At 36.2% G+C, this 72,089-nt stretch overlaps 4 protein-coding genes across 6 annotated transcripts; all 4 read right to left on the bottom strand.

Annotated features, from left to right (window-relative positions):
• Nucleotides 1-28,874: 28,874 nt before the first annotated feature.
• LOC145054587 (sucrose synthase-like) lies at nt 28,875-33,101 on the bottom strand. 2 transcript variants are annotated; one of them, XM_079002816.1, is made up of 11 exons: nt 32,952-33,101; nt 32,294-32,438; nt 32,030-32,153; nt 31,771-31,922; nt 31,499-31,691; nt 30,974-31,405; nt 30,426-30,883; nt 30,125-30,349; nt 29,475-30,038; nt 29,243-29,381; nt 28,875-29,164 (listed from the first exon to the last, which is right to left on the bottom strand). In XM_079002816.1, exons 2-11 carry the CDS (start codon nt 32,389-32,391, stop codon nt 29,132-29,134), a joined length of 2,418 nt encoding a protein of 805 aa, XP_078858942.1. In that variant the 5' UTR covers nt 32,392-32,438; nt 32,952-33,101; the 3' UTR covers nt 28,875-29,131. The 2 variants fall into 2 exon arrangements, with proteins under 2 accessions (XP_078858942.1, XP_078858943.1); XM_079002817.1 differs by having other exon boundaries at nt 32,945-33,083.
• Nucleotides 33,102-53,260: 20,159 nt separating this feature from the next.
• LOC145051696 (uncharacterized) lies at nt 53,261-54,351 on the bottom strand. Its single transcript, XM_078999545.1, has 2 exons — nt 53,799-54,351; nt 53,261-53,730 (listed from the first exon to the last, which is right to left on the bottom strand). Exons 1-2 carry the CDS (start codon nt 54,340-54,342, stop codon nt 53,264-53,266), a joined length of 1,011 nt encoding a protein of 336 aa, XP_078855671.1. The 5' UTR covers nt 54,343-54,351; the 3' UTR covers nt 53,261-53,263.
• A 320-nt stretch (nt 54,352-54,671) lies between these two features.
• On the bottom strand, nt 54,672-55,763 carry LOC145051695 (uncharacterized). Its single transcript, XM_078999544.1, has 2 exons — nt 55,426-55,763; nt 54,672-55,350 (listed from the first exon to the last, which is right to left on the bottom strand). Exons 1-2 carry the CDS (start codon nt 55,558-55,560, stop codon nt 54,793-54,795), a joined length of 693 nt encoding a protein of 230 aa, XP_078855670.1. The 5' UTR covers nt 55,561-55,763; the 3' UTR covers nt 54,672-54,792.
• A 2,503-nt stretch (nt 55,764-58,266) lies between these two features.
• On the bottom strand, nt 58,267-62,436 carry LOC145054586 (sucrose synthase). 2 transcript variants are annotated; one of them, XM_079002814.1, is made up of 11 exons: nt 62,301-62,436; nt 61,634-61,761; nt 61,427-61,550; nt 61,194-61,345; nt 60,914-61,106; nt 60,402-60,833; nt 59,865-60,322; nt 59,566-59,790; nt 58,915-59,478; nt 58,669-58,807; nt 58,267-58,572 (listed from the first exon to the last, which is right to left on the bottom strand). In XM_079002814.1, exons 2-11 carry the CDS (start codon nt 61,729-61,731, stop codon nt 58,540-58,542), a joined length of 2,418 nt encoding a protein of 805 aa, XP_078858940.1. In that variant the 5' UTR covers nt 61,732-61,761; nt 62,301-62,436; the 3' UTR covers nt 58,267-58,539. The 2 variants fall into 2 exon arrangements, with proteins under 2 accessions (XP_078858940.1, XP_078858941.1); XM_079002815.1 differs by having other exon boundaries at nt 62,294-62,409.
• Nucleotides 62,437-72,089: the final 9,653 nt, after the last annotated feature.

The raw sequence follows: 72,089 nt of genomic DNA, 5'->3' as shown, positions 1-72,089 counted from the left end.
AGTAGTATAAGCATCGATCTCGCGGTCACTTAGTAATTGAAATTCACTATCAACTTCATGATCAACATGACCACCTTATGATTGAGAAGTCGGTTCATGTTCTTGCTCATCAAACATATTTTTCAAATCATCATAATTAAGTTCTCCTTCCCGCTCTTCTTCAACCACCCAAAATCATGTCTTATCAATATTTTCTTAGTCATGAGGGTCGTAAGACCTCATATCAACCTCCAATCTACAAAAACATTCACAAAAATCTCAAATATAACTTGGTCATTTTATAGCATAGTATATCTAATATCTTAGCAAGATACCATACATATTTTGTAAACGCAAGTTGTAATGAACAAATACAAGATCATTTAGCCTTTGATGTTCCAACATATTCCTCCATTTCGTGTGAATCCTTTCAAATACACTCCCATTACGTTCACAACCAGAAGAAGATGCGGTTTGACTTAATATTCTAATAGCAAACTTTTGCAAAACCGGAATATCTCCGCCAAATAACTTCCACCACTCATCTACAAAAGATATAATTAGCAAAAAATATATTAGAAAATACAATATTTTATATATAATAATAACACATTAAATTTAATCATACATGGATGAGTAAGATTACGAGAAGCAACGACACTAGATCTACCAAAGGTACCATCAGCATCACGAAACATGCTTAAATTTAATGTAGTATTTAAAACGTCATCACCTTTAAAAGTCTTCTCAACCATTTCAAGAACGCCTTGAGAAACCTCATTCTTCTTACAAAGATTTGCATGATCATATTGAAAAACGAGATTCAACCAATAAGCCATTTAATAAATACTTTTTAATAGCAAACTTTTGCAAAACCGGAATATCTCCGCCAAATAACTTCCACCACTCATCTACAAAAGATATAATTAGCAAAAAATATATTAGAAAATACAATATTTTATATATAATAATAACACATTAAATTTAATAAATACTTTTTCTTAACATCCTATCCCGACGACTATCAATTATGTTAGTGTAAGGCCTGTATAATCTTCTTCATAAACAATTCCTTAACTCCTCTCCTTGTCCGACGCATTCCCTCGTAAACATAACCAATTATAGATTTTTCATATGAATCACACAACCGCAAAAGCTTTAACAAGTGAGTCATTAGTTTCATTGTAATCAAACAATTCTTCCAAAAGATTTCATTCAAGACAATATGTTTACATTCAACCGTATTTCCCACTTTCAACATCTTCTTAAACTCGTTAGATATGACCATTGCTTGTAAATCTGCTTTATGATCATACAAACTTTGCAATGTAATGAACACGGTACCAAACCGAGTAGCACCTAGACAGATGATTTCTTTCCAACGAGGTCTTTATCTTAACCAATTCAACGACCACTTATGATTATAAACGAAAACAGTAACCCTCGACTCAAGATTGACCAAACTTTTCACATTATCCAATTCTGAAAGATCCTTAAATACAAGATTAAGACAATGTGTTGCACATGGAGACCAAGTAATAGAAGAATATCTTTCACATAACTTAGCAGTGACGTAGCCAAAATTTTATTTTAGAGTGAGCCAAATAATTTATAAAATATGAACGATATATAAAATCTAGAATTCAGAATGGGGTGCATCATATCACACCCTTAGTTCATTTTATTTAACAGGAATATTATATATATATATATATATATATATATATATATATATATATATATATATATATATATAAACTTAAATTTTTATGGGTGAGTGGCCCACCTTTGCCTCTATGCGGCTATGCCACTGTAACATAGTACCAACAAGCTTGTAATTAGCATCATTATCAATTACCATTTGAACCACATTTTTTTCTCCTAGCATTTCAACAATCTCAACAAACAAATTACACAAATTTGTAGCATTGCTCTCTATATCAGATGCATCAACAGATTTAAGAAAAGATATCCCTTTTGGACAATAAACCAAGAAATTAATCAAATGGTGTTGCATAATATCCCTCCACCTATCACTTATAATTGTGCAACCAGTATCAACCCATTGACTTCTAAACGAATCAATTAACAATGAAGTTGGCTTTTTTGCATCTGTCTATAAATTAACCCTCAGAGCATGATAATTAGGTGCTTTGTACCCATATAACCAATACTTGCTACTTAATCTACCATAAGTTGAAAAAAAAGGCAAGTTGCAAGCATTCATAGGTATACATGCTTCATAAAGCCACATAGCAATAGTTAAAGCCACATCATGTATTTTTGCATTACTTTGCATCGCAAATTTGATAGTGGGTTGGGAAAGATCATTTATACCTTTCATAAAAAATAGATGCAAGTTTGAAGTAGATTTCATTTTTTCCTTTTTTCACAGTTGACATTTCTGCTTCCTCCATCTCTTCATCATCATCCAAGATAGTAACACTAGTCGTATATTTTTCTTTTTGGGCAGTCTCTTTCAATTTCCCTTGCATAGTAAACTGCACTTCTTGACTAACTTTTGGGCATGATACTACCTCACCTTTAATACCGACAAGATGTTTCTTAACCCTGTTTATTCAACCACCACCTATAACTTTTTGACAAAAATTACATATCTATGCCCTTTTCCCCTTCTAATCGACTTGAGTTACGTGTTCCCACGCTATATTTGTCTTTGTTCGTACATTTGATTGAACCGAAGAATGAGATTGAGATTGAGATTGTGCTTGTAATGGTTCTTATACCCTTGATTCCATATTTAACTGCAATGAAAAGAAATGTTATAATCAATAAACATATGTCAATTGGATCCTAATTACACAATCTACACAACCAGAAACCTTGAAACAATGATCAATTAACAATAAATAATCAGTAAACTAACCAAAAGTGTCACTTGTTTCAAAAGAAAACTGGTTTCAAAAGAAAAGATTTCAAAATTGAATTTAGATTTCACTTGTTTCAAATCAAAAACAGGTTTTGTAGGTTGTTTTGCAATAGGTTTCAAACCATGATGAAATTGATTTCACAGACGATAGGAGAAGCTAAAAAAAGAGGTTTCAAAACCATGAAATCAAAACAAGATTCAAAAGATGAAATCGAAAAAGAAAAATATGAAACAGACTTCACAATCGATAGGAGAAGTCAAGAAGAAAGCACCACATTAATCGATCGAATAACAGGAGAAGAAAAACTCACCTTCGTTGTTTTGCATCGAAGTTTGGAGTAGGAAGAACCGAAGAAGCCGCAAATGGCTGGTGTTTTGGCACTCGCTACTTGTATCCAACTATCCAAGCCCTATTAAAACAGGCAAATCTGGTTTTAACTGGTTCGACATAAACGGTTTGACCGCGGTTTAGGGGAAACCCGACCAGTTCGATCCGGTCCGTATTTTTACAAAAATATGTTCTCAACTGACCCGCCTTCTACCCCGGGTCACGGTCCAACCAGTTGAACCGACCGAGTTGACCCGGGTTTTAAAACATTGTATAAAATTTTAATAACGGGTGAAACATGTGATTTCTTTCTAGAGTCAAAATTGTGATGTTTAGTCCCTAAAAAATGTGTCATCAATTTTATACGTTGATTTTGATTTATTTTTGTTAAGGGTAACCAAGTTCAGTTTTTTTGCATATTTAGTCGTTAAATTTATTTTTGTGTTCGAATTAAACTTGTTGAAATTGTTTAAAAAATCCCAATATTACCAAATATAGTAGGTATTTTTGGTTTCCACCGTTTTTTACCAATTAAACATTAGTTTTCGGTCACCTTCTTCGATCAAGAATGATTTTTCCTTCTAAATCGAAGAATAAACACACCACAACCTAGAAATTAATCCTTTCAATTTGCTCAAGATTTAGATTCCTTCAAAAATCAAGCCCTTCAAGTTTTCAACCTAGAAATCAAATATTTTAACTTTTACATTTAAACTCGATCAAAAGTTTAAACACGTCAAACTTCAAATCACAAACGAACATGGCATGCAGAACTGATACGTTTTTAACCCTAAATCACGAATAAGATCTGATCTTCATGCTTTCTAATAATTATTGGGTTTAGGTATCAAGTTTCGATTCGTAAATTGTTTTTTCTGAAATCGTGCTTTGAGACCTAACTTGTGTTTCTTAAAGCGATGGGTTTCAAACCCTAAATCGTGTTTTTAATGGGTTTCGAACCCTAAAGCATGTTTATGAAATCGAACCCACACAAACATTTCGGCAAAGAATAATATGTTAGATATTGAAATTTATGACAAATGAGTTTTAAAATACAAAAATATTTAACTAATTCCTTGTTTATCTAAGATTGATTCATTTACTGTTCTTATTTCTACATTGTCATTCATATTGTGTGAATACTAGTTCCTACATAATCTAGTGTCCAATATTGCTTAGATTATGTGTTCTTGAGTTTGAAATAAAAAGTGAAATTTTTTTTTAAAAATATGGCATTCAAAAACTCATGTGTTCAAAAAATCCATGCTTAGCCGTAGAAGATGACAGTAAGGTGTTTTTTTTTTAATTTGACCTCTCTCTCTCTCTATTTATCTATATATCTATTTATTTCTCTCTCTATCTGCTTAAGCTAGTAATGATTCTTAGGGTTATTTCTCTTTCTCAACTTTGTAGTTCTAAATTATTGTGTCGGTTAACCGTGCACGCTCCACTAACGACTCATAAAGACATGATGTGTGTTTTCATAAATTAACATACAATTGTATATTTTTCCGTAATTAGAGTGAGATTTTTATGTATGTTCTAGTACTTTATGTTAATACTTTTAACGTGCAATATCTCACATAACGACCCTTTTGGCTAATAACAATCCATAACACAAAGAAGCGGTGCATGAAAAGGACATCCGTTGAACGATCATTTTATAGATTGTTTCTTTATGCATCCTATAATATGACTTCATGAATGAGTCTTAGTTTTGGTTTGACTGGCAAATTATTAATCTGTTACATATAGCATTATAAACTCTTATATATATATATATATATATATATATATATATATATATATATATATATATATATATATATATATATATATATACACACACATAAGTTCAGTTGAGAAAATAAAAAATGTTGAGAAAGAAATAATCATTCTCACCCAATCATTTATTTTTTCCGTTAAACTCTTTGTTATACCATCAGAAAAGGGATAGGAAGACACGTGTGTTTTCAAACAAAAATATTTTCTTAAACTATGATAATCATTATATATATATATATATATATATATATATATATATATATATATATATATATATATATATATATATATTAACATAGGTTTTTGTTTTGTTAATTTTTAAGGAGCTATTTTTACCGAAGAACGATTTTAAATATATCAAATTTTATAATTTGTTATTCTCTATAAATAGACATCAATATTGATATAGTTTTAAAAGATAATAATTTTTTTAATTGTTTCACCTCTCGTTATTTATAATAAATAAAAAGTACATCATATTTTTATTACAGTACATTCGTTATTCACTTATAAATAAAAAGTCTGTTTAATATTTTTTTAAAGTTTAAGTATCATTCATATATGAATATAACATATAATAAACTATTTACAATTTATTTCATCTCTCGTCACATGTTATATTCACATATGAATATTATATTCATCACAATTTTATTACAGTTTATTTGTTATTCACATATGAATAAGTAGTTCGAATTTTTTAAACACTTTGTCTTTTATTAATATACTACTTATTCATATATGAATAACAAATGAATTGTAACAAAAATCTGATAAATGTTTTATTCATATATGAATATAACGTAGGACAATGGCTAATTAATACACGTTTTATTCGTATATAAATATAACATGTGACGAAAAATGATGTAAAAAATATAATTTTGATAAGAAAACTTTATTACGTATTATTCATATATGAATGACACTTAAACTGTAAAAAATTTAGGCATATATTTTATTCATGCATGAATAGTGAATGTACTGTAATAAAAATCTGATAAATTTTTATTTATTTATGAATAACAAGAGTTGAAACTTAAAAGAATAAAAAATTTATTTTATCTTAAAACTACATCGATATGGATGTCTATTTATAAAGAAAACAAATTATGAACTTTGGTATATTTGTAATAATTTCTTGATAAAAATATCTTCATAAATTTTTTTTTGAATATATTAAGGTAATGATTAACATAGTTTAAGTAAACATGTTCGGTTTGAAAATACATGTATATCCCTTGCCCATTTCCGACGATAAGCCAAGTGTTTTTGCGACAAAATAAATATGTAGTTGAGATTGATTCCCTATTTTTAAGTTTTTTTTCAATTGAACTCACCTTTCTTTCTCTCTCTCTCCATATATATATATATATATATATATATATATATATATATATATATATATATATATATATATATATATATATATATATATAAAAGCTTTTAAGAATACGAGCTTTGAATCTAATTAATTCATTTGACATTTAAATAATTAATATTCAAAACAATTAAGATTAATAATATTTTATAAATTAACATTATTGTAATTAGGCTATTAATTAAATAATATTAATTCCTTTTATAACTTCCTTGATTTTTGAATTAGGTTTTATATAATTACATAATTAAATGTTCAAATTTTAAAGGATTAAGATAACAAGTAATTATCAAGTAATGATCCTAAAATCGAAAATGCAACTAAATCTCGAATCTGGGAGAACCAACAAGCGCCGCGTCCGGTGAAGTGGGCGCGTGGTGCCTGACGAACCGCGGGGTTTTTTTTTATCATTTTTTATTCGATTTCATATATATATATATATATATATATATATATATATATATATATATATATATATATATATATATATGAACATATAATAGAAAGAACCCTAGGCTCTGATACCACTAATGAGTTTTCTAGGTTACAAAATAATTAATTTCACATCAGAAACATCACAAAATATAATTTATGGGCACATGCAACCTAGAGATCTACGTCTTTTCTCATTATAGCAATATATTGATGAAACAATCATATAAACTAGGTATAATCGAAATCAATGGATTGGTGATGTAATAATTTCTTGTATCAAATTATATATAAAGTTTCACTTATTTTCACCAAAATCATTACACAATTAGGCAAGTGTACCTATTCGTTTTGTATGTGTTGAAGACTCTGTATGTGTTGATAGATCTATATGGGAAGGTGGCTTGAGTATGTTGTGATGCAATAGCAACCAGTAGGTCTGGCCCCGGGTATTGATTATGTTAGTAAAAGGTGGTGTATGGACTTCGATAGTCCTTGTGATCATATTCAGAGTATATGCGATGCATGGAATAGCGGTTACTCTACAAGGTATAGTGTAGAGTGGGGTGTGAGCACCGTGGCACTTGTTGTTATGGCAAGGTGTTCAAGTAGACTTCCTTGGATAAGGAAAAGGAAAGGTATGTAACTCCAGGAGGGAGTGTTGGTTCACGAAAGTGAATGCAGTAGTGAGAATGGATGATTGAGAGTATTTCAATTATGGTTGTTGAGCACTGTAATTGTGCCTGTGGTATGGAAGCACATCCGGTTTGGGTGTCTGTTGAGGTTGCGGAAGAATTTCCGGTGGTGTAGAACCAGAGGAGTCCGGAAGGGATGCAAGGATGGAGCCTTGGATTTTCAGTATAGTTGTGATCAGGAGGTTATGTATGTAGCGGTAATTCATCCTGGGGATGTCTGGAGGTATCGTCAGTGAGTCGGGTTTTTCCAGCCCGAGGGAATTGGATCAGGTGCAATATGAGTATGGAAGTGTAGATGAGAGCTCATGGGAGCTGCTCAAAAGCTGTAGGATGTATTATCTTGACAGCAGAGGAAGGAAAGAGTTGGATCAGAAAGGAAGCGGGATGAGTCCTAGCGGAGATTTCGAGAGAGGTAACGCCAGTTGAGGAAAGGGATAGTAGTTTGGTACCAGGTCAGGACCCGGTGGTACATGGTGATATCCAACTCTGTAAGGGGCAAGTGAGTGGGTAAGTTGGAATGATGGAAGTATCATCGGGTGATACTTAGTTGATGTGGACATCATTAAAGAGAGAAATCGGTGGCTGGTTTGAAGTAGTTGTTGTGACTCTGTGGGGGGAGAGTTGGACTTCATAGGGTTTGATAGCATCGTTTGGAGGAACCTGAGTTGGTTGAGACTAGGAGCTGTATTGTGGGAGTATCATCTGGGGTGTGTTGCTGCAGGCTTCGAGGACGAAGCCTAATTTAAGTGGGGGAGACTTGTAACACCCCAAGTTCAGAAGTGCAAGTTCAGGGTTCTTAGTGTAAATAAGGAAGGTCGACTCGGCGAGTCGATGGATAGACTCGGTGAGTCGAGTCGCGATTCTAGTCATATGTTAAGTGGCCAAATCGGCGAGTCGAAAGTGGACTCGGCTAGTTGGTGTTGAAGGGACAAAACCCTAATTTCGGGAGTTGTGCCCTATATAAAGCACATTATAGCCACCCTTAGCCTCTTTACTACTCATTTGAGTTCCAGAAACCCTAATTAGTGTGTGTGAGCCTCCATTGTTAAAGTTTGAGCTTGGAAGAAGAATTTAAGAGGAGAAAGTTAGAAGATCAAGAGGCTAGCATCGGGGGATCACTGTAAATCCAGAATCTACTCCTTCTTGGGCACATTTCTGAGGTAACAGGTCGTTACCTTGAGTTTTCTCCTTCTTGATCCATTCTTGGTTGTTGTTTTGGGAATTTTAGCTTGATTGGAATCCATTTCGGGTTTAGAGGTTAGATCTGAAGTTGCAACTTCAGATCTAGGTTAATAGTGATCCATGGAAGCTTAAAGCATCAGCCATGGGGCTTGATTTAGAGTATCTTTGTCCTAAAACCTCCTTGTAGCTTGATTGGAGCTTATTGAGCCTTGCATGCACGTAAAGTTGGAAACTTTACGTGTGAATCTAGCCCTAGGAGTCCAGATCTATGTATTGGAAGCAATGAAATGGCATGTACTCGTCTGAATGAAGATGTCACGTTTGGACTCGATGAGTTGGAAGAACAACTCGACGAGTCTGTTGAAGATTGCCTTGGACTCGGGGAGTCTGTTCTTGGACTCGACGAGTCTGGTTGTGGAACCCTAACCTTTTCTGGTTAAGCCTCGAATCGGTGAGTCGAGGCACGACTCGGTAAGTTAATCATGATGGGTCTCTGAGATTGTTGGACTCGACGAGTCTTGGGGCGACTCGGTGAATTGATTCGTATTATGGGAGTTTCTGAGTAAAGGAACTCGACGAGTCGACGGGTTGACGCGGCGAGTAGGGTCAACCAGGAAGGTTGACTTTGACTGAGGACTTTAACCTGGACCAAGGGTTGACCAGTTTGACTTCCAAGGGTATTTTGGTAATTTGGTGTTTATTGGTTTTGGTTATTTGGTAATGATCAGTGGTGGAGTTCGTGCTGGTGGTCAGAGCAACGTGGTCTTATTTCTTCAAGTCGGCAGTTGCAGGTGAGTTATCCTCACTATATCAACAGGGTCTAAGGCACCAAGGTCGGCCCTTTATCGGATGGAAATCCGGGTGGTTGTTGTTATTTTATTGCTTTGTTATGTCTGAATCATGGTAGTTAGGATGGTATATGTTAGAGACCCGATTAGGTCGGTATCCTGGTTAGGATGTTGCTATGTTATGTGATATGATGGATCGGTTTGATTCGTTGTGTGATGTTATATGATTATATGTTTATGTACACATGGTTGTTGGACTGGGCTGGGTTGAGGCGGGTCCTGCTTTGTGCTGTAGGCCAACATACCCAGGGCAGATCGGTTAGACCGAAGGCCCGGCGAGCGGTCCAGATAAGCTGAAGGCCCTATGAGGGCGGACCAGATGTGCCGAGGCTCAGAGAGTGGACCAGACAGACTGAAGGCCCGGTGTGGGCGGGCCAGTCATACTGTAGACTCAGAGAGTGGACCAAGTGGACTGAAGACCCGGTGTGGGCGGACCAGTCATACTGTAGACTCGGAGAGAGAGTGGACCGGGTGGACTGAAGGCCTGGTGACCTGATATGCATGGTTGTTCTGTTTATGATATGATATGATATGTGTATGGTATTGTGGTTGGTATTTTGGGGGTAACTCACTAAGCTTTCGGGCTTACAGTTTCAGTGTATTGTTTCAGGTACTTCAGGAGACCGTGGCAAGGCGAAGGCGTGATCGTACCGCTCCTCAGTTTTATGTTGATGTCCTGGGATACTTTGATAATAAATGAACTGAAAACCTTTTTGTAAAAACTTGATGGATATGGGTTGTTTTTGAAAAGCTTAAATTGGTTGTAAATTTTCACGGTGTTACAAGTTGGTATTAGAGCCTTGGTTTGAGTGAATTGGAGGAACATTCGTGTGAATCCAATCTCAAATCAAGGAGGGATTTTCAAAATGGTTTTCAAAAGGTTTTTCGAAATAAGTAAAGGAGGATGCAGGGGGTACGATCAGCCGGAGCCAGTAAGTAGACCCCAGAATACCATACAAGCTGTTTGATTATGTGATATGTTAGAACAACATGCTAGTACTAGGCTAGGGATCTTCAGGAATTGCATGATAGAATTGTCTGATTATATAGTGCCTGCTAGCCTAGGTTTTCCTTTGTATGAAATTGACATCATTATTGTAGTTATTTAGTGTATGCATCATGGTTGTACATAATTAAGATCTTATAGCCTGAGAATGCTTGATTTGGCCTTATGTTCTGTTCTTGTATGATTGGGAGCTTAGGGTAGGATTAGATATTCGAAAGTCTATAGGGTCCAGCGTTATGTATGACTAGCATACACTAGTGCTGCAGGGTTGGTGGAAGTTTCATGGATGGAAGGGTTGCATGGGACTAGTAGGTTGGTTATGGGATAGTGGTGCTCCTCTAGGAGTCGAGTGTTCGTTATGTATATGCTATTGTTAGGGTGTTGTGGTGATACTTGATACAAATATGGGTAGGTGTGGAAGGTAGTATGGGACCGTACTACTGAAAGCACAGGACCCGTACACGTATGAAGGAAGTCACAACCCCTAGGGTTTTGTTGGGAGCTAGTTCTTGGGATTATTATGAGGAATGCCTAATATTCTTGGGGCGTATTTTCAGTATGGCGATTACGAGACGTCTCGGGGTAGGATCCGGTTCGGGATCGTGTTCAGGAGAGGGTGGTCAGGATGGACTAGTACTACCTGAGGTCATTGGTCAGATGAGCACGAATGAGTTGGATGCTAGGATTCGTGAGATCCTGCATGATGAGGTTGCTGCTATGTTCCGGGCCGAGTTGCCGGAGATGTTTGGGTCGGTCAAGACTGTCATGGTTGAGTACTTTGATGAGCGTTATGCAGCTCTTGCGGAGGTGGCTGTCGCGGCAGCTACAACGGCTGTATCAGCGGCAGGGGGAGGAATCGATCGAGGTTTTCAGTATCGGGACTTCGATAATACGAAGCCCCCTACTTTTGATGGAGTTCAGGATCCGATCGTTGCTATGAGATGGTTCTCAGACGTTGAGGGCTGTTTCTTCACGTGTTGATGTCCTACGGATCAGAGGGTGAGGTGTGCTCTGAACCTTTTGAGGCTCGGGGCGAAGGATTGGTGGAGGTTGACCACGGGATCTTAATCGGATGCACAACGGGCTGCGATTTCTTGGGATCAGTTTCGGGAGATGTTCAGTACCCGTTATGTTCCATGAGTTGAGAGAGGGAGGTTGGCTCAGGAGTTCTTGGAGTTGAAGCAGGATTCAGAGTTGGTGACGGAGATCACCAGGATGTTCACTGATAGGGCGATGTTTTGCCCTGAGTTTGCTTCAGAGCAAGCTCAGATGTCCCGATATCTGAGTATGCTCAAGAGGGATATTAGACAGTTTGTGTCTACGCAGAGGTGCGACTTTGTTGGAGTTGCAGGAGGCCGCTCGGCAGCATGAGTTGGAGATTGAGTTGTAGTAAAAACATTAAAACAAAACAAAGTATCATCCATATGATTGAAAACAAGCTTCTCAAATATATTATGACTTCTAAGGATTCTTGTAAGCTTCTCATGTTGTTCTTCTATGAATTAGGGTTGTACCTCTCTAAAAAATTCCGCCATTGGCCTTATAATGTGTCCTTTATATAGAAGAAATTTTTTCCAAAAACTAGCCACCTCGTCATGGCCAAATGTGTGCCACACCATGGGCAACGTTTCCTAATCGTAGTCGGCAAGGAAATTTTCTTTGAACGAGAATATTCTTGGCGCCACGGTGTGGGAAAGTGCTTAACACGCCACGGCTGTACTCCAGGAACACGGTTTTGAAGCTTCTTTTCTTCTTAAGTCATATTCCAACCTTCAACTTCCTGCTTTGTACAGTTTTGATCCTTTTCTAAAAAAAATGCCTTCTTTTTACTACAAAAATAGAACTATACTCATAAGTACCAAATATCTTTGTATTTACCCAAATTATAGCTCAAAGTGCATTAAAATACTACATAAATAAATGTGTGTGTGTGTGTGTATATATATATATATATGTATGTATATATATATATATATATATATATATATATATATATGGTAATATCAAAATACCCACACTTGTCTTTTGATTGTTTCCATTTAAAACTTATTTCAACACATCATAGCCAAAACGTCGCTCACCAATATTGTAGAAAACAATCCAATTTGAACCCGCTGATTACGCCTTGTCTCAATGCATGTATTTGTGTCTATAAAATCCTAAATACTTTCCATGCCCTAAATACTCACAATCTTCATAAACGCCTCTTACTTAATGTGAATAACATTCCTTTTATGCATCCCTCCGAATATATCATCAGAAAACTTTCTTGACCTCTAGGTAAATTTTGGCTAATTTCTCAAGCATACATTGGTAAAATAACCTAGAAAGGAAAATTACAACTTTGAATAATACGCCTTCGACTTTTGGAAATTTTCCTTATTGTTCACTTTCTTCAACTTGAATCTTAGATATTTATAATTGTTGAACTTTTCTTCATAATTCTTGATCTTCACACTTTGTAAGTTCTTATTAACTCAACAGACTTTGGCAACTTTTTTTTGTCACAACTCACTTTTTTCACTCAAATCTAAAAACCTAAAATAAAAACATATGCTTAAGCAAGGGAACTTAACTAGAAGTCTCAAAAATTATAAGTGAATTTTTTTTCATTTTAATTAGTCAAACAACCATTCATTCATAAAAAAAATTCCATTAGAGTATAAAACATGTCATATAATCATCTGAATACAAAACGAACTCATAATATGGTTAACACTGGTAGATACGGCGCGATCATGTCGGGCCCTTCCCCTTCAAACCAGAAGTACATAAGATCATAAACATAGAACTGTTAGCACAATGCTTAGTGAGTTTCCCCAAAATACCCCATAATAAACATACATAATAACATGAAGAGAAAATGAGTCTATTTAACCCCCTATTCCATTTCGACTCCTTCAGTATCTTTCAACCGGTACGGGTCTATTTCACCCCGAGTCTATTTCTATTTTCAACTCCTTCATTCTTTTTCAACTTGTACTGGTCTATTTCACCCTGAGTCTATTTCAACTCCTTTGATATCTTTCAACCGGTACGGGTCTATTTCACCCCTATATCTAAGTATACAATCATATCAGCAAGAGTCACAAACACAACAAGCACATACAGGCATAACAACAAGTGTCACAAAGAAATTTATCATCCTACAACCATAATCTAGTGGGCCAACATTGGTGCCTTCGACCCACAAGTAAAGTGAATAGATTCACCTCTCTGTCGATACTCAGCTGCTGCTGCTCTCACTGCTAGAAATACTGAGGCTACGTACCGTCTATACCATTACACAAGGTAAACCCCCAGCTCTTCATCCAAAACTAGGAATTTGACCAAAAATCAACTCATGTCAAAAGTCAACGGTCAACGTTGTCTTTAGTCAATCGCCATGCAGTGGCTGTAACGACCCGATTTTCACGTCCAAAAATTTCGTTTTTTTTTTAAACATTGCTTAGAAACATTAATAATTAAAACATTGTTTAATTAAACCATTTCACATCGAAAACCAAACTTGAAATCCACAACATTCAAACAACCAAAATATCATAGTATCAATCCCAGAATAAACTCATAACTGCGGAAACAAGAGTGTGTGTGATATGTCGCTACCGCGCCGGCTCCTTTCCCCTAGCTGAAGAGGTACCTGAAACAACAACTAAAACGTAAGCATAAAGCTTAGTGAGTTCCCCCATCGTACCACATACCATACAACACATATCATACATACTGCCAGGCTATGCTGGGGTGCCTGACTACCCGGTACGGCCATTCTGGTGTGCCGACTACCCGTGCGGCCATTCTGGGGTGCCGTCTACCCGTGCGGCCATTCTGGGGTGCCGACTACCTGTGTCAAGCCATTCTGGGGTGCTGACTACCCTTTAGTCCTAACGACCGAACCTCGGGGACTATTTCACCCCTACTACTACTATCACATATCATAACATAACATATTATCAGACATATCTGGGGTGTCTGAACTACCCTTCGGTCCTAACAACCGAACTCGGGGACTGCTCCCCTCCTACTACCTCTAACTCATATAACAGATCATGCTAGCATATAAACATAACATCACATACTGTCAGACGTATCTGGGGTGTCTGACTACCCTCCGGTCCTAACAACCGAACTCTACTACTGTCACATATAACATATCATGCTAGCATTTAACATGTCAGGTAGTAGCAAACCTAGATGATATCACAGAGACAATCATCTATCATATGTCTCCTACTGGTGGGCCGGCATTGTGGCCTTAGACCCACCACTACTGGAAGGTAACTCACCTCGAAGTAGTTGTTGATCTGATCGGGAACTGACTGCCTACTGCTGCTGCTGCTGCTTCGGAAATCCTCCGGTTGCAATTCCCACAACATACTCAATCAATTACTGATAACAGTCCTTTGGGTAAAATGACCATTTTACCCCTGATCATGTCATAAGTTAAGGTCAAAGTCAACTTTCAGTTGACCCGACTCGCCGAGTTGGCTCTCCAACTCGCCGAGTCCCTATCCGATCGATTGTCCTGAATCCCGTCTCTACTCGTCGAGTTAGGCGTTGACTCAACGAGTTCTCCTTCTAAACTGATGTTCAAGTCCTTCATCCTACTCGCCGAGTTGTATGAACAACTCGCCGAGTTCATCTTCATCCGATGAACACTTATGCTGACACTCGCCGAGTTGTATGAACAGCTCGCCGAGTCTATTCTTGATCTAAGAAGATTGCCTTGAACTCGCCGAGTCAGGGCATTGACTCGCCGAGTTCCTTCATGGATGAGTTCGGCTTCCAACTCACTGAGTCACACCCCGTGACTCACTACTCCCACTCGGCAAACGCGAAAAGGGAAAACTCGGGGACTCGCAACTCGACTCGCCGAGTCAGATGAACGACTCGCCCAGTCGGCCTCATGCAACTACTACACATGCGATTCTGCTTGAATCCAGCTTATGCTATCCACATATCTGGGTTCCTAGAGCATGAATAACACGTAAAGTTTCCAACTTTACGTGTAGATATTCACCAATGAGGGTTTTAGGGCTCAAAATGCACCAAAAGAGTAGATCTAGGGTTTTCATGCAATATGGGTCCATAAAGGCAGTAGATCCAAGCTCCTGGAGCTCAATCCCACCTAGATCTAGAGGTTACTCAGCTTATTACGAATCCTTAAACATACACAAGCTTGGAAATGGCTCAAGAAGGACTTAAATGGAGTTATAAGGAACAATAAGCACGGAATCAGAGGGGAAAATTGAGTTTTACCTCAAGGAAAACACTGAGATTGCTCAAAGATGGCTGACCTCCTCTTCCTCTTCTTGATCCACTCTTCTCCCTTCTCCAAAACTTCAAAACACACTAAGAATGCTTCAAAATCTCAAGGAATAAAGCTTTGAACGAGGGTTAGGGCTCTGAGGGTGAATGGGGGCTGGCTTGGGACGGAATGAGGGCTTAAATAGGGTGCAAACCCCTGAAACTTAGGGTTTCCTCAAACAGCGGTGACTCACTGAGTCCAGGATATGGACTCGCCGAGTCGCCAATTTAAACATGTCCCGGGTCCCGTCTCTACTCGGTGAGTCGGACCTACAACTCGCCGAGTCCAAGGCTTAAAATGAAAAAGAGCTCAAATGAAATTTACATACCAGGAACCAGGTGCTACAGTGGCCTTTCTTGGACACGTCGTGGCCCTCATATGATCAACGGACGTACATTTCCTAGTTGCCATGTCATGGCGATCTAAGGTCACACCATCGACACTAGGTTTCCAACAACTTAATGGGTTAATCCATTTTCTTTGATTCCAAGAGCTCAAACGCTCAGATCTGGTTTAAAACATGTTCTAGAAGGATAAAGTTGGGGTTTCCAACTTTATCTAGTAGAACCACCCCCAAATGTCAAAATCCCAAACCCTAGGTCCAAATAAGACTAAATACCACAATGTCTTAACTATTAATCCCTTATTCCGAAAAGGCCCTTCACCCACCCACTCCATAAATGTTCCTAGTACCAGATCTAACATAAATATGGGTGCTTTATAGTCATGCATGTCTTGAAGCTATAATGGGTCCAAAATATGGGTTTTTGATAAAATTTGCATGCATGGCTCAAATACTTAACTACACTTCAGATCCAAACCACAATCATACTAAATGTTCCAAAGATTCAGAAAGTTGCAACCTTTATGACATCTCACCATTCCAAATATCAAGAACAAGAAGATTAAGGGCTAAAACTCAAGATCTAGCAATCTAGCATGATAAAAAAAAATTGAGTCTTGGACACTTACAAAGGTCCAAAAGAGTGCTAGGATAAAGCATGGATACTTGCTTGTTGTATCTTAACTTCATCTTCTTCCTTGTCTCTTACAAACTTCCAAGAACAAAAAAAGGGCTTCAATAATGGAGAAAAGAGGTTGCGGTTTTCTTTAAAGCTTTAGGAGGTTGATGGAGTCTAAGGGCGAGCAAATCCTAGGCTCCTCACTCCTTTAAATAGGGATTCAACCTGGAAATCTAGGGTTCGTTAAAATCACATGCCACGTCGTGGCCCTTATGGACATGTCGTGGTTGGTCATTAAACCCCGCGGCCAAGAAAACTATCGCCACGTCGTGGTGAAGGTCCACCACGCCATGGCCACCCAAAAATGAAATTCAACTTTAACATATTACCTCATAACTGACACGGGTGTTACATTAACTTCAACCCTTATTGGTTAAATGTATTAGTCTAGAGTGCAATGACTATATAAACTTTCCTGGATACATTTCTAGTACACAATGTTAAACTTTTTATGTCCCTCAAAGTACAAAAAGTCGTGTTTTGTCTCATGATTTCATTAGAACTTGGAAGCCACAAAGACACTATAACATATTGGCTCAACTAAATCTTAGAGCTCACATCGAATCATCCCACACAACACTAGCAAACTAGTCATAATGCGACAATATCAAAATTTTAAAATTGTACTAGACTTTCTGAATTAGACTATTTTTGCAAGTCTAATTTTTTTCTTTTCTAAAATTTTTAAATCTAGCATAAAAAAATCCTTAATAATTAAAATCTTTTTTCGAACCCTACCCCACACTTATTTAATACAATGCCCTCATTATATGGAGAAAGCAAAGTAAAACAAAAAGTAACAAATGAGAGATCCTTATGTGTTACGTTTTAATCTAGTCGTTTATTCATTATGCTAAATTGATAAAGATCCTTATGTGTTAAGGTTTCAATTTTTCTATTTATTGATGAATATTGTTAGGATTAGATTTTCTATCTATCTGACGTGCTTGAATCTTACGATTTTATGAAGTATAAAGTTATAGGACTAATGTTTTGACCAAAAACCTAGGGTTAAATAGATAAGTTTGTAACTTCAATGTGTGAGTTAATATATGATGAGCATTCATATATAAAATTGGTATTTACTATCATTAATATCAGTTTAGCATTCAAGTCTTGAATAATTCAAACTGAACACTAGTTTATTTGATTATTTTTCCACTTGATCACTGAATAGCTAGTCTTAAATCAAAGGATTAGTAATTTGATCATTATTGCTAGTCATTTAGGAATCGATAATCGACAAAATTAATTCCATTGCACTACCCATAAATCAACCTAGGAAATAGGTGAATTGAATCTAAATAGAAGTACTCTTTAAATCTTGTTTTCAAAACCAGTATCTGCTTTGTGTTTAGTTTAAGTACTTGTTTATTTTAAAGTATTTCAAAAGTTGATTGTTATTAAGTTTTCTGAACATGCAAAATCAGAACAACCCTCACTTTTACTTTATTTAGTTAGTTAACTTTTAGTAGATATTTTAATCTGAAATCATTCATGTTCCCCAAGTGTTCGACAACCTTTTTCTTGCCTAAAACTATATTATTTCGCGAATACGTATGTCTAATTGTGTTTTAAAATTGGTTTAGATTTGATGGGATATATAAATTAAAAACTAGTAAATAAAATATGTATCAAAGGGGTAGGCGGGTAAAAGAGTGGCTGTGAACAAGGGTTAATGTCATAATAAGGTAAGAAACTATCTAAAGTATTTTAAAAATATCATTAAACTAAAAAAATGTCATCAAAAGATAACAAATTTAAACTTTTGTTTTTAAAATATCATTATGATCTGCAACTTTCTTTTTTTCGGTCACAGTGGTATTTTAAACACAAAAGTGATAGTGTTACATTTTCATGTCTTTTTTAGTTCAATGGTATGTTCAAAACATTTGAGATAGTTTGATATATTTTCATAGTTTTTTAAGTTTACAATTTGATCATCATATTTTTAATTTTTTTAACGCTTGTTTGTTATCTAAAAAGACATGAAATTTATTAAGTTTGTTATATTAATAACTACACATCATCAGCAATCTGTTTTTCATATAAAATATTACGCTATAACAGTAACAATTTAATAAATATTATATTCATTAAACTATGAATATTGTAACAGATTTTTGTTTTGCATGAAAAAATTATATCAATGTTAATATTTAATTATAGAGTATAAGAGTTATTAATTTTTATATGTTTGGTTGTTTTCAAAACATTAAAAAAATGTACAAAATAAAAAATATTAATTAGAACTTTTTGTTTGATTTACTTGCACCTTGTATTTATGTGGATCTATTATTTTCATCTAACAAGTTCAAATGCTAATGGATTCTCATGTACTCAAGGGAATATCATCAACACAATATCCAATATCCTTAATCATGGTACATATTGTCAATAAACAATTTATACACTTTTTTATTGTTTAAAAAATAACTAAACATATTAAAAAGTACTAAGTTTTATATAAAGATTAATATTATATATTTCCAAACAAAAACATTGATTTTAAAACATTCACTATTTAGCAATAAAGGTTTTTATTAAAATATGAGTGTTGTAACATAGTATTTTAATTTAAAATAAGGATATATTTATGTAAGTTTTTATGTTAGCAATAACATTCTTTCTGGACTCATTCACTTAAAATACAATAAAGTTGTATGGAATATGAAGAATGGGGGTGTATTCTAGTAGAATTTACTCTCGTTATGCTAGAATACACTCTTATTATTCTATATATGAACTCATTCTGAAAGAATATTAGTATTGACATTAATGACAAATTTAATTAGTTTCCATAAAAAAAAAATTATAAGTATGGATATCATTTAATATACATTTAATGTTTACTAAATTCTTATTGATGCATTCTTGCACACAATAGATATGAGAAACATTTGAACCTCTCTCTCTCTCTCTGTATATATATATATATATATATATATATATATATATATATATATATATATATACTCATCAATTTACAATGATATTATTATGTTTAGAATACAGGTGTTAGAGGGAGAGTAGCCAACTTCTTCAACATTTATCTCCATATATAATGTCATGCCACTTGTCAATCTATTGATTCTTAATTTCAAATTTTAAAATTTAAATTTTACCACTCTAATTATATTAAATTAATAACATTAGAATAAATAATAAAATAAAATTAATACAAATTATAAGATCACGTATTTATTTAAATCAACGATTATAACTTTATATAACTAAAAAAATATATCTTAACGAATAATTTATTTAAAATAATTGATTAATAATTTTAGGTTTTTATTATAAAAGTTTAATTAATTTTATAACCGTGATTGTCACGGGTTATAATGTAGTTGATTATATAAGGAATAGATCTTCTCAAAATATCTCTTATGCCTTGGGATCAACAAATTAGTTTTACACAGGAAGTTATGTATATGTGTTGATCAAGGCGTTTTATCAATTTTGAAGACTTTGTGCCAAAAATAAGAATGGATCCATAAATATAATTTATTTTATATATAAACTAAATTCGTTAGTATTATGATAAGTCTGATAAATGTTATAAAACTATATATAATCTTATATAGTTATATGATTTGTGAAACTTTACTATCATTTTTCTTTGACTTTATAATTAATGCTCTTCAATATATCATTGTCAATAGTTATCATTGTCAACTTATTAAATCTTTATTATGACAATGGAATTAATTATTTGTTTAAATATATTTGTTCCATTCGAGGTCAGCTAGGGGTGTTCAAAATGTGTGTATGAACAGAGCCCACTGAAATCTAAACCAAGAGATTATTTAGATTTTATATTAGATTTTGTTCATTTTTTGTCCTAAGTAGTATGATGCATCATTCTAGAAAAGGAAACAATGCAAGCGGAAGCGGGAAATTGGAAATTATTTATGAAAAAAAATCAGAGCTTTGGTTCACAATTTGTTCATAGAGAACAAAAGATGGCTAGCAGCAACATTTTCTTAGTTCTTATTTTCTTAAATCCAGAAGAAATCATTCAAAAGAATATCCATAATCCTCTAATATTATAAGGTAATAACTAAATCGGACGGTTTCCTTTCATACTTCTTTCTTCATGAATCTTAAAAATCAATAAATCACAAACATGGAGTGGAGATTTGAAAATCTAAAGTAAATTGTAATTAGGATTGAGTTTCGAAAATCAAATGTTTGGATGGGGTATAGGGACGAAAATCAGAAGATATTATACATTTTTTATCTATGTGATATATTTTTATGTTGTTTAGAAGTAATTCGTTCTTTTCATTCTTTTTGGTTCATATCTTCTTGAACTTTGAAGCATTCAAGCACACATGTGTTGACTTTCAACCTAGCTTTGAATTTTAGAAGTTTATTGTCTTAAGTATCAAAAATAAAAATATATTATACACATGATACAATTATGATATTATTTAAAAGTAAATCTATTTTTTTCATTCTTTTTAATTCCCAATTCTTAAATTTATAAGTGTTAGAAGCAACAATCTATTGACTTTTGATCCAGATTTGAGTTTTAAAAGTTTCCGACTTTTAGATTTTTTTCGAAGTGTCGAAAATTAAAACGTAATTTTTTGATTTCCAATTGTTTATCATTTCTGATTTTTTACGATAGAAATACCATCACTTATTCCGATGTGATCATGGTGGCGAATTTGACAACTTTGCCTTTCTACACATTTTTGATACAAATGGAATTCAAGTTCGTTTTTCATACCTAAAACTTCCAAACAAAATGGAAAATCCAAATGGATGATACAAACGATAATCAATGTCAAACACATCCTTCTATTCTGATCCTACATACCAAGCATATTGGGTTGATGAACTTTCCATGACATCTCATTTACTTAACATTCTATCATCCAAATATATCAACAATGACATACCCTTCACTCGTCTTGATTACACTAAACTTCGCCCCTTTGGATGCATTTGTTACCGACAAGGTTCTAAATAATATAAGGTATGATTTAGCGGCAATGTTTAGCCTCAAGTTTTTTCAAGTAGTGGCGAGTCATATCGTTTGTAAGGCGTGACTTAAGGCGACAATTTTGTATGTATATATATATATATATATATATATATATATATATATATATATATATATATATTCTAATATTATTCATTTTGTAACAGCCCGGATTCCCAGGTATTATTCATTTATTTATTTTTGGTAATTTGTGAAGAGACTCGGCGAGTTGGAGCCTAGAATCGCCGAGTATGATCGCGGATTTGGACGCGGGTTCGCATCCGGACTCGGCGAGTCCACGCTGTTTAATGAAACCCTAATTTCCCGGCCTTGAGCCCTATTTAAAGGACCTTATACCCCTTCATTGCGGCTACCTTCGACCTTGAGAGCACCAGAGCATCTGAGAGTCCTTGTGAGTGAGATAAGAGGCCATTATTCACCATCTTTGTGTGTGTTTGCAAGAAAGGAAGAGGAAGGCCAAGCTAGGAGAGTTGGGGAGCTTGGATCTACTTCCATTTCGGCAGAGGAAGCTATTTGAGGTAATATTTAGAGCTTATTCTCGTGTTTTTATGGATAGGGTCAAATCTAGGGTTTCTTCATGCCTTGTTTGCCTTGTAATTGGAGTGTGAGAGGTCCCATGGGGAAATGGTACCTAGATGTGGACCTTAGTAGGTCCAGAGAGTCCCAAATGCTCTGCTTTATGCCTTTCCTTTTGAGTTTGGGGCTTAGGTTGCCATTTTAGATGTCATTTCACCAAAAGAAACCTTGTAGGCGTTGCATGGTAGCCAAGATTGTGACTTTACGTGATGAATGTGCTTGGAAGGACTGGATCTATGAGTTAATGGAACGGATCTGACCTCAGGAGCGAGATTGAGTTGATGCATGGCATGGACTCGCCGAGTCCGAAGAACAGACTCGGCGAGTAGCATGAAGATTGTCCTTAACCACTCAGCGAGTGGTCTTGCCGAGTTAAGGGGTTGACTTAGTGAGTCAGGGAGAGTTGGAGAGGGTTGACAGATGGACTGAGTCGAGCTGGAACTCGCCGAGTTGTTCTTGAGACTCGGCGAGTTGAGTCGTGGTGGCCCCGCGATTCATGCCAGGTGGAACTCGTCGAGTCAGGGAAGTACTCGACGTGTCAAAAGAGGATCCTAGGGAGTCAGTGAACACGTATAGACTCGCCGAGTCGCTCTAGTGCACTCGCCGAGTCCGGTCAAAGTTGATCGTTGACCGTTGACCAGAATTGACCGGTGTTGACTTGATAGGGGTAGTCAACCATAGTTGAGAAAGTGTTAATTAGAGATATATTGTATTATAGGAGGATTATAGCTCGGAGGATCGATCACGAGTGATTTCCGGGATTTGCGAGTTATCGAGATACGCGAGGTGAGTCTTCTCACTATACTTTACCTTGAGTAGGTAATCAGAGTTATGTGACAGAGTATTTGTATGCTATATGTATGTTATGTGTTGTACTGCATTATTTCTATGTGATTTATGATGTGCATGTTTATAGAGTTGGAACCGGAAGGTTCCCAGAGTTAGAACCAGTGGGTTCACAGAGTAGGGTCTACGGACCCATAGAGTTATAGCCTCGAGTGGCTAATATGTGTTATGTGTGGTATATTGGGGAACTCATTAAGCTTTGTGCTTACAGTGTTAGTGTTGTTTGTTTCAGGTACTAGTGATGACCGTGGGAAGGCGCCGGCTTGATCTGTACACACGCATGGGATTTTTATGATATGTGATCTTGGGATTTTTGTATGTTATGGATTGGAGTTTTAAACATTGATGTCTTATGAAAATTAAATGAAAATGTTTTTTTTATATTATGCGAAAAATTATTTTGAAATTCATGGTGTTACACATTTTTACATACATATATGACTTAAGGCGGCATTTATGGCGCTTCATGGCTTCGCCATGACGAGCTTTTTAGAACTTTGGTTACCGACATCTTCACATAAGTTAGCACCCCGATCTAGACCATGCATTTTCCACTGGTATCCCGAAAATCGTCGAGGGTTCCTCTGCCTTGATCTTAATATACACATAATTATATCATGTAATGTCATTATTAATGAAACATTGCTTCCATTTTCATCTATGACACCATTACGATCACCTTCCTAATTTTTTCGGAATCCGAAATCACACCCAATAAAACTGCCACTAAACTTCTTTTATCTCGTTGAACGACTACCCTATCAACAACATTACCTTCTGCTTCATAACCCTCCACGCGGCCCTGATCAGCCGACCACTGAAAACCACTCACAACCATCATTCTTCATAGCTATGTAACGCCCCGTTCTTGAAAAATCTAATTTTGGGTTCCCGAGAGCAAGAGTAAGGGCGTTTCGGTCCTTGATGTGGATATAGATTTTGGCAAGAACGGCTTATGATGGAGGAGAGGTTGTAAATTAAAGATGTAGGCAGCAATGGTCCCTAAAGAGGGAAAATTTAGCAAAGGGGTCCCATGCATGCGTGCTTGTGTATGGCTGGGTACGCCCAGCGTAGTGAAGGAAAGAAACGCGGAGCTCTCTCGACGTACGCCCAACGTACTGGATGTACGCCCAGCGTACATCTATCATCCAGAAACGCTAAATTTAGGGTCAGCCACTATATAAGGAACATAATGGTTCTTACCCTAGCTTCCATAAGCACTCTCTTATCCTCAGAAACCCTAGATAGCCGTCCCACCTCCATTGTTGGGTGTGTTTGACCTTGGAAAGCTTGTTTTGGCAAAAGTGGGTCTAGAAGAAGAAAGAGGAAGTTGTCAAAGAAGGAGTTGAGTGGCTGGAGCTTGTAGATCTGGAAAGACATCATCTTCTGAGGCTCTTTTGAGGTAAAAAGTCTCTAGCTTGACAATCATATTGTGTAGATCTATGTGTTGTGAAGTTTTGACATCATTCTTGTCCCAAAAACCTCATCTTGATGCATGATTCGAGTTGGTTGAGATTAGCTGTCCTTTTAGACCTTAAAAGAGGTCTTGAGTAAGAAAAATGAGGTCCCAAGGGCTTTGCTTGTCTCACATGTGTTATAGGTAGGTCTTAATGGATTAAGAGCTTTATGGACGTCCCAAGTAATAAAGTTTGAGACTTTATGAATCCTAGGCATATTTGGTCTATGGATATGAAGTTTGGACTTAAGAGCTGAAGCCATTAAGATCGTATGAGAAGTTGTAGTTCAGCGGAGTTACGCCCAGCGTAACTAGGAGTACGCCCAGCGTAGTGGGTCTATGTCCTGATTCCAATCCGCGAGCATCATTGTACGCCCAGCGTACCAAGGAGGGTACGCCCAGCGTACTCCCTCTATTGGGTTTTCATTTTGGGCCTTAAGAGATTGGGCTGTAATTGGACTATTAGATCTTGGGCCGTGACTGGACATTATGGATGGAGTATTGTGGACTCACTAATTATTATGGACCTTGGATCTAGGCCCATTTGGTGAGGTGGGCCCAATTTAGTAAATTGGGCCAATATTGGGCTTTGCTTCGGACTTTTGGTCTTTGGGCCATTAGTGGGCTTGAGAGCTTATCTAGTGATGGGCCTTTCATATTTTGAATGTGGGCCATAGTCATGGACCGGATTGAGTTTAGGGTAAATTGATCAGTTTACCCTTGGAAGGATATTGTGTTTGGTCTAATGTTTATTTTGCTACTTCGAATAGTTCGGGATTTTCGGTGAGGCGGCGATTCGGGAATCTGCTTCTTCAGTCAGAGTTTCGGTAGTTGCGAGGTGAGTTATCCTCACTATATCAACAGGGTCTAAGGCACCAAGGCCGAACCTTTATCGGATTGTGATCCGGGTATCGTTGTTGTGTTATTGTTTTGCTATGTTTGCATCCTGGTAGTTAGGATGGTATTATGCTAGTGACCGGTTAGGTCGGTATCCTGGTTAGGATGATGTTATGTTATGTGATCTGCTAGATCGGCTTGATTAAATGTGAATTGATTGAATGTTTATGTGCACATGGTTATTGGACTGGGGTTGGGTTGAGGTGGGTCCTGCTTTGTGCTGTAGGCCAACATACCCAGGGCGGACTGGTTGTCTCGAAGGCCCAGCGAGCGGTCCGGATAGGCTGTAGGCCCCAAGAGGGCGGACCATATGTGCCGAGGCTCGGAGAGTGGACCAGGCCGACTGAAGGCCCAGTTCGGGCGGACCAGTCATACTGTAGACTCAGAGAGTGGACCAAGTGGATTGAAGGCCCGGTGCGGGCAGACCAATCACACTGTAGACTCGATGTATATGGCTAGACTGGGAGGGTGGACCAGGTGGGCTAAAGGCCGGTGCGGCGGACCAGTCACACAGTAGACCCGAAGTGTATAGCATGTTGTGCGTGTATGGTATATGTGGTTGGTATTTTGGGGGTATCTCACTAAGCTTTCGGGCTTACAGTTGTGGTTTAATGTTTTTCAGGTTCTTCAGGAGACTATGGCAAGGCAAAGGCGTGATCGTACCGCATGATGTGATTCTGGGAAGACTATGATGATAATTGTATTGAAAACCTTTTTGTAACAACTTAATGAAATGAGGTTGTTTTTGAAAAGTTTAAATTGGTTGAAATTTTATGGTCGTTACAAGCTAGTAGTACCATCGACATCGTTGTTGACCTTCCTTCCAGTCGTCCAACCGTCGTCAATCAACTTGCCGGTTCCCCCACCACTACCGACCCTTCTGACTCACTTCCCAAATCCATGGCATCCCCCACCTGATGACGACTCAATCTCATCTTGACATTACAAAACACGTTCATAAACTCAATCTCAACATCACCACTCTTTCACCAACTCCAAAGTCTCATGTTCAAGCTCTTAATGATCTAAATTGGAACCATCGTACAAAAAACATTATGCTCAACACTAACTTAGTCTCGGACAAGTTCGCCACCCGTCAAGTTCGTATCATTCATGCCACTTCTCGCTAAGGCCGTCCAAAATACCCAAGACGAAGGCCTTCGTGGTCTAGCTGGCCACAAACCATGATCGTGCACATCCGGTGCTTCGTCGTGGGTCATGGTCGTGACGGTTCGTGGTGGGGAGAATGGGGGACCACGATCGGTGCCTCTCTTAAGCCAACCTTCTTCTTCTCCCTCTCTCTTCGTTCGTGGTCGTCACCGGTACACCGACTCCGGTTCGTGATGGTCCTTGTGGTTCCGTTGTTCGTCGTCACCAGTCTAACAGTACATTGTCATCTTCACCAAGAATATATTCACAAAGTTTGGACCCACCTTGACTGCTCATCAACCTGCCACTCAAGGTGTGGGTGTATATTAGCCAATATATTTGTGATATGTATATTGTATTTGTTGTTAGGCCCATATATTTGTTGTATTGTGTTTGTATTGGCCTTAGCCCACTTAGTATTAGCCATATATATATTTGGTGACTCGATGAGAAAGATTATTCTCACAAAGACAAGAAAAAAAAATATTGGAATTTAAGACAAAAATATCTATACAAAAAGCAATAAAGCCTATGCACATTAGCATAATACATGTAGACCCCGTTTGTTTACCTCTTAATTGCAAAATTAAGAGGTAATGTCTTAAAATTTCAGATTCAGATTGTTTGTTTGCATCTTATTTTTTACCTCTTAAAATTATAAATACCTCTTTCAGATATTAAACAACATCTGAATTGTAAAAAAACACACGCGTTCCTATTATGCCCTAAACGATCGACCCTTCACCAAAACAACGCCTCCTCTTCTCCTCCCTTTATGCGTTCTTCTTCCATTCACCACCAGATTCGCCGACGACGCTACTAGCCGCCGCCGTCGCCTGCAACGCCACCGGTGTACCCCAACACCGTCGCCGCTTCCGTCTAGAACGACGCTTCCGCCTCCATCTCCGACAAACCAGGTTCGTTTGTTCCTTTTTTCCCCCAAACTCGATACTTTTTCTGTTTTTATGAATGGTTTGATTTGAAATAAACGAAATCAACTTTCTCTTCTTCATCTGAAAATCGATTTCTCTTCAAACTCGAGTTCCAGTCGATAGGTTATCTCTTTTTATGTTCAAATTAGATTTTTTTTTCTGATTTTTTCAACTTTTATATGTTCAAATATGTTTTCTGTATTTTATGTTTGATTATTATGTGTTCATTGGATATGATATTTGTAAATGATTGATATGATGTGATGAAATCATATTTATGTTATTGAAAGGGCAATAGAAAAGCATGGTGAGATCAAGCTGAGGCAGGACATCATCGCAGAGGCTATCACTCTTGAACATGTTGCAATGGTTTGCTCTCTTAACTTGTTCTTTGGTTGTCATTCCCAATTAATGTGTTAATTTCATTTCTAGTTTGCCTAATTGTGTTTAATGTTTTGTGTCCAATTGTTTGAACTGAGTTCTAAGTCGGTGGAATTACTGATATGACCTTGACTAGTTACCTCAATAATTTGTGCATTTATGGTGTTTATGAACAGAATGTAGCATATGACGGATCTATGGCTCCAAAGAACTACGAGTCTTTGGATGGTTGCATCCCAATTCAAAGAAGATGGTTATTTCTCATATGATCTTAAAAAAAGAAATGTAGAAACTTTTAGTGTTTAGGAGAAGGGGATATTCTTTGGATTTGTGTTTAATTTTGATTTATGCTAAATTTGGATTTTATATGGTGTTTATATATTTTTTCTACTTATTTAAAAAATTGATTAGGTTATTTTATAAATAAACACTTCAATTCAATAAAAAAAACAGAAGGATAAAATGGTCATTTTACTAATTCAGCACAACAATTCAGAGATCTCAACCAAATAATATGTTAAACATTCAGCTCTTAAAATTTCAGACCCTTTTAGAAATTCAGACCTCTTAAAAATTCAGATCCTACCAAACAGCCTCAGGCAAGACGGAAAAGAAAGGCATAAATATGGTGGTCATGCTCTTTAATATTGTAAACGATACGTTAAATTGCTTCTTGTTTCAAAGCAATTCTAAAGAATCTCCAACTGGTCCCTTCCAACTGTCACACACAAACACACACCCATTGGATATAATCTAGTATACACATAATATAAAAGTGAACAAAAAAAATTCATTAAAAGTTCAAATTTAAGGCCAATGTAAGGCAGGAGTGAATTACACAAATGGTTGGCAAAGAAATAGGAATGAGGCAAATTAAACACACACACACAATGGCCAAAGCAAAAAAACAAAAAGCCTTTCAAAATACTCTCTTCACTTTATTTATTTTTCGGAAATATTTATATATAAAATATGTGTGGAGCACAACTCCTCAAACCGCTTCACCACCGGATGATTCCTCCTTCACTTACTCATCAACAGCCAACGGCACAGATTCAGCCTGAAAAAAATAACAAATATCACATCCCTTGCATAACATACATTAAATATATTTATTTATATATAAAAAAAAACTTACCAAATTGCGATATTTGAGAGCAAAAAACATTTCAAGATAGCGACGAATCTCAAGCCTGTCAAGCTTCGACACGTGTTTCCAGAATCCATAAACTCCAGCAAGCGTCAATAGCCTATCTGAGTATATCTGCCACGTGTATCTGTTATTTTGAAGAAAAAAAAAAGGTTTATTAGCACATGTTTATGTTTCTAATTAAGACATTGGAGAAACATCAGTTTATCTGTTATCTTACTTCTCCTGAATGCGCTGCTCCGAACCCTTGGAAATGGCATCCCAATGAGAAGGATCAGCTTTGGTCTTCTCAAAGAACTTGACAAGAAGCTCAGTCACCTGGTCCCCATGATACGGGTCAATATGAAACCCGGATTTTCCATGAACAATGATTTCCGCCGGACCACCGTGAAGCGTTGCAAACGTCGGCAGCCCACACGCCATGGCCTCCACCACCGTCAACCCAAAGGCTTCATAAAACGCCGGCTGAATAAAAGCGCCTCTCGTATCAGCAATCACACGATACAACTCACCGTTTCGGACCCGGTTCATCTGTGAAGAAATCCATCTAAACTGCCCGTTGAGCTTGTACTCCTCGATTAAATCGTACATCTTCTTCATCTGAGCTTGCTCTTCCAGATCCTTCGATTCCTTCCTCCGGTCACCGCCGACGACCACCAGATTCACCAGCTCACGAAGGCGATCGTTTTTCGCGTACCACTCCACAAGTCCGGTCAAGTTCTTCACATTGTCCAGTCGAGCCATTGTGAATAGAATCGGCTTGTTTTTGTCTTTCAACACACATCTGTAACATCCATTCAAATTCATTTAAATTATGAATTCGAATGAAAAAAAGAATTGAGAATGTATAATATGCAATGCAAAACGTACAAGTGTTCTTCGTTCTCGACGGAACTGAAGAGGAGATCGTCGATTTCAGGGTGGAGTGATGTGAGCCTCTTTTCTTTCTCAGTGTAAGAGTAGTAGATCCCCATATCAGCACCGGGTGAAACGATGTTGAATTTAGGGTCGAAGACATCGATTCCATGGACGACTCTGTATAATCCAGGCATTGTGAAAGCTGTATGGCTCTCATACTGTCCAACTGTGTCCTTACTGAAACAAAATCAAAATTAGGGTTTCGTAATTCGTACAGGATAATCAACAACGCTGACCAGAATATGTTTTTTACCTTCCGGCGATTTCTTGGAAGGTACTGGTGATGATGAAGTCGGTGTGATTCATGGCGATAAGATCAGCAGTAAACTGAGAGGAGAAATGGTATTTCTCATCGAAGTTCTTCCAGTAGATATCAGAATCAGGGTATTTGGTTTTCTCAAGGGCATGAGCGATTGTGCATTGAGTTACACCCAATTTGTGAGCGAGCAAAGAAGCGACAAGGTTCCCGTCACTGTAGTTTCCGATGATCAAATCGGGTTTTGCCTGCAACTCGGCGGTGACTTCTTTGGCAACATCCTCAGTGAAATTCTCGATGTATGGCCACACCTCAAAGCGAGAGATCCATTTACGAAGAATACCTTTTTCGTTTCTAAACGGAACTCGAAGAATATGAGAGTGCTCTGCTCCGAACACCTTCTCAAGTCGCTGCCCGCAGGTGGTTCCGACGGCGTCAGGGAGGAGCCTCGTCACCTGTTTATAATAACGTCGGTTATCGGCTTATCGCAACCAACTTTAATAAGTATCGAAGATTTTGAATAAAGAAGAAATTAAGGGACTTACGATGAGAATACGGGGAACAATATCAAGTCCTTGCTCTTTAATCCTCTTGAGCATCTCACGTTCTAAAGCAGGAACTTGATCGAGAATGTAAACAATTTGACCACCAGTGTCCGGGTAGCCTAAAACGTTTTCTTGAGCGAAGTAGCCATGGGGAGAAAGAATAACGACATTGAAAACCATAGGAATTCTTCCAAGAAATTTCTGGAGAGTGCTTGCATCAGGAGCTTCCAGAAGATCAAGTAGCATATGGATCATCTCCACGACACCCTCTGCTTTATCACCCCAACCTCTCTCCAATCCAATCTCTTGAAACTTATGTTCGAATTCAGAGTATGGAGTGGTGGCATCGAGCGTAGATAGGTACTCAGATGATTTTCTTAACACAGATTGAAGAGCTTTCAGGTTTTGGATTCTGTCATTCAGCATCATCGTCTGCAAATCAGAAAAACTCAAAACTGTTGGTCCAGAACTCTAATAAAACAAGTAAATGAAGAAGAATTCTAGGGTTTTGAGTGTGATTAATACCTTTCCCTTGTGGGCGTGGGTACGAAGGAAATCAAGTAGAGGGTTCATGGTATTTTTGTCATGAAACATTTTGGCAGAGAGATGCCTGTTCAGAAACTCAACCCCGTTTCCAATGGACTTGGTTAGGGTTGGGCGAGGGAAAGAAGCGGTAAATGGTTTGAAGTCCAATTCCAGTACAAAGTTGTCATGGGAGCTGCAATCAATCGGAAATTGTAAAACATACGCAATTGTGAATTCGAATCTATTGATAACAAAAAGATGATGATACTTACGATCCATCAACGAGTTCTTCTTTCAAGTGAAGATATTCAGGAACGCTTAATTCTTCAATGACCAGTGCATTTACATCAACTTTTATATATTCCCAAACACCAGGTCTCAAACGAATAGAAAATGCAACCCATGGAGGCAACACTATAGCTTCCTATCAACACATAAAAAAAACCAGAGATTCAGTCGGATGCATGATCATGATCATGATTGTTTTTTTTTTTTGTGTGTGTGTGTGTGTGTGTTTGTTCGATCATATACCTGTGTTGATTTGAGAACTTCATGAAAGGAACTATCATAGAATTCGGAATTCTCTGTGTAGACTGCATTAAACGCATCCATGAGTTGATGAGGCTTCAATATTCCTTTTCCATGGCTTTCGATCCTTGAGTATGTTAAATGAATAAAAACAAACATTAAATCGATTCTAAAAATTGTAGCTGGATATTAAATGAGAAAAAACAAACATTAAATCGATTCTAAAAATTGTAGCTGAGAAGATAGTCTCCAGAAAGCACAACATACCTTGCAAGAACCTTTAGGGTTTCATTACGACGGGATGCAAGAGTAGAATCCAGACGCTCTCGGAAACTGTGTGAACGGGTGAAAACTTTTTCCGCCATGATCGACCACGAATTTACTTATCTTACAAAATCAGAAGGATTATCAACTGCAAGAGAAGGAAACGTTTAGATAATCTAGTTACCAAAACACAGAGGACATTAATTTGAAGAAGAAACACAAATTTTTAGGCGTCTTTGTTTTATTAGTCTAACAGTTCAGATGCTTCTATAGATCATTGATTATCAAGTGAAAAAAACAAAAGCAATTCAATGGCGGAAAAGGGGATGAACGGAAGGATATCATTAAATCGAACTTGAAGTTGCAATATTAACCACCTAACACCGCATTAAATCGAAGTAGACACTTAATAAATTCATTATCAAAACTGGTAAACACAAGCTCAAGGATGAATCTCAAGTTGAAGGTATCTACAAGAATGGAGCTACATATATAGCAGAGAAATCAAAAGGGAGCTAAAATATGTGCGATCATGGTGATGAAGTTGTGTGCAAAAAAGTGAGCTAAAATGCTACAGAAACTAAAAATGGAAATAAAGTAGTTTCGATCATCCTGACTGAACATAGACAAAATATAGCAGAAAGCGTTACATACATCACACCTTTTAACTTGGTTTTCAACAGCAAAGCGAACGATATTTTGACGATGGAGAAAAGGGGATGAACGAAAGGATAGAGATGGGAAGACAAGTGTGGGAAGGGGGTGACTTTATAAGCAAAGAAAGAAAGGGGAAACGGAAACTGGAAATTCTTTCAACCTTTTTTTCTTATTATTATTTCATTTTATTTATGTGTACGGATTTAAGTTTTTAACTAAAAGCAATTATATGTTTTTCTACAGCATTATTAAAATAGCCATGAAATACCACTATGTTCAACTTGTGATTATCATTATCCCGAATTGGTTAACTTTTTTAACCTATGTAAAGCACTTAAATAATGAAAACTAATGGTAAGGGAGCACATAGATAAACTTGCTAATTATCATATAATATGCAAAACCTCGTCGACATGAAGGTTCCTGGTTTCGTTTCATGTAAGGGCAACACTTGTCTAATATATATATATATATATATATATATATATATATATATATATATATATAATCCATAAAATTATTGACTTAAACAAAGCACGTAAATGAATATTTTTCATCTCTTCAATAATTTCTTTTACTTATTGAGATATAATTTTAAGGATGTATGAATAAGATGATATGTAGTATAAATAATTAAACACTCATCAAATGTAAAGATAAAAATCATGTCATCTAAAATATAATCTTCTAAGTGTTCAAGAATCTTTTAAAATCTCATTCTTTCTTTTATAATGTTTTAGTTTAGTTTAGTTAGTTTTAGTTTTAATTACATCAAATTTATAACACGTTGTCAACATAAAAACTTTAATCACTCTAATCAAATGGAAATCACATCATCATGTTCAACGTATGTATTACTAATAAAAAAATATTTGTTATAAAACAACAATTATATTAAAAATAATAATGAATTAAGAAAAATTATTTGTTAGCAACAACTAATGATATTTATTTATTTTACAAACCATTATTTATGTATTCTAACTAGTATTTATGCATATTAACATTTACATTATGCAACTAACTTTTATTTCTTCATACTAACATTTAAATTATGGAACTAATTTTTATTTATGTATATTAATGTTTATATATACATATCAATGTTTATTTATTTATATTTAGATATTCTTCATAATTTTTTTAAACATTTACTAATCTTTATTTATATTTCTGCTTAGCAAAATTATACCAAATGAAATTATGTATCAAATATAAGTCTTATTCAATAATTTATAAAATACATATACATATACATTCCAGTATTGTGACATTAGTAATGTAAAATCTCAATAGAACATTTTGGGCTTGGAATTTTTTGAGTAGTAACATCACATGAAGAAAAAAGGTTTATATGGAACATATAGTTTACTTTTAAGGATATTAAATCTCTATTGTTGTTTAGTAGTATAGTTTAGTAGTAAGGATATGAAATCTCTATTTTTGTTGTAAATGTATGAATTCCCTATGATTTATTAATAAGGGTATGAAATCCTTATTGTTGTTATTGTTGGAATAGTGTCTAAGCCTATAAGTATATTTGGTATCTACTTGACCCGGTTGTGCATGGTCCTTTTGGGTTGCCTTCTCCAAAGCAACTTGACAAGGTAATTTAAGGAGACAGAGAGAAAGAATATTATGGTTTATTAATATATTATAAGAATAATATATTAAAGGAGAAATCATATTTATTTAATTAGTATTGGTCATAAATTAATTAGGAGTTAATTTGGTGATTAAAAGAGATTAATTAAATAAAGGGGTATAAACTGTCAAACGTATGATAGTTGAGTTTTGGGCTGGAGAACCTAATGGACTAAGGGGGAACGAAATTATGATGGGGATCCATCATATTTTCGTCCAAGGACCCTAATCTAGAAGGTTTTATGGGCTGCTTGGTGATTAAGCTATCCATTAGGGTTTAGGCTGAAACCCTAGCAGCCAGCAGTATAAATAAGACCCCTAGGCTATGGAAATTGGCTACCACTTGATTCTAAGTGAACCCTAGGCCGATTTCAGCACCTCTCTCACCCTCTCTCATATTGCCTTCTTGCTTGTAGGGTTTGTGAACCATTGGAGGAGTTACATTTGTAACTCTAAGCTCAAGGTCAAGAAGATTACAAGGATTCAAGCTACTTGAAAGAGGTAAACCACTTAGATCTGTTTTCTTTATGATAATTTCGAATTATATATGATAGATCTAGGTTTGTAAGTCTTGGAATCAAATCATGTACAATAAAGAAACCTAGATCCAAGCATTAGGGTTTGTATAAGCACATATGAATGTTTCTTATGCATAAAACCCATCAGTGGTATCAGAGCCTTGATTGGTTTCAATTTTATGTGATGCTTAACTGTTTTGCTTGCTGAAAATCAAGTTTTTTGCCCCTGCCCGACACAACTCGGCGAGTCAGTATCTGGACTCAGCGAGTTCAGAGCTGACTCGGCGAGTTTGTGCGTCAGACAGAGGGTATTTAGGGATTTAGTTGCTGTTTTGACTTGGATTTGATGCCTAAATCGTTTTTTGAAGTTAAAATCTGAATTTTATCTTAATTAAATGATTATCCTTGCCAAAACAATAGATAATTTCAAATCTTTTGAATATTGGTTGTTTATATGATAAATATGGATTATTTAAAATTATTTGGTAATTATCTAATTACTAAAATAAGATTAGGTCAAATATAGATAATTATGAAATTAATTGTTTAATTTAAATTATTTGTTATTTGATCCCTTATGTTTTGAAAAGTTCAAAACTTGCCCTCAAGTTTTGAAATTTGAATTTTGTGATTAAAAGTTCAATTTTGAATAATTTAAATTTCAAACCTTTAGAATTTTACAAGTTTAAAATTCAACCCTATACTATTATATATTATTACAAGCTTAATATATATATATATATATATATATATATATATATATATAACTTAAACTGCTAGTCTTACCGTTAGTAGGCCTCATTCACGAAGCCGATCTATAAAGTGGGTATAAGGTTGCTGCCTATAAAATGGCGCTTAATGGGTGTACACTCACACCCACCGCTTGCTTGATCGGTGGAGGGTCGTTAGTCGAACGGGTAGGATAGGGCAACCCTCTCCTCATTACAAGTATAATGTAAGATACAAAGTAACTACATGTTTTACAAATTCCCAATCTTAGTTACTTTAGGGTAAAATGTGAAAATGATGCTAATCCATGGAATTACACTTCGTACCCTTGTCAAACGTTGGTGGAGCGTGTGTGGTTAACCGGCACATTAATTTGGGGATGACATTGGCAGCGAAGGGTGACTCGATGTTTGTCATAGATCAATGGAGCGTGTGTGGTTTTCCGGCACATTGATTAGGTAATAGAGACATCGAGTGCACCATGTTGATTCGCATGGTTATTCACAATTTTTTTGCGATCCTCGGTATCCCAGTCGCAAATTTGAAATACATATCGAGATTTAAACATGTCATTGAAAAGTTCAATGAATCTCAAAGATCTAGGAGTTTTCAATACATTTAAAACCCATATGTCTTTTTCGTTTTTCATGGTGAGAATTAGTGAATCGTCATTCACTTACCTTCAAATTATTTACTTTTAGAGTACGACATCCCTTTCTAATTTGTAAATAATGTTGTTGGATCGTAGCCCTAATTTCTCATTTGGGTGTTTAATTAGGGATTCATTTCTAATCAAACTTTGTTCCTTTCTTTTTCAGATGTCTGCAAACAACAACAACAACAACAACGCTTATGGGTCATTCTCGTTGATGAACCTGTGTCAGAAAGTGACATTTGATGGGTCAAACTTCAACGAGTGGATGAGGTATATTTGCATGATCACATGCTACGTGGACAAAGAATATGTCCTCGATGAAAAGCTTGAAAAGATCATCCTAGATGTTGCTACTCCTAAAGAGCTGGCCGCCTTTGAGGCCCACGAGCGTGATGCTACGAAAGTTCACTACATCATGCTGGCCACCATGAACCTCGAACTCCAAAAGTCCTATGAGGACATGTATCCGTATGAAATGCATCAGGATTTGCTGGACAGGTATCACCAGAGCGCGAGGCAAGAGCGTTATGAGATCATCACTAACATGATCACCGCTAAGATGGGAGTGGAGAATCCCTAACCTCTTATTTGCAGAAAATGCAGAGGTATGTTGATCGTCTTCTCAAACTTAATGTTAAGTTTGATGAGGATTTGGCTATCGAAATAATCCTCCACTCCTTACCCTCCTGCTACAACCAGTTTAGGATGACCTACCACATGAACAAGGAGGACGTCTCCTTGAGCAAGCTCCAAGGAATCTTGAGGATTGTTGAGGGCAACCTCAAAGACAAATCTATTGCACCGTCCCCTGCTATGGCCGCTCCTGTGATGTCAATAGGTCAAGGAAAGGGTAAAAAGAGGAAGGCTCCATGTAAGAGCCACCATAAGGGGAAGCCCCATGATGGTTCGTCCTTAAGCGGGACCAAAGTAGGCCCTGCTAAACCCTCATCCGATCCCAAGGAAGTAGAGTGCTTCTATTGTCACCAAAAGGACCACTGTAAATGAAGTTGCCCTCAGTATCTGCAAGATATAAAGGATGGGAAGATTAAGCCCGCCTTTGCAGGTATGTATTCTATTAAATCTAATAATTCATCATTTGTTACTTCATGGGTTCTTGATACAGGGTGTGTTTACCACATTTGTTCTGATATGCAAGGCCTAAAAAGAAGTAGGGAGGTGGAACATGGAAAGATGAACCTGATTATGGGAAACAGATGATCGTCACCTATGACCAAAGTCGGTGTTTATTCTTTAGTGTTGAGTAATGGGTTAGGTATAGATTTAAACAATTGTTGTTATTGGCCATATATGGCAAGAAACATTATTTCATTTCATGGGTTGTTTAGACAAGGTTTCAGATATTCTTTTGATAATAGTAATGGTTCTATTAATGTTTATTTGAATGGTGTCTTTTATTTCAATGCATTAACTTGTAATGGGATTTATGAATCTGTGATGGTTGTTGATAATTTAGGAAATAATGTTTTGAATATTGATTCGTCTACTAGTCTAGACAAAGCATGCTTGTGGCATTGTCGCCTTGGCCATGTCAACAAGAAACGCATAGCCCAACTCCAAAAGGATGGAGTGTTGGAGTCATTCGACCTTAGGGACGATGACACGTGTGAATCTTGTTTACTTGGGAAGACGACCAAGTCACCCTTTATAGGCACTTGTGAAAGGGGTGAGGGTTTGTTGGATCTCATACACACGGATGTCTGTGGGCCCTTTAGATCCACCACAAGGGATGCTTGCCGCTTCTACGTGACTTTTATAGATGATTATAGCAGATATGGATATATCTACTTAATCAAGCAAAATTCGGAAACCTTTGAAAACTTAAAAGAGTTTAAGAATGAAGTGGAGAATCAGCTAGGAAGGAAAATCAAGATGCTTCGGTCAGACCGAGGAGGAGAGTACCTAAGTCTTGAGTTTCATGACTATCTAAAAGAATGTGGAATTATTTCGCAATTGACGCCTCTGAGGATGCCACAATTGAATGGTGTGGCTGGGAGACGTAATCGGACATTGTTGGACATGGTTCGTTCTATGATGAGTCAGACTTCGTTACCACTAGCTTTCTGGGGGTATGCCTTAGAGACTGTCGCCTATATCCTTAACTTAGTTCCCACCAAGAAGGTTTCCAAGACTCCTCGCGAGATGTGGACAGGGAAGGCTCCCTCGTTGGCACATATTAAGGTTTGGGTTTGCGAGGCTTACGTAATACGAGAGACTCATGACAAGATCGAACCTCGTAGTGAGAAGTGTTATTTCATCGACTATCTGCAGAAGTATTTTGGCTATTTTTTCTATAGACCGAGTGACAATGTGGTCTTCGTTGCTAGAAGAGGAGTTTTCCGAGAAAGGGAATTGATAAGCTAAGAAGACAGTGGGAGGCAAATTGAACTTGAAGAGATTCAAGATCAAAGCGATGAAGGAACCTCTGACACTGGCACTCAACTTGAGGAAGAAACTCCTGTTGAATCTGTTGACAAGTCCTTACCTCTTCGACGTTCCACTAGGGCTAGTGTTCCACCCCAGTTGTATGGATTTCATATTACTACTGAAGGGGATACATTTATTAGTGAGAGTACACTAGTAAATTTGGACGAACGTAGCAGCTACAAGGAAGCCATGGCAGGCCCGGAGTCTGAGAAATGGAAAGAGGCGATGGACAACGAGATTCAGTCCATGTACGACAACCAAGTTTGGAATTTGGTTGATAATGTACCGGGTCGTCAGACAGTTGGGTGCAAGTGGATCTTCAAGAAGAAGACGGGCATGGATGGGAAAGTGCGTACTTATAAAGCGTGATTGGTTGCGAAGGGATTTACTCAAACTCCCGGAGTTGACTAGGATGAGACCTTCTCTCCAGTTGCGAAGATAAAGTCTATTAGGGTAATGCTTGCAATAGTTGCGTTTCATGATTATGAAATATGGCAAATGGACGTGAAAACCGCTTTCCTTAATGGAAAGTTGGCTGAGGATGTTTACATGAATCAGCCAGAGGGTTTTGTCGATGCGAAGCATCCAAATAGAGTATGCAAGCTTGAGAAATCCATTTATGGATTGAAACAAGCGTCTCGCAGATGGAATCTTTGTTTTGAAGAGAAGGTTAAAGAGTTTGGCTTTCTGCGAAGCGAAGACGAATCTTGTGTGTATGTCAAAGCCAGTGGGAGTATAGTGAGCTTCCTCGTATTGTATGTCGACGACATACTACTCATAGGAAACGATGTCCCAACCTTGCAGGAGGTCAAGTCCTGGCTTGGGAAATGTTTTGCTATGAAGGACCTCGGAGAGGCTGCTTATATTCTGGGAATAAGGATAGTAAGAAACAGAGAAAAGAGACTGATAGGACTCAGTCAGGATACATACTTGGACAAGGTACTAAAGCGTTTTAGTATGGAAAATTCCAAGAAAGGGGAGTTGCCAATCCAAAGCAATACCAAGCTGAGTAAGACTCAGAGCCCGAGTACAGAATCAGAGATAGCTGATATGATCTGAGTACCTTACGCTTCCGTAGTAGGCTCTATCATGTACGCTACAACTTGTACTCGCCCTGATGTGGCTTTCGCTTTGAGCATGGTCAACAGATATCAGGGGAACCCAGGTAGAGCTCATTGGATTGCGGTAAAAAATATTCTTAAGTACCTAAGAAGGACCAAGGAATGGTTTCTAGTCCTCGGTGGGAGTGATGATTTAAGGGTACAAGGGTACAGTGACGCTAGTTTTCAGACGGATCGGGATAATTTCCGATCGCAGTCGGGCTGGGTCTTTACCGTAAATGGAGGAGCAGTGACTTGGAAAAGTTCCAAGCAAGAAACCATAGCTGATTCAACGTGCGAATCAGATTACATTGCGGCGAACGAAGCGTCAAAGGAGGCTATATGGTTGAAGAACTTCATTGAAGACCTTGGAGTTATGCCATCCATAAAGGAGCCAATGGAAATTTTCTATGATAATGAAAGAGCGGTTGCCTTGACCAAGGAACCGAGAGATCATGGTAGATCTCGGCATATCGATAGAAAATACCATTTTATCAGACATCGGGTAGAAGAGGGACATCTCGTTGTGAAGAGGGTATCATCAGAAGAAAACCCAGCAGATCCCCTTACGAAGGGACTGAGTAGGGTCGAACACTTGCAGCATGCTAGGAGCATTGGGCTGAAGGATGATATAAGTTTGGATTAGATAGGAAACGTGTAATAGATAGTTTGTACTTGACATTTGATGAATAAATAAAATTGTGTTATTTATGAGTAAAGCTACTATCTTGTGTTGGTAATTTATCTATTGTTTCAATTTTGCATGTTTTGACTTCCTGAATGATAGGATTATTCAAACAGTCCACAGTCGGTCATATTTTGGAAATAGATATGAATGAAGACTATCATGAATTGTTTGTAGATTGTCTAAAAGGTTTTGGGCATAGCAAAGGTTTGTTGCAAAGTTCATGAGTGCTTATGAATATGATTTGAGCATTGGAATAAACCCGCATTTGCTGGTATCATTTCGTGGTGTTTTGCCTTAAGTGATCGCAAAGCGATAATATCATATAGTCTTAAAACTTAGAGATATGGTTGTTGTTTGTTGGTTGGTTATGCATTGATGATGTGTAAAAGCATCAGTAACTTGATGTTATAAAACGCATTATTGTGCATGATTCAATTAGTGAATAATAGATGCATATGATTCGAAGTTGATCTGTTCCTTTTATTCTATGAGACTAAAAGTGATATCTTGGCCACTTGATGATTTGGTTTGACTTATGTGCTAGGCCCGGTCAGAATGAAGTTTATGTGTTCAACTAAATTCTATGTCAAATAAATCGGAAATCGAGGAACAAATGTTGGACAATAAGCATTGTCAGCATGATATCTAGAACGGAGGATTATACGATCCCTCATCTGAAGGACAAGTTGATCAGAGTTGACAGCAAAGTATAAGAGCTACGATTTGCTAATCGGATTCTGAAGTCATATGTGAGATATAATTACTAGACTTATCCAAGTGGGAGACTGTTGGAATAATGTCTAAGCCCGTAACTATATTTGGTATGTACTTGACCCGGTTGTGCATGGTCCTTTTGGGTTGCCTTCTCCAAAGCAACTTGACAAGGTAATTTAAGGAGAAAGAGAGAAAGAATATTATGGTTTATTAATATATTATAAGAATAATATATTAAATGAGAAATCATATTTATTTAATTAGTATTGGTCATAAATTAATTAGGAGTTAATTTGGTGACTAAAAGAGATTAATTAAATAAAGGGGTATAAACTGTCAAACGTATGATAGTTGAGTTTTGGGCTGGAGAACCTAATGGACTAAGGGGGAACAAAATTATGATGGGGATCCATCATATTTTCGTCCAAGGGCCCTAATCTAGAAAGTTCTATAGGCTGCTTGGTGATTAAGTTGTCCATTAGGGTTTAGGTTGAAACACTAGCAGTCAGAAGTATAAATAAGACCCCTAGGCTATGGAAATCGGCTACCACTTGATTCTAAGAGAACTGTAGGCCGATTTCAGCACCTCTCTCATCCTCTCTCATATTTCCTTCTTGCTTGTGGGGTTTGTGAACCATTAGAGGAGTTACATTTGTGACTCTAAGATCAAGGTCAAGAAGATTACAAGGATTCAAGCTACTTGAAAGAGGTAAACCACTTAGATCTATTTTCTTTATGATAATTTCGAATTATATATGATAGATCTAGGTTTGTAAGTCTTGGAATCAAAGCATATACAATAGAGAAACCTAGATCCAAGCATTAGGGTTTGTATGAGCACATAAGAATGTTTCTTATGCATAAAACCCATCAGTTATAAAGAGTATGAAGCCCCCATGATGTAGGAATAAGGGTATGAAATTAATATACATATCGTAAATGGTATGTTATCCTTATAGTTAGTTGAAAAGGGTATGGATTTCTTATAGTTGGAGGTTAATGGTATGAACCCCTACTTATATGCTTGATATGGCATTTAGTTAAATGTTTCGCCTTAATTATTATGATTGTTTTGTTAGCAAATTTATATTAACCATTGAAATAATATTTTGTGTATTTGAACCCATGTACTCATGAGACAATGTTATTTTTGCATTGTGGTGTCTAAGGTCTTAATTAAATTGATATATTGAGTAATTAATAGTAAAGCACTTTTTAGGTTGCCCTCGTAACCAGGAAATAACATGGATTGATTTTGATATATATATATATATAATTTATTAATATATTATAGTATTAATATATTAATTAGAAATGTAAATAATTAATTAAGGATTAATAGGACTTAATTTAATTGATTTTTCTAGATTAATTAGAACTAATTAATGGGTCTAAGGGTTAGAGTGTAATTGTTCAAATGTTGAACAAAGAAGCATTCTAGAACCTTCCTAGGAAAGGACGGTTTTAAGGTGCCTTTCAAGGACTTCTGGAAGCCTCCTTGGTTAATAAGAAAAGTGAACTTGAATTGAAATATAATATTATTATTTTGAATTCAAACTAAGGTTTCCTAAAAGTATAAATAAGGACCTCCATAAGACCAAATAACCTAACACAATCATAAGGAATAACAATAAGGTATGTGGTTTAAACCTTTGTGGTTTTCCATTTTAGCTAGATTATTTAGAAGTTTCAAAGTATGTTGCTATTATAAGAAAACCATAGAATTTTCTAGGTTGCATGTGCCCATAAGTTAGTTACGTGACATTCTGCAAGTATAGTGAAGTAATCTAAAAAACTCATCAGTCTTATCAAAGCCTTAGGCTTGTTCTGTGAAACCCTAAAAGAAACCTGGAAATCGAAATTGCCTAGCCCTCTAGGGTTTTTCAAAATTCCTTGCCTCCTTGCCTTTTCCGAAAATTGCTTGGTTTTTCTAGTCTCCTTACTTGATATTTTAACTGCCTTAAAATCTGGACAACTAAAGTTAGATAACCTAACCTTAATTTTCAAAAATTAAAAAGGATGATGATTAAATAGAATTAATTAATTAACTGTATAATTAAAGATAATTATTTAATTCTTAAATGATTTAATTAATTTAATTAATTGGTTAATTAAAAGATAAATATTAAATCAATATGGTGTAAAAGATTAATTAATTATATGTTAATCAAGATAATTAAATTTAAACCTTGTATTTTTAAAATGTTTTAAAATACATCCTATATATATATATATATATATATATATATATATATATATATATAAGATTATTAATACTATATGTATAACTAAAAGTAAGTCAAATCAATAGTATTCATTATTCACGAAGCCACACTATAAGAGATGTATAAGCAAACGACTTATAAAATGATCGTTGAATGGGTGTCCTTTTCACCTATCGCTTCTTTGTGTAGTGGATGGTTGTTAGCAGAACGGGTTTGATAGGACATAATCATATTAAAAGTATAATATATAAGTACTAGAACCTTCTAAAATCTCACTCTAGTTACTTAGGATAAAAATGTGAAATTGTATGTTAATCCATGAAAACGCACATTGATTCTTTGTGAGTCGTTAGTGGGGCGTATGTAGTTAACTGACACACTAATAAGGATTAAAAAGTTGAACAATTGCGCAAACCGAGTTTATGGTTGTTGATAGAGAATGTGTGATTAACCGGCACGTCAATGTGAGATCATAAATAGGAACAAGGCTGTCATGCGGGTTTGCATGCTTACTCACATCTTATTTGTGATCCCCGACATCTCAGTCACAAATCGAAGAAAATAATATGAGGTTAAACATGCCATTGAAAAGTTCAATGAATCTCGAAAGATCTAGGAAATTCATAATAGATGAAATTGGTAAAGTGTCTTACCTACCTTAAATAAATTCGCAATTAGATTATGACATCCCTCTTCTTAATTTCGAATTGTATTTTTGGATCCTATTCTTGAATATTAATTTAGGTTAAAATATTTAAGGATGTTCAACTAACTAAAATCTCATCTCTTATTTTAGATGTCTAGAAATGGTGATCTTCCTCCTTCTCCTCCTAATCCACCCATTTAGAACCTCCACCTCTTGTCGATCCTCTCAAAAGAAAAGCTTACTCGTCCAAACTATATGGACTGGATGCGAAATTTGAAGATGTATTTGCGATACCAGAACAAAGAGTATGTTCTCGAGATTCCAATCCCATAAATAGACAAAGAAACTATTACTCTTGAGGACCTCGCAAATTATAATCAACTCGTTTAATGATGCCGCCAAGGTCGCTTGCATAATGATTATAACTATGGAATCTAACCTTCAAAAGTCCTTTGAGGCCTACTAGCCTTACGAAATGAACCAGGCACTTGCTCAGATGCTCCACAAGAAAGCAATACAAGAGCATTATGAGGTCGTGAAGGCCCTTATGGGATGAAAGTTGTAAGAATGGGAATTTGTGTGTGCTCATGTGCAGAAGATGCAAAGACACGTAGAAAGGATAGAGAAGATAATTGTGAACTTAAACAAGGAGCTTTCCATTGACATGGTGCTCAACTCCTTGCCCAATAGTTATGATTAGTTTATCTTGACTTATCATTTCAACAATACTAAGAGCACACTGCTTGAGGTTCATAACCTATTGCAAACTATCGAATCTAGAATGAAGAAGTCTTATTCCAACAGTTCTGCAAGTGCCCCAGTTATGGCTATTGAACAAGGAAAAGGAAAGAAGAGAAAGGCCTATTCCCAACCCAAGTGGAAAAGGGAAAGCCCATAGTGGAGAGACTAGTTGTTCAAAGGGAAAGGGCAAATTTGATGCTCCTCCTATAAGTGATACAAAAGAAGTTGTGTGCTTTCATTGTGGCTAGAAGGCATTAGAAGAGAAGTTTCCTGAAGTACATACAAGAACTGAGAGGGGATAAGGGCAAGGTGTTTGGATCTTTATCTGATATGTACTCTATTGAAATTAATAACACTTCAAATTCTTTAATCCTTGATACGGGATGTGGTTTCCACATTTATTATGATATGCAAGGACTAAGGGAAAGTGAAGAGGTCGAGCATGGAAAGTTGAACCTAATCATGGGGAATAGGTCAAAGTTGGCTATTAACAGGATTGGGATTGATGAGCTAATGTTCGATAATAGTGTTGGGTTGATTTAAACAATTGTTTTTTTAGAAATGAAAAGAAACATAATTTCGTTTCATGCTTTATTTAAACAAGGTTATCGCTATGGTTTTGATAATGACAATGGTGCAATTTTAGTTTATAAATAGGGTGCATTTATTTTCAGATATTTTCATTGTAATGGTGTGTATGAAACTTCTGTATATGTGAATGAATTTGGAAATTGTGTTTATAGTATTGATTCTTCTAATGGTTTAGACAAGACATGCTTATTTCATTGTCGTCTTGTGCATATAAACAAGAAACAAGTTTCCCAACTCCAAAAAGGATAGAGTGTTGGAATCCTTTGACCTAAAGTCAGACGATCAATGTGAGTCTTGTTTATTAGGCAAGATGACTAAGTCACCTTTCACTGGTACTTGTGAAATAGGTGAAGGATTATTAGACAGAATGTTGGGTTTTTATTCAAAAACTAGTTCCAAAAACAAGAAATTTGAGTTCAGAAACACCCGAGAGTATGTCCGAATGCCTCAAACCAAGGCTCTGATACCAACTTGAAACGTCCCAAAAATAAGACCATACATTTTTTCATTTTTAGATTAACAAAACATCAAACCATATCATTGTCGTAAAAAAATGTAACCAAAATGTATCAATACATCATCAATATCAGAGTAAATCACAAAATGCAGAATCGAGTGGTGTGTGCTCTGCAGTCTGCAATCATCTCAAACTCTTCCCATTGGAATCAGAAGTACCTAAAACATAAATTGAAAAACATAAGCACAAAGCTTAGTGAGTTCCCCAAATACCACATACCATACATACATAAATAAACATATAATCGGCCCCGCCCTTTATCAGGCCCCGTCCGGCATCGAGCCCAACTCGGTGTACAGATCTATCAGACATCAGGCCCCACTCAACATACATATAAACATATAAACATATAACACATGCAATAATCATGAAGATACATAGCATACAAAATGGTCAGCAGGCCCTACCCGATAAGCATACGAGTACATAACACATGCAAGAGTTACGCATACATCTAGCATCCTAACATAACAAAATCATGGGTCAGAATTGGTGCCTTCTGATGGGTTTTATGCATAAGAAACAATCCTATGTGCTCATACAAACCCTAATGCTTGGATCTAGGTTTCTCCATTGTACATGCTTTGAGTCCAAAGCCATAAACCCTAGATCTAACATATAATAAACTGAATTAGGGTTTAGAGAATTACCTTTGATTGTTATATTGCAATAACAATCACTTCCGTGCTTTGATTAGCTTTAGAAAGCTTAGTGCCTCAAGTGCTGCACCTCTAATGGAGTCACAAACACCATCGACAACTTGGATGAAGAGGAGAAGAAAGGAGGCTGCCCAAAACAACTAGAAACCCTAGAGAATCAGTTGTCCACGTTTTTGGGGCATAGGAGCCCTTTATATACATTTAGGCTATTAGGGTTTATAACTAAGAAACCCTAATCTGGTTGCTTAAGCCCTAAGCAGCCCATGGACTCCTTTAACATATCCCTTGGACAATTTCTAATGGGCTTCCCATAGAATTCGTCCAACCTATATATTATTAGGTGACCCATAGCCTAATTATAATTATCTTATAATTACAACTTCAGTCCCCTAAGTTTTAATTAATCTCTTTTAGCCACAAAATTAATTATCAATTAATTCTTTGACTAATATTAATTAAACAATATGATTTCTCCTTTAATATATTATTCTCATAACATATTAATAAATCATATTTAAACCTTTCTCTCCTTAATTCATCCTACATATTGCTATGGTGAAGGCAACCCAAAAGGACCATGCTCATAATCGGGTCAAGTACATACCAAAATAGTTATGGACTTAGACACTAATCCAACAGTCTCCCACTTGGATAAGTCTAATAACTATTTTCCGTATGACTTCAGAACCTGATCAGCAATCGTAGCTTTCAAAAGTCGTTGTCAACTCTGATCTTATCAGATAGCGTGTCCTTTAGATAAGGGATCATATATTCCTCCATTCTCAATATATCGTATAGACATAAGACATGAATTTTAATCATTCTATCTATACTGTTTCCCGACTTCCGATTCATGACGACTGATAACAGACTACAATTGAACACATCAACTTAGTCCTGGCTTGGCCAAGCGCATAGGTGTCATCACTAAATCATCGAGAGGCCCACAGATATCGTTTTTATCCTACTTTAGGTAAAAGGAATGGATAAACTTCGACTCATATGCTTGCTTGCATTCACTGATCGAATCACACAACAATAAGTTTTATAACACCAAGTTACTGGTGCGTTTACTTATCATCAATGTGCAACCGACCAACAAATAACAACTCACACGTCTCGGTTTCAAGAATATACAATATTATCGCCTCACTAATCACTCATAATATAACCATGAAGTGATCCAAGTGAGCGTGGGTTTAATCCAATACTTTAATCTTATCAAAGCACTCATGAACTCTGCAGCAAACTTGTGCTATGTCTAAACCTTTCAGACAATCTACAGACTCTTCATGACAGTCTTTATTTATACCTACTCCCAACGTATAACCGACTGTGGATGTTTGAATAACCTAGTTATTCTGGAAGTCAAAACATGCAAAATGAAACATAAGAATAATACTTAATCCTATATGGCCTCAAACTTGTGAGAGTACATAAAACACTTCTATTTAACCACCATATTGATTACTCATTATTATCATTTACTGTTTCATAAAATCAACTTATTACTCAAATTACAACAATAGTTGTCTCATGCATAAAGCATACATACTATGTTTCCTATGGTCCTTATTGTGAAATAGATCAATTGAAAAACCTTTTCAATGATGCTCATTTCACAATTCCCAATCTTTATCATTAGTGTAAGAACACAAGGTTCTTTGCTACTATTAGAATATGCTAGATTCTAACATCTTATGTAACGATCCTTTCGTAAAGTCATAGCACAAAAGTCACCAAGACTTGGCTAATGAAATTATGAAGTACTCTATCGGAAATTGTTACAAGACAATTCCATAGACGTGAAGTCTCACATTCAAAGTACATTCATTTGAACATCCTTCCTGCATAAAGTTTCTAATCTAGGCATAGACTCTCAATATCCAACTCCCAATATGGAAACATTTCCACATTTGCCATATGACAACTCATTCTTAATAGAATCTTATCTATTCATAATAATGTCGATATGGTCCATCCAATACCATACTTCCAACTACTCATAAGCGACCAATCCTCAGCGAACTTTGGATCGTCCTTTGATAGTTGTTTAATTATTTTAGTCAAAACCAATTCTAGTCCTTTTCTCTCTTAATGCGCTAGACATTTGGAAAATCTTAGAATGGTAAAATATTATAGCATTTGCAATCAATCCTTTACCCGAAGCGTATGGGACATGATGCATAATGTCTTACATAAAAATATGATACTTTACCAATCTTTTGCCATAATATTTTATTTGTCATGTTCTCACAATTCGAACTATGAAGAGGGATGCCGTAATCATAATCGAAATTTGAGAACACACAATGTATCCTTTGACTAAAAAATATCAAAATTTCTCAATCTAAGCTTTAGATTTTGAAAGGAAGTATAATATTCTCTCCCTTAATTATAGCAAAACAATTTTTCAACCCATTCAACTTTGCAAATTGAATCTTTGTTTTTCTATAATTAATATTGCTAACTTGCAATACTTGCCATAATAATCATACAAGAATAACACTTATGCTCCCACTATCATGATGATTATTATCATATAAGCATAACACTTATGCTCCCACTAGCTTTGACATGTATTCAGAAAACAAATGAACTTCCAGAAAATAATGCCTATTGAATTTCTGAAATTCATATTTCTAATACCAGATGCTTCGATAAGCCCTTATCTAAGCTTCTTAAACTTATACACCTTTGCCTTAGATAGCTCATATGTGTGTTTAAACAATTCAGAACTTATGTTACTAAGTTCCAAATGTTGAAACTAATTGCCAAATCTCACAATTCGAACTATTGAAAGGGATGCCGTAACCACAATCGAATTTGAGAATACAATTTTCACAATCGCTATCTTCTTAAAATCTCTCTTAGTGAAAGCATTTCCTCACAGTCATTTTCATGAAGGAGGGAATCTTATGACACTTAGATTTTATGGTGTATGAGTTCCTATCCGTGTGAATTTGCCAAAACCAAAGTTTGTGACAAATCCAAACTCATATGGACTGAACTTTCTTAATCTTGATTTCTTGCCTTATGGTAACACGAGTTCCCACCATGTCTTCCAAGTAGTTTAGCAACTTATCCTTACAAATCAATGTACTTTCCATTGATCAAGGTGCTTTGTCTTTATACATTCAAATGAGAACTCATAGAACTCACATGCATAATTAACTCAATTGGAATGGCACAGAAAGAAGGCTGCCTAAAACGACTTGAAACCCTAGAGAATCAGTTGTCCACGTTTTTGGGGCATAGGGGCCCTTTATATACATGTAGGCTATTAGGGTTTACAACTAGGAAACCCTAATCTGGTTGCTTAAGCCCTAAGCAGCCCATGGACTCCTTTAACATATCCCTTGGACGATTTCTAATGGGCTTCCCATAGAATTCGTCCAATCTATATATTATTAGGTGATCCATAGCCCAATTATAATTATCTTATAATTACAACTTCAGTACCCTAAGTTTTAATTAATCTCTTTTAGCCACAAAATTAATTATCAATTAGTTCTTTAACTAATATTAATTAAACAATATGATTTCTCCTTTAATATATTATTCTCATAACATATTAATAAATCATATTTAAACTTTTCCCTCTTTAATTCATCCTACATATTGCTATGGTGAACGCACCGAAAATGACCATGCTCACAATCGGGTCAAGTACATACCAAAATACTTATGGACCTAGACACTAATCCAACACCTTCGACCCGCTAAACATGGTGAGGAAACTCACCTCATACTGTTGAATCTCACATATAAGTCTCTGGTTGTTGGCCCACTAAAATCCTCGCCCTATCAATCATAAATAACATCCAATTAAAAATTGGATCCCAACACACACTAAGAATCTATACTAGGGTAAAAGAACTTCTCACCCCTTTACCGAACATGGCCTAAAGCCTAGGCCAAATCCAATTTGTCTAAAAGCCCAATATTATAGAATAATCATTCCAAGCCCAATTATGGCCCAATTTTCCAAATTGGACACAAATCTATTTCATGCGCTTTCAACCAAAGGTCCATTAAAATACCAATAACTCACTAATAGAATTTTGATGGTCCACTAAGGCCCAAGACAACAATGTCCCAATATCGAGAAGCCCATAACACCGAAGCCCACTACTGAGTATGCGGGGCGTACTCAGCCTGTACGCTAAGCATACTTGCTTTAGGGCTTGTATGCTACGCGTACCAGCTTATACGCCTAGCGTACTCGACTAGTTTGGCCAACTTTCTCATTCAGCTCTTAAATGGTTAAGCCTCCACTTTAAAACTTAGATCTGACTTCCTTGAGGTGGTTTACCACGTAATGTTGCCAAATTTACGTGCATGCATGGCTTAATGAGGCTTTAGAGCTCAAAATAGCTAAGTCTGGATCTCTAAGCTTCCCTCCAATGAATGAGTCTTCCAACTTCTTCTTCTATCACTTCAAGGAGCATAAACCACCAAAAAGCAAGACTAAGGCTCAAGAACACTCAAAGATGCTATTAGGGTTTGAGATTAGGGTTTTAGGACAATGGAGGCTGATAAAGAGGCCAGTTATTGGGACTTAAGGTGAATATATAAGGTGCAACACCCCCAAAATTAGGGTTACATTTAGACGCACGTAAGCCCCGCGTACGTGCTCAAGGGCGCGATCCAACCTCGGACTAGTACGCTAAGCGCACACATATGGTACACCATGCGTACTAGCTTCTCAGCTAGTACGCTAAGCGTACCCTATCGTACACCCTACCTACTAACCATAAGGACAAAAAGTGAAGTGCTCATAAATAGAAGGGTTAAAGGGAACATACCAAATTCAAGTGTTACATTTGAAACATCCCAAAAATACGGTCCAAAAATTTTGTTTTAAATCATTATCAAAAACCATAAATCATCCATCATCATAAATAAAATCAAGAACCATGTATCTCTAAACATCTTGTCAAAATACTATATCGAAATCATATGAGAAAATATCAGAGTCTAAAACAATCCCAGGCTGAAACTGTGGTGAGTGCCATGCGATCATCCCGAGCCCTTCCCTTTGCTAGTGGAAGTACCTGAAACCAAAACTGAAAACTGTAAGCACAAAGCTTAGTGAGTCTCCCCAAACTACCATATACCATACACATATAACATGCAACTAGGAGATACGGGCCCCGCCCACACTCCACTAACTAAGAGATACGGTCCCCGCCCACACTCTGCTGACTCTGAGATACGGGCCCCGCCCACACTCAGCTACTTCGAGATACGGGCCCCACCCACACTCAGCTACTTCGAGATACAGGCCTCGCCCACACTCGGCTGCTATGAGATATGGGCCCCGCCCACACTCGGCTGCTATGAGATACGGGCCTCGCCCACACTCGGCTACTCTAAGATACGGTCCCTGCCCACACACAGAGACTAAACAAACATACAAGTATCACACAGACAACAAGTATAACTAAATCTATCAATCATGCATATATCCATAATCAAGCTAAGCTATAAGATACGGACCCCGCCCACACTCAGCTACTATGAGATACGAGCCCCGCCCACACTCGGCTACTATGAGATACGAGCCCCGCCCACACTCGGCTACTATGAGATATGGGACTCTCCCACACTCAGCTACTAACATATCATACTACGGGCCGACCTTGGTGCCTTAGAACCATTCCTACTGAAGGAAACTCACCTCGCAAGACTGACTGCTGAAAACTCGAGTGAGAAGTCCCTGTCTGCTACTCCGGCTACTCTCTTGCTATCAATTCCATAGTCACACTTAATCAAAATCTGATAATCCTTGTTAGGGTAAAATGACCATTTTACCCATGGCCAAAGTCAACGTCCTGGTCAAAGTCAAAGTCAAGGTCAAGGTCAACTCCCAGTCAACCCAACTCGTCGATTTATCTCCAACTCGGCGAGTCCCTGTAATGCTTAGACTTGTGGTCAACTGAGTCAACTCGTCGAGTCCCTTTACAGAGCTATGATGTTATGTTGGTGGTGGATATTTTATCATTGCCCTAATTTGTTGTGGGTTTGTATTATAAAATCATTGTATGGTCCAGATGGTAGTTGCAAATCCTTGGTCATGAGAAGAGATGGTATATGTCCGTGGAATGGAGTTATTCGTATGTTCGTCCAACTTAGGGGTCGTTTGATAGTTGCTGACTGGGTTAGAGTTGACTGGGTTAGAAGCTGACTGGGTTAGAAATGCTGACTGAGTCCATATCTGACTGAGTTTATGTTGTTTGATTATTTATCTGAATGGTTGTGCTGAATGAAAAAATGACCATATTACCCTTATGTTGTCTCTTGTGCTGGATAAAAAAATTATAAAACCATAAATTATCATATAAAATCCAAATTAAACATACATCAATTAAAATCTAAATACAAAGTGTAATACAAAATCCAAATACAAATTGTCATACATAATAAAAAAAAGTACACCATTTAACGTGAACCATTTGAAAATAACTGATTAGCAATCTGGTCACGCAAATTAGTCATATAGTTAACGGCTTCTGAACCCCATTCTATGCCTTCTATGTTTTGACCCTCATTTCCTCCACCACCCACATTATGACTAACCATAGTGTTTTGCTCAAAGTTCGTAAATAATTCATCTTCAATATCGTATTTCCTTATAAAATTATGGACCGCAACACAAGAAATGACTATGTCTCTTTGCACTGGAAAAGGATAAGGAGCCATTTGTTTTAAAATTGGAAATCTCGCCTTCAACACACCATAAGCACGTTCAATGTAATTTCTAAGTTGTGCATGAGCATGATTGAACATTTCTTCCTTAGTCAAAGCTCTGTTTCTTCGAAAATCGGCTAACCAATACCTAGTATTGCGGTAGGGAGCCATAAATCCATGGGTGTTGGTGTATGCGGCATCACAAAGGTAATATTTATCTGTAGATGCATGACAAATTTATCATATAAATAATATAGATAATAAAACGTATAGTAAAGTTACAAACCTGGTGGAGGGAATGGAAATCCGGAAGTTGGGTTAAATGCAACTTCTTTCAAAACTTTAGAATCATGTGCTATGCCCTCCCATCCAGCCCATACAAAGGTGAATATCATATCAAAATTACAAATTCCAATTACATTTTGATAACATTCACCTTTTCCTTTTCCCCTATAACGAGTTTGTTGATCAACAGGCATAACTGCATGTACAAGTGTTCCATCTAGTGCACCTATTGCTCCGGGAAATATTTGCATTAGCCGTCTATGTCGTTCTGAGGTATTTGTTGTTGAATTAGACGAGGTTGGTACTATAATTTCTCGTGCAAAACACATCATTGCACGTAAGACCTCATGAAAACATTGATGAATCGTTTGTGTGGAGTGATGAAATCTTTCTTTAACGGCTCGAAAACGTTCATTATGTCCTATAACATGTAAAAACATAGCCATCTTCTCTTCAACGCTTATCGTCCTACTAGATTGCAACCAATTTCTTTGTGTAAAGTGATTGCATAATAGTACAAATGCATCTTGTGAAAGACGTATCATATCGTAACATTGTATAGGACATTCGTGTATCAAATCTTGCGTATACACATATCCCTTGGCTACCTGTTCGCTAGCTCTTATTCTTTTAATTATTCTTTGCCTTTGTCGGACCAACATCAACCAATACCACGAGAATATAAGAAAATATAAAAAGTCACCTTCTTTATCCATGTGTCCTGTTAGATGTCAAATACAAATTACATTTTAATCAATAACATAACAATCAATAACATACCAATCCATAACATAACAATCAATAACATAACAATCCATAACATAACAAATCGTAACATGTAAATACGAAAAACATAACATTCCATAACATATAAATTCATATAACATAACCGCACCTAAGAAAAACAATCCATAACATAACTAAACCATAACATACTAAAGTCAAACAATGAACCATAACATACTAAAGTCAAACGTAACATGTAGATACTAAAGTCAACCAACTAATCCAAATTTTTTTCCCGCATTTGTTACCCACGACTCACAAGTTGACAAGTTAAGGCGCAACCAAATTTTCCTATTACCAGCACTTTCAGCAAATAACATAAGAGCAGTGGTGTATTTCGGATCATATTCTCCCCACTCCAAGCATGTCAACTTCGCCATACAAGCATCCATCTCCTTGTCAAGATTATTTGCTTCGGTGAATGCTTGTGCAGCCTTGATAATCTCTTTTCCAACTTCTTTCAACTCATCATCAAGTGTGGTTTCTTTAGGACCATTTCGTTTGCCTCCCTTGTTTTTTGTCCGCCCAGATGATTCCTCACTAGTAGGTTGAGGTATTGTTGCGCTTGGGGTATCTGCATGAGGTGCTGGCTCATCCATCTCTGTATCCTCAAAATCATGTGTACTGAAGGTTTCATTGGGATGAGGTAATGTCGAAGATGGCCCCCAACTGTGAACATCGGTCGAGGTTGCCCCATCAAATAGTTGGGTACAAAGTTCAGGGCAAGGGAGGGGTGCATTTCTCAGCTTATCTACATACTTGTTCAACTGTTTGACAAATTTAATAAATATTATTAAAGTAGTAAAAAAATAGTCTACTTTAAAAAATATGTATATATGTACCTTCGCTTCCGCTTCCCATTCTTCATTAGTCATGTTAAAAGAATTCGTTACGGGATTATAAATATTTCCTGTTTTGTTTTTAAGTTTTAACCACACTGCATACTTTGCTTTTAAATAGTCGTATCGGTTTTTCATTTGTTTTTTGTCGACAATAAAATTATGATCTGTTTTCAATTTCTCCGCGACCACAGCTCATGAGCTTGCTTTTAGTCCACTACCCTCCCGGCCATTGCTTGTTAATTCTTGTATACATGCTTCCAAAAAAGTTTTGTCCACCAATTCCGACTTCCAACTAACCCTAATTCTTTTATCTGTCATGTCTATTGTAAAAAGATTAAAAAAAAAACTAATCATCCACATAACACACATTTGCAAATAGCTAACACTATTTGTTTGATGTCAATAAGATAAAACATATATTTTTTTGTTTAACCTAAAGATAATACAACTTGAAGACAAGACTTGGGAGATATCATATACACACAGTACATAACTTGAAGACAACATCTCATATATCAGTTTGGTAATGCATATATACCTATGTAACAAATTCTAATCATTGTCTTGAGCATTTTGATGTTACACACATATGCACATAAACATAACATATACACACAGTACACAATTCATTCGATTTAACAGCTATATAAAACAACTATATAAGGGCTGTGATTTCACACATTAGTAAACATGAAGGGGCTGTGATTTAACAACTATATAAGGGGATGCGATTTTTGATGTTACACACATTGCAAACTTTGATTTCACACATTAGTAAACATGATTGGGCTGTGATTTAACAACTATATAAAACAACTATATAAGGGGCTGTGATTTTTGATGTTATACACATTGCAAACTTTGATTTCACACATTAGTAAACATGAAGGTGCTGTGATTTAACAACTATATAAAACAACTATATAAGGGGCTGTGATTTTTGATGTTTCACACATTGCAAACTTTGATTTCAAAATGAAATCATCAATTTGACAGCAAACATGAAGGGTTGTGTGATTGCAGAAAAAAAAAAAAAAAAAACGAAGAGGAAGAGGAGGAACGAGCGGCAATTTGTATTAGGGAAGCAGGAGCAGGAGAAGAAATTTGTATTAGGGAGCGGCAATTTGTGATTTCAGATCAAATAAAGCAAAAAAAAAAACACGCAGTTACCTTGTCGTTGTCGGAGAAGTCGCGCAGTGTCGTCGCCGGAGAAGATGGGCTGCGTCGTCGCCGGAGAAGATGAGGAGGGAGGCGATCAGCACTTGGCGATGGAGAAGAAGAAAACGGCTGATGTCTACTGTCTAGGTTATTACCGATAGCGAAGGAGGCGAGTGAGGGCAAATGACAAAAAGAAAACGCGTAGCTTTTCCAGTCAGGAGGTTTTTTTTGGCTTACCGGGTAAGAGTAATGGGCTGACCGAGTAAGCTTTATTTTGTATTTATTAAACATCCGACTGCTGACCGAGTCAGCAGTCAGCACTGACTGGACCCGGTCAGCTTAAATCAAACAGCCCCTTAGAGGTAGATGTATCGATATTCAGTCTTTATGTCCTATCCGGATCGGGTATGGCTGTTACATGTCTTTTTGGCAGGATCTTTGGATGGGTAAAGATTCGATCGCATCTATTTTTCATAGAGTTCATGCTTTGGATGCCTTTAGACATTTGAGTGTCAGTGATCGGATGTCTACGGGTTGGGAGACGACTACTCTATGACGTAATCCTAGAGGTGGCATTGAGCAGGAGCAGTGGCATTGAGCAGTTGCAGTCGGTCCATGATAAATTGGGCTGGATTATTGACACCGCTGACACCTTTTCTGTTTCTTCTGCTTGTGGTTGTATTGATGATAGTTTGTTGTTCGCAGGAGGTGAAGTGACTCGGTGGAATAACTGGGTTCCCATTAAGATTAATATTCTTATATGGAGGATTCAGTTACTCAGTATTCCCATTACAGAGAGACTTCCACACACAGATTATGGTAGATTCAATTCTATGCCCCATTTGCTTTGGTAGTATGGAAACTATTGATCATTTATTCAATTCTATGCCCCACATTGCTATTTAGTGGGGTATTCAGGTCCCGGGGTAGATCTCAGTTCATTCTCTTTTATCATGGTCTTCTTGTATTTCTATAAGTAGAGAGCAACGTCAAACGTTTGATGCATTTCATTCTCTTTTGTTGTGATCTTCCATTGTTTGTGGAGCGGATAACCCATCCAAGATAGTTTGCAGTTGTTGGCTTAAGAATCCTATGTCTGCTACAATTTTGATGTAATTTCTTTTTTAGCATCTTGTAGTGTTAATAATAATAATACCGCATTGCCAAAAAAAACATATTGGTGGCATTTTTACCAAATAGACTCTGGCAAAGTTAAGCTTGAGTGAGGGTATTGAATATCATAGAATCTGGCAAATGCATTCTTAACTTTGTGAGTATTTAATTGTTATAAATAAGAATATTACGTGTGATAACTGGTGTATGGGCTAAATGTTGGTCTTGGACTCTTTTGTGGGCTTAGGATCGTGTTGCGTTGAAACAGGGAAGGAAATTATAGAAGGCCAGAAGCTGGAGGGTGCTAAGTGAAAATGAAGATTCTTGTAATGTGAAATGACTGTGAGAGAACTCATTATTTCATTCATTTCTCTCACGGATCGTCTCTCATTCTCTCATTCTAACCTCTGTAATTAGGGTTTCCATAATTTAGGGTTTACATCGTGTAATATCTATGTTTCTTTTTGGTTCTTAGTTGATTCAGACTAGTTTTAGTAAATAGTTTTTATTGAGAAATAAGTCGTTGTTCTTGTTTGATTTGAGTATTTCATATTAAAGAGAGAAAAATAATGGACAAGAAAAAGAATTCATCACAAATTGGAATTGAAGGCCAATGCAAGGCAGGAGTCGATTACACAAATGGTTGGCATGAAATAGGAATGAGGGAAATCAAACAAACACACACATAGTCATAAACTGGCGAAAGCAAAAGCAAAAAACAAAAAGCCTTTCAAAATGCTCTCTTCCAAGTCTCACCTTATTATCATGTAATTGTAAATTGTAAATTGTAAATATAAAATATGTGTGGAGCACAACTCCTCAAAACCTCACAGCTTGACCACCTTACTCATCAACAGCCAAAGGAACAGATTCCGCCTATAAAAACACCAACACACAAATCATTTCCAAATTCCGTCTCTACTACCCAATCACATATACATTTATTACTATTTAATTAATTCATTCACTTACCATTTTGCGATACTTCAATGCATAAAACATTTCAAGATATCGACGGATCTCAAGCCTGTCAAGCTTCGACACGTGTTTCCAGAATCCATAAACCCCAGCAAGCGTCAATAGCCTATCTGAGTATATCTGCCACGTGTATCTGTCATTTTGAGAAAATGGTTAATTAATAAACACACATGTTTATTTATGCTACTAAATTGGTTTACTTGTTAATCGAAGATAGAAACATGATTTAGATTTTCTTACTTCTCCTGGATACGCTGCTCAGCACCCTTGGAAATGGCTTCCCAATGAGAAGGATCAGCTTTGGTCTTCTCAAAGAACTTGACAAGAAGCTCCGTCACCTGGTCCCCATGATACGGGTCGATATGAAACCCGGATTTTCCATGAACAATGATTTCCGCCGGACCACCGTGAAGCGTTGCAAATGTCGGCAGCCCACACGTCATCGCCTCCACAACCGTCAGCCCAAAAGCTTCATAAAACGCCGGCTGAATGAAAGCTCCCCTGGTGTCGGCGATTACACGATACAACTCACCGTTTCGAACCCGGTTCATCTGTGAAGAAATCCATCTAAACTGCCCGTTGAGCTTGTACTCCTCGATTAAATCGTACATCTTCTTCATCTGAGCTTGCTCTTCCAGATCCTTCGATTGCTTTCTCCGGTCACCGCCGACCACCACCAGATTCACCAGCTCACGTAGCCGCTCGTTTTTCGCGTACCACTCCACAAGTCCGGTCAAGTTCTTCACATTGTCCAACCTCGCCATTGTGAACAGAATCGGCTTGTTCTTATCTTTCAAAACACATCTGTAACGAATGATGTACATTCATTCAAACGATCAACTCGAATATTAAAAAAATTGGAGAATGTATAACATATAATGCAAAACTTACAAGTGTTCTTCGTTCTCGACGGAACTGAAGAGGAGTTCATCGATCTCAGGGTGGAGTGCTGTGAGCCTCTTTTCTTTCTCGCTGTAAGAGTAGTAGATCCCCATATCAGCACCGGGTGAAACGATGTTGAATTTAGGGTCAAAGACATCGATTCCATGGACGACTCTGTATAATCCCGGCATTGTGAAAGCTGTATGGCTCTCATACTGTCCAACTGTGTCCTTGCTGAAAACAAAATCAAAATTAGGGCTTTGTAATTATTGCAGGTGAATCAACAATACTGACGAGAATACGTTTACCTTCCGGCGATTTCTTGGAAGGTACTGGTGATGATGAAGTCGGTGTGATTCATGGCGATAAGATCAGCAGTAAACTGAGAGGAGAAATGGTATTTCTCATCGAAGTTCTTCCAGTAGATATCGGAATCAGGGTATTTGGTTTTCTCAAGGGCATGAGCGATTGTGCATTGAGTTACACCCAACTTGTGAGCGAGCAAAGAGGCGACAAGGTTTCCCTCACTGTAGTTTCCGATGATTAAGTCGGGCTTCGCCTGCAACTCGGCGGTGACTTCTTTGGCGACATCCTCGGTGAAAGTCTCGATGTATGGCCACACCTCGAAACGAGAGATCCATTTGCGAAGAATACCTTTTTCGTTTCTAAACGGAACTCGAAGAATATGAGAATGCTCTGCTCCGAACACCTTCTCAAGTCGCTGCCCGCAGGTGGTTCCGACGGCGTCAGGGAGGAGCCTCGTCACCTGTTCATAATAACATCGATCATCACAACCAACTTTAATAAGTAACGAGGATTTTGAACGAAGAAGAAAGGGGACTTACGATGAGAATACGGGGAACAATATCAAGTCCTTGCTCCTTGATCCTCTTGAGCATCTCACGTTCTAAAGCAGGAACTTGATCGAGAATGTAAACAACTTGACCACCGGTGTCGGGGTATCCTAAAACGTTTTCTTGAGCAAAGTAACCATGGGGGGAAAGAATGACAACGTTGAAGACCATAGGGATTCTTCCAAGAAATTTCTCGAGGGTGCATGCATCAGGAGCTTCGAGAAGATCGAGTAGCATATGGATCATCTCCATGACACCTTCTGCTTTAGCGCCCCAACCTCTCTCCAATCCGATCTCTTGAAACTTATGCTCAAATTCAGAGTATGGAGTGGTGGCATCGAGTGTCGATAGGTACTCCGAAGCCTTTCTTAACACAGATTGAAGAGAATTCAGGTTCTGGATTCTGTCATTCAGCATCATCGTCTGCAAATCAGAAAAACTCAGTACAGAACTTTAATCAAACAAGTGAATCAAGAAGAAATTTAGGGTTTTGAGTGTAATACCTTGCCCTTGCAGGCATGAGTACGGAGGAAATCGAGTAGCGGATGCATGCTATCTTTGTCGTGAAACATTTTAGCAGAGAGGTGGCGATTAAGGAACTCAACCCCGTTCCCGATGGACTTGGTTAGGGTTGGCCGGGGAAAAGATGCGGTGAAAGGCTCGAAGTCCAATTCCAGTACGAAGTTGCCATTGGAGCTGCGATGATTCAGAAATTTTGTAAACATGTGCATAAGAAACTGAGGAAAGAGGCGAATTTATTGGTGAAAGGATAACGATACTTACGATCCATTAACGAGTTCTTCTTTGAAGTGAAGATACTCGGGAACAGTTAATTCTTCAACGACCAGAGCATTCACATTTACTCTTACATATTCCCAAACACCAGGTCGGAGACGAATAGCAAGAGCAACCCATGGAGGCAACACTATTGCTTCCTATCAGTTGAAAAAAACAGAGGATCAAGCGGATGCATGATTGATTGTCGTTTAATTTTGTGTGTTTATTCGATCATATACCTGTGTTGATTTGAGAACTTCATGAAAGGCACCATCATGAAGTTTGGTATCCTCCTTGCAGATTGCATCAAACTCGGCCATGAGTTGGTGAGGCTTCAATATTCCTTTTCCATGGCTCTCAATCCTTGAGAATATCAGATTATAAACAAATATTAAAATCATTCGCAAAATTGTGTCTCAGAAGATGAACCAGAAAACAGAACATACCTTGAAAGAACCATTAGGATTTCATTACGATGAGTTGCGAGGGTTGAATCCAAACGCTCTCGCAGACTGTGAACACGGGTGAAAACTTTTTCCGCCATGATCGGCCACAAACTCAGAAAGGTTTTCAACTGCAAGAGAAGGAAGGTTTTAGATGATCTGATTACTAAAATACAGAGGAATTAAATTTGTAGAAGAAAGAACAATCCAGGTGTCTAATGCTTATTGATACACCAGTATCTATGGTTCTAGAGACGAATGATTATTCAAGTAAGAAAAGCGAAAGAAAGTCAATAGAGGCCACCACCACGAATTCAAAACTTGAATAGTATCAACTACTTGGCATTATTTACTGATATAAAATTCATTTTATCACTAATAATGCCCTAAATCGAAGTATGAAGTTGATAGATTCATTATCGGAACTTTTAAGCACAAGTATGAAGTCCTCAAATAGATAATATAATAAACAAAAACCAGAAACAAGGATGAATCCTAATATGAAGTTCTGCAAAAATTGAGCTACATGGCAGAGAAATCAAAAGCAACTAAAATTTGATTCGATCATCGTGATGAAGCTTTGTGTGCTAATGTTGAGGAAAAAAGTATGAGAAATCAGAAAAGGAAATAAAGTAGTTTCGATCATCCTGACCAAATACATACATCACACCTTTTAACTTGGTTTTCAACAGAACAGCAAAGTGGACGTAATTGACGAGGGAGAAAAAGGGATGAACGGAAGGATAGAGATGAGAAGGCAATTAAGGGAATGGTGTGATTTTATAGGCAAAGAGAGGAGAAAGCGGAAATTCTTTCAACCATTTTTTTTAGTATCTTTTTCGTACCACCTTTGTCGACAACAGTAATACCTCCACAACCTTCCTATTTTATTTATTAATAATGAGACGTATTAAAGAAAGTAAATAAATTTTATTTTTGAGTGAATTATGTCATATAATAATCTAATGTATTAAGGAAAGTAAATTAAATTTTTTTTTAGTGAATTATACCGTACTTATACAATATCTTCTTTTGTGTGTAGAAGAAGAAATATATAGATTAAAGTGGAAGATATGAAAGGACAAAATTAACTTTTAACATTAGATCAAATATAGATGTAAAATACGGCACCTTCAATTTTACGTCTTGATTTCCCCTCAGGCAAATCATTAATTTCTTGAAAAAGTGAAAATTTGAAAATATTTTCACTAAAATGACCATGAAAAGTGGATTCATGTCTCCAAAAAAAACCATATTTTCCATTTTTTTAAATAAACATTATGTACTCTAAAATCCAAGTTGCAAGTTTGCGATGTTACTATATATACATATATACTAGATTATGACCTACATGGGAACATATAAATAAAATACAAATTTATATAGATATTACAAAATAATTATAAAAAACAGGATTATTGATATTATTGAAATGTGTAGAAATTATACTAAAATAGGTAAATATATATAACGTTGAAGGACCTCTTTATAGACAATATTTTTTGTTTTATTAGTTCAATGACCTTATTTGTCGCATATAAGTATCTTCAAACACTTTTTACTTGTGACACGGAAAACAACTATATACGGCCAACCATGCGTGAAAATGGGTCTAAACAAGTCTAATCCAACATTTGACAATATACTTTCAAAATATATTGTTATTTTATAGCTATATTGCGAAATATAACTGTTTATTTAAAAAAATAGCAACTTATTTATGTTCCTTCAAAATGAACCACATAAAACCCCCCACAAAGAAACTATAACCAATAAATCTACAACGAAGCTAATCATCCTCTTCCACTTCATCTCTAATATCAGGTCTTTTTTTCCTTAATTTGAGTTGTTGTCACTATTAACGACAATGTTAAGATTCATTGATGATTTTTTTTTATTTTAGGGATAACTATGACATAAATCATTTATCAGGTCCATCATTTATGTTTATATCTTCGTTTTTTTTTTTTTTTTTTGTTGATTTTGATATGCCTTCTTCGGTTTACCACCATCTTTTTTTTTTTCAGAATCATTTTTTTATGAAATAACATTTTTTTGTGAAATTCGTTCTACGGTTTTTAGTATGTGTAGGTACGTTGATTTTTTTGAAGTAAAGAAAGTAGGGTTTTTGTTTGATGTTGGTTCCTAGATTTGGTTCTTATTTTTCGTGATTTCTCATAATTCATTGCGTTTTATTTTCCATCTTTATCTACAATCTTTAAGTATAGAATATTTTATTCATATATTCATTCACTATAGAGTTTAATAAAGGAAAAAAGAAACACCCCCTTATTTTATTTACTTTGCAGATCATCAAGCCTCCATGCAAAGCTTACAACATAATGAAAAAAACAAAAAAACCCTTATGAGGTAAATGCCAATTACGATTCTACCCATTTTCTTCTTGTAACAATTGTCTCACTTCAATACTTCAAAACATCTGTTTTTGTGTTTAAACATATTATTGATAGCATGAAAGATCCAAGCATTGTTGCATTTTGGTTAATCACAATGCCTCAAATTATGGGAGGATTTAAATATGATGATGAGGTCAAACATAAAATATGATGGTAATACAAGGTTCGTCTTCTTCTTATTTATTTATTTACTTATTTTTTAATTCAACTTTATTACAAAATTAAATAGCTTTTTTTTATTGATATTAGAGTTTCTTATTTAGAAAAATATGCGATATGATCAGCTTCTTGGTACTATAGCAATGAGAAAACTTGGATGAGCAGGAAGTGAGATAAATTTATAATTTATTAACTTTAATGAGTAATTAATTAATTACAATTTTGTTATTGAATTTAAAATACAATAGGGATTATATCAATGGATCCTGAATGTGCAAGAAATGATCAAGTAGTAGCAAAGAACATTTGTTACTACTAAGCAAAGAGCAAATTAGAGCCAGAAGTGATGAAGCTCTATCCACCACCATGACCTCAAAATTGTGTGTGTGTGGGGGGGGGGGATCAGTATAAACAAAAGTTTTTTCATTTATTTTTAGTAATTTACATATTTGGTCCCTTTGTTTAGTTGTTGGTTTTGGTCCCTAAAAGAATCAGAGTTGTAGTTTTTGGACCTTGTTTCACTGTTTCATAAAACTTTTATGATTGCCTAAGTTAACAGTCTAATTGTTAGTTTTTTTTTAAATGACCATTTTGCCTTAGAACCAAAACTAAAAACCATATAGCATAACAACAAAATTTATATTTTTCTTTTTTTTACTTAAGTTTAGAGTAAATTACATTTTTGGTCCTTGAGTATACCTGATTTTTTTTTCAGAAGATTCTGAGGGGTGTTTTTGGTGTTTCAGGGTCAAATGCCGACTCTAGTTAAGTACACACTTCTATTATACCGTGCATTCTTACCTGCCCATGTATGGTACCGATTCTTTTTGAACAAAGAATACGGGAGCCTATTTTCATCATTCACAAGATGCTTATATTTAACTTTAAAGCTCACATCAATTGTTGAGAAGGTATATTTGCTTTCATGTCTTTTGTACAACTCGTCTGTTATATTATGTCATGTCATCTCTTGTCTTGTCTATTGATTTTTTACAAAGGTATACACACATGTAACATCATAATTTCATTATATATAACATCCAATTTTAACATAGAAAATCACAACAAACTATAATTACCGTTTTTGAGTTTACTCTTCTTTATTAATTATTTGTTTAATTAGGTTTTTCCATCAAACTGCTGATTTTAGTTGCAGTGATAAAATGTTACAACTTATAACCAATCGTTTAAAATTTTAAGTGGAAAGGAATATACAAAAAGTATATTCCTACTATTTGACGATAGTAAAATACAAAAAGAGGGTTGCTGCTTATTGTTGTGGACATTGTCATTTTCATAGGCTTTATTTTTGCTTTTTAATCATTAATGGTTTGTGTGGTATATACACGTATAAAAATAAATTAATGCCTAATTTCATTTTGTAAGTGTATAAAATTAAATGCAATAGTAATTGTATTTATTTTATTGTCAATGTACATAAGTGGATTTAAAGTGTAGTTTAGGAGTTGGTTAGATTTGCCGTTTAAAAAATAAAAAAAAAAAGACAATGTACATTATTAAAATAGCCATATTATACTCCTATTGTCAACTTGTCATCATCCCCAAAACAGTTAACGTTTTCTTAATTTAAGTAAAACACTTAAATAATGAAAAAAATAATGTTAAGGGAGCACATAGTTTATGAATTAGAAAAGGTAAACGAGAAGTATTTATATATATTATGCAGAAACTCGTTAAGTACTTGAAAACTAATGTCAGGGATCCAGGTTTTGTTACATGTAATTAGAAGATATAAATAAAAAAATGACCCAGTTTGATTTATTGGTGTCATATGGAAAACTTTGGCTTTATTTTGACCAAACAATCCTAGGATAGAAAGGGTCGGTATTTTCCACCATTTTGTTTGTAATCACTAATCAATCAATATACCTGAATTAAAAATAGAAAATTTCATAATTGATTCAGAAATAACAACAAATTAGGTCGTGTATTATTACTATATATTTTTTTTCGTAAGATTGGCATTGATAACTTCAAACAAAATCTAAGAGTTTGAATATTTGCAAACACTAAAGAGTTTATAGCTTAACGTCCAACGCTATCAGATATTGTTCGTACAACTTAAAGTCAAATATTGAATTCTCATCTAAAATAAATTAGATTTACCCTTTTTGCAAATACAAGTTACTCACAAATCTTTGTGAAATAGTTAATTAGAAAATAGAAAAATAAGACATTTCCAAAGCAATCAACTAATAAAGAAAATTTCGTTGGGAAATACATTGGACTAAAATCCATGTAAATACCATGGCTTGTTCTAACATGAGGCAATATATTATTAGTCACTGGATATAATTAAAATAACAACATTTTTGGTATGTTTATTTTAGCATCACTTTCATGGATAGAATTAGGATAAGGATACCAATACTGTACATGTTTTTAGAAGTTTTAAATTAAATTAATTAGATTATTGGTGTTGACAAAAGGAAAAAAGGTAAACAATAATAAGTGTACTAAATTGGACACACAGTTATTGGAAAGTACAAGTAAATTTATTTTAAGAAGGAGCCCACAATGGGGAAAACCATGGGCGCTTGTAATTGTTGTATATTCAAAAACCATTAGCGGTGTGCATGGTAGTCAATCGTGTTTTGTGTTTTTACAACAAAGTCTGCATCGCTTGGGTTTGACGTATAATTTATTTGAATTACCTGGTTGGATGCCAAAGATCAGTAAAAAAAAAAAATCAAAAATGCAGCATGCAGATCCTAGTTTTATACACGTGGATGGTAGAACTGCTTTGCATACGTGCATTTTGTAGAACTCAACCAATCATACCAAACATAACACCTCACAATATCAAACGAATAAGACTTATGACAACATCACAACACTAATATAAAAGATGGGACATTTTATATTAGAATTTATATTAACGGTTAATGTATAACCGAATAATGGAACTGGACGTATTGAAAACTCAATTGAATGATATGACTTGAATCCGAGCCGTATATCTAGAATATATATCGATTGAGGTACATGTCAAATATTTTTTTTTTAAAACAAAATGTTTGTCCTCCAGAATAAAACAGTCAAAATGATTATTCAAAGGTGTGTTTGTGTATTTTTTAAGTTTTTTTTTAAGTTAAAGTGACTTATAAACAACTAGCTAATAAACTAGTTTATTTTTATTTTTATTTTTTTTAATTTCTTATGTTTGGCAAACCAAAAAATAGCTTGTACGTCAATTAAAAAAAAAACTATTTAGACTATCTTTTTAAGAGGCATTTTTTTTAATTTCAAATATACCCTTAATTAATTATAAAAACATAAAATAGCTGAAAAGATATCCGAAATATATATATATATATATATATATATATATATATATATATATATATTTCGGATATCTTTTCAGTTATTTTTACCAAACATTATTGTTCATCAGCTAACTTTTTATTTAACAGCTCGCTTTCCAGCTATGAGTTAGCTTTTTAGTTAACAGTTAACTTTTCAGTTAATACGTCAAACATAGCCAAAATCATTGAAACGAGCTAAGAGAAAACTTTTCCATTATAGCAACTAGAAAACGAATCTTTACCTTGTACAAAAATGGTATATTTATTTGAACACTTGTAACAGTTACCATAATAACATTTTATGGTGATCATAAAGTTGACGACTTAATTTACTGAATTTAATCAATATTAAACATAAGAAAACTAAAATTGTAGGTTTCCCAGTTGTCCGCTGCAATTCTCGTTAAGCGAGGATATGGCAGAGAGGCTCGCCTTTTAAGCAATATATTAAGACATCGTAGTATATCTTAAACACTTCTCCTAACAAGCCGTAATGATTGGTTCCCGGTATGAACTTATTTTTCCAATTGTTTATATTTTTCTTTGGGACACGGCGTGTTGGAAGCCTCAACACGGCGTGTCGAGATGACTTAGGCCGCGGAGATTAATGAACCAACATGACATGTCGATGTGCCTCAACACGATGTGTTGGCAGCTGGGAAGGAAACCCTAATTTTTAGGATGTTGCACCTTATTTAAAGGCCTTAAGTTGCTTAATTGGCCTCCTTACCAGCCTCCTCTGTCCAGAAACCCTAAAATCGAGTATCATCTTCCTTTGTTGAGTGTGTGAGCTTGTGGAGAACCTTGGGTGTTCATTTTTGGTACATTTTGAAGGAGCTAAAGAACCTAGGAGTTGCTTGGCTTAAAGAAGAGGTCTTGGATCCAGAACTGGCCACCATCTTATTTGTCAAGTTTGGAGGTATCAAGTTCTCACCTTGCTTGTTAATTGTTTAGATCTCTTTTTGGGTTAGATTGTATGCTTTTAGCCATGGTTAGGTGGATGTTGGGGATTAGGATGTCCCAAATGCTTATTCTTTCAGATCTAAGGCCTACATGAACTCTGTTGGCATAAAGGTGCCAACTTTATGGATTTAAGGGCGTCATGCATTCATTAAGTCCTTCATTTAGCCCTTTTTGAGCATTTGAGCTTCTCCTAGTCATGCATGAGCGTAAAGTTGGAAACTTTACATGGCCTTCCAGCTTTAAGGGATCATATCTGCATTTTGGGGCTATTTCTTTGATGATTAAATGCTTAATGATTAATCCATCACTCTTTTAAGCCTAGGGTTTGGGTTTTGGACCCATTTCGGTGGTCCCTAGAGGTAAAGTAGGAAACTTTACCCTTCTAGATTTCATTTTAGTCGAGAACTAAGTTTTGGAACTCTTTGAGCAAACACGACGTGTTTGTTGGCAAACACAGCGTGTGTAACATACACGTTTTGAAATTGTGTATTGTAAATTATAAAAGAGAATAATATTATGAAATATTATGTGAAATTGAGTGTTGAGTTCTAACAGATAGTTTTTACTAGAAATGAAGTAAAACTATGTTTAGAATCACTAAGAAAATATTGGAAGTCTTGTGAGATTCCAATTAAAAGCCAAATAGTGAAATTTAGCGAAAATATAAAATTTGAAACAAGTAAAATTTTTTTATTTAAAGTTGTAAATAATCTCTTTAGAAACTTGTAGGCGAAAACCTCGTCGAAATTCGAGTTATAACGAAGAAGTTATGACCAATCGAAGATCCGCCACAAAACCGGCACGGCGCCGAATGACATAAAAAGTGATTTTTTGATAAACTACTTTTTAGCCTTAGTGATCTAAATGAAATTCGTAGTATTCGTTAAACCGAGAAGTTCGATAAAAAGAACGCCAATATCTGACTTCGTATGAGTAAGTTATGATTTTTCTAAGTTTCAGCTTAGCAGTAGACAACTAAAAACTCGAATTTTAGATCGAGTGATTTTTAGCCGACACAACCTAAACGAGAATTGAAGATCTCGTCAATAGTAGTACAATGGTAAAAAGTCTGACGAAAACGAATGCTGGATGAAGAAGTTATGAATTTTTAACGGCTTTACCAGTCCCGGTTTGTTAAAAATAATAATATTAAAAATAAAGTCAAAATTAGCCGATGAAGTCTAAAGGAAAGTTGTAGAGCATAATTTTACCTACGCATGCATATAAAGAACGTGAAAAATCGAGCCCGTATGCAAAAGTTATGTATTTTAGAAGTTTGGGGCTAAATTTCCGAGAAATCTCGCATGGATAACGTCCGACCTCGGTGAGTCACTCGCTATATACGACGCGTGTCGCCTACTGATTTGACCGAAGGTGAGGTCCAATGGCCTTTCGACGCGCCTCACATCTTACTCCGCCCCTTGTCCGAAGCGCTGGACCAATCCAGTTTCGACGCGTGCCAGATCCGAGCCTCGCACGGGCCACCTGGCCCTCACATCTGCTGCCGCGTGCAGCCTTCTCAGCCCTCGGATCCAAACCCTCTCACCCCTATAAATAGAAGGCTGCGAGCCTTCCCAAGTAATTTTGGAAATTAGCCATTTTCACCCCCTTTTTCATATTTTTGCTATTTTGACTTCCCCCGAAGCCCCGATATTATTTTTAACACCCGAAACACGCCCTGAAGTTCCCAAGAAGCCCGAAAAATTTATCTTTTCGGTTTTGAAGCTCTACCTTTGTAGAGCCCGATTTTCAATAAATCTCCTGGTTTTCAACGAATAAAGTCATATTTGGAGCCGAAATGTTGCTCAAATTACTATTTTAACCCCCGATTATTTCAATGTGAGTTTAATATATAGGAAAAATTGTATGTTATGTGTTATATGTGCTATGTGCTTTTTCAGTTTTATTATTCCGGGTTATTTTTATTCGTTATTTTTAATAGCAAAGAAATACCTTTGACCATGTGATCAGTGAAATGACTTAGATTCACATTGATACTGGTATGTAGCCTCTGGCCATGTAGAACATGTCTCCGTAAGAGAATGATTTCTATTCTATGGCATTGGCAGAAGGTTAGACAGGGTTGAAAGCCTGAAATCTACCAAAATGTTTAATCAGAAAGTGTATGTCTTCTGTGCCATTTGGGTCGAAGCTTTATTGATGTATATCAAGTATGGAAATTGTTATGTCTCATTGATTGTATATCTTTGAATCAAATCAATGATTGATATGAAAAGTTTGACACATGATTCACATATGCTCTTGTTGTTCCGTGTTCCTCTTTGCTTCTGCTATATTAAAGTATATATATGGCATAATGTTATATTGTATCTATTATTGAACTCACTAAGTGTGACCGCTTACCCTCTCAATGTTTAACAAATTTGCAGGAGATAAGTAACCAGATAGTCATATATTGTCGGAAGGTTTAGAATAGTTGTAATTTTGCTTTTGTATTTAGGGATCATGTATGTGTAAATGTATAGTATCCTGGGTAGTTGTGTAATATATAACACTTTGTAATAGTCGGTTTGTATCCAATAATTTGTAATCTCTTTATCAATGTAAAATATTGTTTTTATGAATATGCAAGTAGCATGTTTTGAAGTAACTATATTGTCAAGTATGAAAGTTTGGGTCTTTCAGAAATACAAAAGTGAGGGTCTTTCAGCGTGTTGGCTTGGTTTTCCCCGATATGAAGTTAGTAAAGAAACATGGCGTGTTGAAGGATAACACGACGTGTTGGGTGTACATGGACTGTTGACTTTGACTTTTTGACCTTTGGACTTTTGTCTTTGACCAAGTTTGACCTATAAGGGGTATTGGGGCATTTTGAGTCGTATCTAAGGAATTGTTTCTATTTAGGGGTTGAATAGAGCTGATATTCGGATTCGACACCTATTCAACTATTGTTCAACATTCGAGGTGGGTCTTCCTCACTGGGATTGGTGGGTCGAAGGCATTAATGCCGACCCAGGTTATATATGTTATTATGCTAGCTGTCTTCGTGATTCTTTCATGTGTTATATGTTTATATGCTTGGCGGGTTAGGGCCCGATGACCAAATGTATGCTATGTATCATTATGATTATTGCATGTGTTTAATTACTTATTATATGATATATGTATGATGTGCGGGGCCCGAACTATTACCGAGTGGGGCCCAATGCGGGACGGGGTCCGATGTCGGGCTGGGCCCGAGACAAGGCAGGGCCCATTGCATGTTATTGTATGTATGGTATGTGTTATTTTGGGAAACTTACTAAGCTTTGTGTTTACGATTTTCAGTTTATGTTTCAGGTACTTCCAGTTCCAAGGGGAAGAGCTCAGGTTGACTGCATCGCACACACCATTGGGATTCTGCATATAATACTTCACTCTTATTCTATGACATTTGATAGACTAGTTTTGTTTGAAATGTATGAATGATATTTGGAAATACTATTTTACCTAATTTAAAATGAAATTTTTTTGGGACCATATTTTGGGATGTTACAAGTTGGTATCAGAACATTGGTTTGAGGGATTCGGGTGCACTCTTGGGTGTGTATGAACTGAAACCAAGGATTTGGTTAAGTTTTCAAAAAGAATCAG

This window comes from Lactuca serriola, chromosome 5, assembly GCF_051521515.1.
Source record: "Lactuca serriola cultivar US96UC23 chromosome 5, Lser_US96UC23_V15, whole genome shotgun sequence".
Taxonomy (NCBI): Eukaryota; Viridiplantae; Streptophyta; class Magnoliopsida; order Asterales; family Asteraceae; genus Lactuca; species Lactuca serriola.
The sequence above is the reverse complement of the archived record's forward strand: the minus strand, read 5'-3'. Positions and strand labels throughout refer to the sequence as shown.

Bases quoted from the DNA above. Each gene is read 5' to 3' on its own strand.
- LOC145054587 (XM_079002816.1), bottom strand. From the start codon at position 32,391: ATGGCGGAAAAAGTTTTCACCCGTTCACACAGTTTCCGAGAGCGTCTG. The intron at 30,884-30,973 runs GTAAGTCCCTTA...TATTATAAACAG, and splicing joins TTGTTCCCCGTATTCTCATC to GTGACGAGGCTCCTCCCTGA. The intron at 29,165-29,242 runs GTAAGTTTTTTT...TATTTTTTTCAG, and splicing joins CTCTCAAATATCGCAATTTG to GCTGAATCTGTGCCGTTGGC.
- LOC145051696 (XM_078999545.1), bottom strand. From the start codon at position 54,342: ATGATACGTCTTTCACAAGATGCATTTGTACTATTATGCAATCACTTT. The intron at 53,731-53,798 runs GTTTGTAACTTT...ATGCATCTACAG, and splicing joins ATTTCCATTCCCTCCACCAG to ATAAATATTACCTTTGTGAT.
- LOC145051695 (XM_078999544.1), bottom strand. From the start codon at position 55,560: ATGAAAAACCGATACGACTATTTAAAAGCAAAGTATGCAGTGTGGTTA. The intron at 55,351-55,425 runs GTACATATATAC...TTTGTCAAACAG, and splicing joins AATGGGAAGCGGAAGCGAAG to TTGAACAAGTATGTAGATAA.
- LOC145054586 (XM_079002814.1), bottom strand. From the start codon at position 61,731: ATGGCGGAAAAAGTTTTCACCCGTGTTCACAGTCTGCGAGAGCGTTTG. The intron at 60,834-60,913 runs GTATTACACTCA...TCTGATTTGCAG, and splicing joins CTCATGCCTGCAAGGGCAAG to ACGATGATGCTGAATGACAG. The intron at 58,808-58,914 runs GTAAGAAAATCT...TCAAAATGACAG, and splicing joins GAGCAGCGTATCCAGGAGAA to ATACACGTGGCAGATATACT.